The sequence below is a fragment of the Caloenas nicobarica genome, chromosome 3 (genome assembly GCF_036013445.1).
Source record: "Caloenas nicobarica isolate bCalNic1 chromosome 3, bCalNic1.hap1, whole genome shotgun sequence".
Lineage (NCBI taxonomy): Eukaryota > Metazoa > Chordata > Aves > Columbiformes > Columbidae > Caloenas > Caloenas nicobarica.
Window position 1 is genome coordinate 10,145,311 of NC_088247.1, and position 72,089 is coordinate 10,217,399.

Here is a 72,089-nt window from a genome sequence, read left to right on the forward strand (position 1 = left end):
AGTGGTTCTTAGACAAACAGAGTGTATGTTTATGCACCTCCAACATCTCCTTTGGGAGACACGGTTTCCTCCAATTGCCATTGGGTTATAGTTAGCACTATAGGTGTTTCGCCAGAAAATACAACCATTTTTCTCTGATGAGGGATGTACTAAGACCTAAACAGATGACACTGTGATCTGGGAAACAGTAGAAGACTAAAGCCAATGTCTCCAAGGAGCTCCCAAAGAACCAGAAGTGTTGGGCCTTGACTTAAATAAGTAATAAGAAAAAAAAAAAAAGTGAACAACATGTAGGGGGTGTATTTCTTAGAAAAGAAAAGAAGAAATAAGGAAGAAAAAGGAGAGGGAGGAGGGAAGGAAGGAAGGAAGGAAGGAAGGAAGGAAGGAAGGAAGGAAGGAAGGAAGGAAGGAAGGAAGGAAGGAAGGAAGGAGAGAGAAAGAGCTGGAAGGTACACAAGGATTCTTTGGAATATAAGCAACATAGTCCCAAGTATAGTCGCTTCCACAAACTGTCTGTACGGTTGTCTTGCAGAAACCACTGGGTGAAAAAGATGCAAAACTTAACAAAGAACCTAAATGAGTTAATTGAAGAGGGCCTTATCCTAAGACAATGAAATGACAAACACAAGATAAAATTTCTGGTGTATATGCCCAGTGATGAGAGGAGGGAGTTCAGTTTCAGGTGAGTGATTTGATGCAGCTTCCTCTGTACAGCTGTGGAAAAACGTGGACTGAAGTCTGAAGACAAAATCTGATAAAATAAATTGTTCTTTCTAGAATCAAATCTAGACTCTGAATGGCAGGAGAATTCCTGCAACTAAGACTGTACAAAAAGAAAGGGTTAATGCACAGTATGGCTAAGAAACAAATTCAAAGCCCAAATCCTATCAGTTTAAGAGGCTCAGTCAAAGTTTTAGTGTTAAGTGAGTATTCTGTTTAATGGTATTCATATGACAATCCCCAAATACAACAGAAGAAATGTTAGATGCACCCATTTGTACTGAAAAGAAAGGGATCAGTGAATGTACCTCCACAGTACCGTGTAGGCCATGAGGATGTGCCATACGTACCATAAATACAGGACACCATATCACACGTTACAGAATAGGAGCTATTAAAAATGCTTCCCCCTGCTGACTCCCAGCTATTTGCTGGCATTAGTTTACTGTGCTCAGTTTCCTTAGGTTTTCTAGATTCCACAGGTGGCTGTGATCACCAAATCCATTTTCCTTCTAAGTAATATACTCCTGTGTATGATGTGCCATGGCTTACAAGTGAGAGTTTAAGCAGTTTGAAAGCAAGCAATAGATTTACTCAGTCCTCAGCCCCAGTCCCTGACACATGTATTATATTTGCATTTAATCCAGATGTGCCATACATACATAACTGAAGCTAGGACTTTATACTCCCAGATGCATGTCCCAACATGCACACGAGTTGTTCAATTTTCTGGCTCTACAAACTTCAGATCATGTCTACAGGGTTTTCCAGGTCCATCAGGAAAGCTGCTCCCAACCAAAATTACATGTAGCCTTGTACAAAGGACACTTATATGTGGGATCAAACGCTCTCTTTTGATGGCAAAGCAGGAAACTTGGTCATCCACTTCTCAGGCAAGTACTGTAGTTCCAATGGAAATGCAGCTGTTCCAGTCATTTAGAGTACGGTAATGCACCCAAACACATATTTCTTCATGTACATGTGAGCAGGCAGTAGCCTCCAGCTTGACTGGAATCCATGAAGGACGGGACGTCAAATGATTATTTGATTTGGCTTTGCTGTATGAGGCCCAGAGCATCCTGATCTAGTGAGATCTGCTTTGAGTGTGTGGTGGGTCTAGATGACTTTTAGAGGTCCCTTCCAAACCAATATTATTCTCTAATTCTATGATTGCTAAGGCTTGCATGTCATGAGGGGTTTTCCGTATCAATAATACCCACGCACAAATTATCTCTCTGTACAAAATTAATTCAGTATATCAGAAGCATTTAAAACAGATTGGTCTGGAAGACAAATTGTATTCTGAGGCTAAAGCCCACAATTTCTCAGAAACAGCTGAAATAAGAAGTTTATGTTGTCTATGTGAATATTGCTTACTTCCAATGAGCTGAAAACATCGGGATTCCTTGATGACTGAGTAGCTGAAAGCAGCGTGTGGCATTTTGTGGCACCTATTGTGAAAAAAATACTGTCCCTTGACTAGGTAATGCAGCAACATAAACTTGTCACGATAGAGTGGTGCATGAATGTTACCTGCATGCTAACGGACTGAGTCATAACTTCTGTAATCTGTTTATGTCCATGCAGTGTCATATTAATACAATCAATCGGCCTCAGCCTGACCCCAAATAACCACCTGAAGGCATAGGGAAATAACTCTAAATGCTGAGCACTCTGGAGGTCTATTTATCTGCAGTGCTAAAGTGAATAAATAAATAGATTTTAAGTAATAGTCAAAATCTCTTGATGTTTGAATTCAGAAAGGTATCGAATGCTTTGGGCAGAAATATATTTTTGTACAGTCTCTTTGGCAGAACCATACTACAAAGTAAAATCATTGTTGTGTATCACCACACATATCGAGGCAGCTGTAGACACAAAAGTAAACAAAAACCTATGTTGCTTTTTGGAAGTAAATAATAATAATCACCTATTGTTTGTTTTATTGTATCTGTAATTGGTATAAGTCAAGGACAGAAACCAAAATGGAAAAATCTAAGAAATAATTTCTTTGTGATGCCTCCAACACTGATGAATCCAGGAAAGAAATTTCTGAAAGTTCCATGAAATGGCATCTTGTTAATGTCATTAGACGAAATCCTAATTGCAAGGAAGATGTGTCCCTTCTTGGAAAGTATTCCCCATTGTACATCAATGCTTAGCATTTGGTTGAACTGATGTTAAGAGTTACATGATTGTAGTGCATTCTGGGAAATATAACCTAAGTATGAAGTCCAAGAGAGAAAGGATATGAAGAAATAAGAGTCTTTAAAGATAACTGGTGTGATGTGTGGTAATATCATAACATTTCAAGGGAAAAAAAATTCTCTCTTAGCTAGCCAAAATTTGATTTTTTGATTCAACAAGCTAAGAGGAAATATTTTGATTTGGGAATGTCAAAACATTTCAATTTGATCAGATATGTGAAAATTAAATTTACTGAACAATATATTCTTAACTATTTCCATAGTCAATTTTTTTACTGCCATTAGCTTTGATAAATATGAGTAGAGAATTCAAACTACGAGACTATCTCATGATATAAAATGATTTTTTAGAATATACATAGTCATAAAAAGTTTTTTGTTTGTATTTTAATAAGTTTTATCTTCTTCAGATAAATTTGATCATCTTATTTTCTTTTTTTTTTTGCTATTATGAGCAAAAAAGAAATTGAATCTGAAAATAAGGAAACAAAATAATTGTGAAGAGCTCACTTCCAACATGAACATGACCTGATCAACCAGAATATTGCAAGTAAAAGTAAAATTATTTTTATGAAGGTATGCAAAAAATTTGGGTACCACAACGGAAAAAATCTTAAACTTTAATTCTCTTGCCTGTTAATGGAAGATGTCTACACTGCATGGTACTCTTATTTTCTCAAGTACTCATATCCTTAAGTCTTTCAACATCTATACTGAAAGCATGCTGCAGTGATAATTTCTTCCAGCTATAATTTATGTATTGCAATTGCTCCTATGTAGATGTGGGAAATTTATTTGAATACATTGTTAGAGTCTGTAGCTGAGGGATTTTGCTTTTAAAGCTCTGATTTAAAAAAAAAAAAAAAAAGAAGAACTGGAAGAGGGACTTATCTCCAGCATATACTCAGTCTTCTGCCTTCAGGGACCCACAGCAACCAAAGTAGAGCATTGTCTGGAGCGCAGTGAGGACCTGGGACTCTCACCTTTGGACCTTTGGCAATTTGCTCTGAGCTTTCTAAACCGTATGCCTCAGCTGCTTGCTACAGACTATATAAATGGAGGTCCAAGTCAGAAGGCTCATTCTCCCTCTGAGGCGGTAAGGAAGAGGTGAAGAGGGGAGGGAAGGAAAAACAGGAAAAGAAAAAGCAGCAAGAGGGTTTGGGGCTCACCATGGGCCCTGTACAGCTCTTGCTGCTCTTGCTGCTGCTCAGCAGTGGTGTTCTCACACGTAAGTACTGCCTTTTGTGTTAGTGGGTTTTGCTGCTTTATTTATGAACCCATTAAAAAAATAATGCAAAAATCAACAGGACAATGGTTTATAGAATCAGAGAGGGTAAGTGTGGCAAAGATGTAATCTCTTCCCTTTGTAGTACTGCGCAATCACAGGAGAATCCCGACATAGAAAATGTCACAAATGTCACCTGGTGTCTTTTGATCAGATTTAATGTAGCTTGTAGATATCATACAGACTTATCCCAGCCATTGCTAACCTATTTTGTAGCAAATGTGAAGACAGAGAACAATAAAGCAAAATGTATTTGGCATGCAATACTGATGTTTGAAATACAGTTTTGTGTTAAAGGGACATGGTCATCAGTAGTAGTAGTAAAAGAAGTAGGCCAGTAGAGTTTTTTTCCTAAGGTCAGAAAAGACAGCCTGGATCAATATGGTGCTGTTGATTGTGAGATCTTCTTGCCTCCCAAGAAGTAGGTTTTTTGAATATGATACTGTAGTGTTACTTAAGACTTCAGGAACCTTAAGGAGGAAAGAGAGTCTGGGGCCAATTATCCAGATCTGGTTTTACGTGCCGATCAAATTAATCATAAATACGCCTTGATTGAACTAACATTCTCTTATTGACTGATGTTATACAATTTTAAAGGATGCATTTGTTTTTCGCAGTTGTTAATAAAGTTAGTACAGTTACTATTGTAATAGTAATAGTAGTATTACTGTTGCTATTGCTATTACCCTCTAAATCTATAGAGTGGTCAACCTTAGAATTCTCGGAATGAAAACTTGGAAAGTGTGCAGAGAATACTGTGAAAAGTGCTGTCATTCATGTGTGATATCCCAAAGAATTACATAGTATCAGATGAATGCAGCAAATTTACTAGATTCTATTAATTTTATTTTATTTTAAACAGAGTCATATGGAACATACCTAAAACAGATTGGAGCAAATGGTTCTTCTTAACTTAAGCAGACTTCCAGTCAGTGTTCTTCCAAAGAATGAGCTCTCAATATTCAGAAAATATTTAACATAAGAGGTTGTAGTATTTATCATCAAAGTTTTCCTTTTTAAAACGTACAAAAAGCATAATACAGCCATTCATTCACTATGCAGTATTTTTGTGTGCTCAAATAGACTAAAGTTTTAAAGTAAACCATGTTATGTTACATTTCATCTGTCTACCTCTACTTTTTGTGCCCATCATTTATAAACTTTCTATTTCACATAACATAGGGCTTTTAAAAATACTTGTTGACCTAGAAGCTGTTCCTTCCCAGTTTAAATCAAAATAATTTAATTCAGTGACTGAAAGACCCTAATCTGAGGTCTTCATTCACAATATCAAGGTAAATACTGTAATTCTCTTTAGATTTTACTCTATATTATCCATGTTAATAGTAGCTTTGCTATTTACATCAGTGTACCAAAATACATCAACAGTTGGTATGAATTTAAAAGTTCTTACAATGAAAATGTGGTATTTCTATTTATATTGCCGTAGCCCTTGTTTTATAGCTATAAAATGTTTTCCAGCTTTTAATTCTTGTTTTTATTCTTTACAGAAGAAGAAACCCTTGAAAGTGGAAATCCAGGATGTTCAAGTAACTAATTTATTGCATCTACTTTTGTTATCTTATGCTGCTATATTAACTGAATACATCTTTCAAGGCTTGAGTTTTCCTATTCCATAAATCTGTTACTCTGAAATAACTGAAACAAAAGTGATGGCAGTATTCTGAAGTCTTTATTGCCATTTATTTTAGGTATTTAATTATCCATAAAGCTTGGCTCAAAGAATTTCAAAAGTTTCCTAAGATTGGAGGAGCTGAGATTACATTTCTGGGCTTCTAAAAAGCTCCCATTAAGAAAATACTTTTGTTTATTTTGTTGTTTTCTTAATTGTCAGGTGCAAATTACTTAATCTAGAAATTCCCGTTTATCAAATGTGAAGCTATAGCAGTGAGGTTATTTACATTACATTTTACTACGGGCTGAATCTCGCTTATGTACCCTTCACAGTGCCTGCTAAACCCACAGAACTGCAGTTGGATATTTAACTAAATACCAGTAGAATAAATCATCAACTTTGTCAGGAAGGGCAGCAATTTCTTTAAACAAGTCAAGACTCGGGAAATGATGACTTTCTGCCCTACCTTTACAATGAACTCTGACTGGCCCTGTCTGCTTGGTTAGATACACAATGTTCCACCATAGGGTCAAAGTACCAAAGGGGTTGTTTTGTTCTGTGTCCCTTTGGAACTTCAGGGTTTTTTTGTCTTCTTGGATGCTTTAGCACCATCTCCAGGCAACTGGGTTTATTTCAGCTGCCTGAATCAACTCAAAGACTTCTGGGCTTCATTGCCAATTTCTTGTGTATTTTTGATATAATAAATTTTGGGTTTGTATTTGCATTTCTAATCTTATAATTTCCCTATTCCTTTTCCATTTATTTCTGTTTAAAAGCAGGAAATGAAGCAATATTTAGTATTTTGGCTTTAGCATAGTAGATGCTGGTGTTGCGAAAATTTCTGTCATAGTCCAGGATAGCCAAAAATGACAGGGATGGTGTTGAATTTTTTTATAGCACTTAATTTTAAGGCTAATTATATAACTTAATTCAGTTTTCAAATGTCTGTAAGATGCTGGTTACTGTATGATAAATAGTATTAATTAAAATAATTCTGTTTAGTGATTAATCTGACTTAAAACAACATTAAAGTGTGTAAAGCTTATAGAAGTGATAGTCAAAGGAGGAAATATGAGATTTATAGTAATGTTCTATCCTCCTCCCTAAGTATGCAATTCTGTGACACAAATGGCAAGGCAATATTGCCATTGGCCTCTGACATGACAAATATTTTATAAAAGAGGAAGACTAAGGTACATTCATGGCAGATATAGGCAAGCAAAATCATATAGATTTGATGGTAGATGTGAGTTTACACTGAGATGACTTTAACATTTTTCTTTCTATAAAAGTAGATGTGTTCTAATATGTTCAGTCACAAATAACCACAGAAGAGCAATTTAGGAAATTGCTTTTCACTCAGCATCATAACAACGTCACAATCCCAGTGACATGCTCAGTCTAAGCAGAGGGAACAGTACTTGCCCATTCATATGTTTAGTTCAAAATAATGCCTGCATTTATAACGGGAGCAAATGGCAATTGAGGCCATTGTTTGGTCTGTATTATACATTCCAGACACCAAAAGAAGATCTTATATCCCTGTATTTGACACCAGGCCAAAATATTTTCTTCTTTATGTCTCTGTTACCATTTTTATCCCTGCTTGTAGGGTTTAAAGTTACAGATTAATTGTCTCTTAAAGCAACAGGGACAGATTAAGCACAGGTGAAAAAAAATCCCTTTAAGAAAGTCCATTAGGTTTTGGGGCTTCCTTTGATAAAAAGAGAAACACCTCTGTGAATACTCCCTTCTGCCTTATTCTTACTCATAACTTAGTGGTTTTGCTTTGTTCTGGATGCTCTTCATATAACGGAAGTTGATCTCCATTAAAAAGAGTCTACTGTAGTAAAATTTGCTGATTTAATAAGTGAATTAGAGCAGATCATGTTTCAAGAGGAAGATAATCTGTAGATTCAGGTGAAATTGTACTGAGGAATGCTAGGTTTTGTATTTTGTCTCTTTCTATGCTTATTTTCTTTCAGTCTCAGTCATGTGACTTAGATAAAGCAGTTGCTTGGATTTGAATTATGATGGAAAAATTGGAGTTGAAATGAATGGTTTCATTACCAATTTGAAAACTAACATTTGATAGGTTTAATTTAAAAGCAATAGGGTAATTTTTAAAACAGTTCCGCATCTTAAATTTTGTCCTCTTTTTATCATTAACTTTAAAGGGGCATGATTTGAAAGCCAGACACAGTCATATTGTCAGATCTCATCAAACACAGCAGTGAACACAAAAACTTATGCTTCCTCCCACAAGTTTTCTCTGAGCTATAACTTATACTTTAGAAATTATCCAGCTGACATGAAGGCATTACTTCTTTGTCTAAAAACCCTTCTATAGCAAATATAAAATGAAATATTGGGAGGGTCCTCATGTTTGCTTTATATGTAGCATTCATTTTAAGTACAGAACACAAAGTGTATATTGTAAGGATCTACATATGCACATCCTACCCAAATTATAAAACTACTGTTGTTTTCCTAATTGCAGAAGATGCAACCAGATTCAAACACCTCAGAAAGTATGTTTACTCATATGAAGCAGAAACATCAAATGGGATCACAGGAACAGCAGATTCTCGAAGCGGTTCAAAGATCACTTGCAAGGTAGTGAAAAACGAGTAAATACAACCCCTTGGGGTTGTATACTGAATAACATGGGAGCTGGCAACTGGGGAGAATCCTTCAGTGGTTTTCCAAATAAGATCATTATTTTGAAAGGCAAATGTTGAGAGTCCTGAAGACTAAGCTCTCCCTGTCCTAGACCTGGTCCTGGTCGCTGAGGATGGCAAAAATCCTTCATACCACTGTGCTAGTGCATTTCAATCCTGATCTCACATGAGAGAGGGGAAAGCCCTGGTATTTTGTTTTTCCTTGGCTCCCAAGCTGAGTCTACAAATGCCCATCAAACAATTCTAGAGTTGGACTAAACCAGCACATTGATGCCATGAAGACCTCTTGATAGCCTGTTGGTGGTGACAGCCAAGCCATGATCAGGGCTGTAGGAGCAAAAGGTCCCATAGGCCATTAAACTACCCAATATCCCTCCATCTTGTGCAAAATTTTCCCCTCCCGACTTTCTTCTGAAATGGAGTAACTGGGGATTTTTGTTTGTTTGTTTGTTTAGCACACACTATCCTGGCAGAGTATAGAGACTGATGAGTATAATGACTCAAGTTTTCATACTGTTCTAGTAGTATAAATTTTCAGAATCTACATTGCCTGTTGACCATGTAGAACATATACTATACTCCATGCCATCAGCCAAGCAAATAACTGCTTTCATATCTTCTTCCTCAAGTTACCTTAACGTATTTAGAATACTTTGGAATCTTTCCCAACAACTGCTAGCAGAGTGATTCTGACACTTTACCGAACCCAAGGAACACCATGTTTTCGAAACTGTAACTGGATTATTCTGGAAACATGATCATGAAAAAAAGGATAAATATGTCGTATTTGTGTTTTCAGGTTGAACTGGAGGTACCACAGCTGTGCCACTTCATCCTCAGGACAATGCATTGCTCCCTGAGGGAGACATTTGGTGTTGACACTGAGGGAAGGGCCATGCTGAAAAAATCAAAGAACTCAGAGGACTTTGCAAATGCCATGTCCAAGTAAGCAATATCAATTATCAATAACCAATTCATGAATACTTGTAGCCTTAAGATTGAAAAGGCTGTAATGTTACAGTCCATCTTCACAACGTTTTTTTCAAGCATAGAATGCATTTCATGATGACATGACAGATTTATAAGCTGGTTCCACAACAGAAATCTCCCTGATACAATTTAGAGCTAACTTGGCACATTTCTCAGTTTCTAGTAGGGGAGGGCTTTTTCCATCCAGAATTTTGACCTGGAATGTCTTTGTCATTTCTATCATCTACATCAGGAACCTGTTGGGTAGTCCCCAAAAGATTATTGCAAGTGGAATGTTCCTTCTTGTAAGCAAATTCTCAAATGACTGTCTGCAGCAAATTTAAGATAATTTTCCTTTGCTGACATGGTACGAAGACTGTGCAATAGAAGGGCATTTGAGACTGAAGTCCAGGTTTCCTATCATGATCTTTAATGACCTATGCAACTTATCTTCTCCTTACTTATCTTCTTTCGTAACTTATTGCTATTACTCCCTCCACCCAACTAGTCTCCAGTGCTTGTCAGTGCATGTTTTACTCATGCACATTCATGTTTGTTTCAATGCATCAGTATCCACTCCACCTTGTTTCGCAAGCCATAGATCTCAAAACAGCTTGAGACAGTGTTGAAATATGTTTTTCAGAAAACAATCAAGGTTTTATTTAAAGGCTGCAACTAGTAGAGAATCCTTCCCATCATTTTGTAGCCTATTGCAGTAGTTAATAATTTACCCATTCTAAAAATTTACTTATGTCCTCTCTGAATTTGTGCAATTCCAACTTCTTGATATTTATTTGTCCTTAGATGACATAGCCTGGTGATATCAGAATGTCCTTGGTTAGAATTTTGCTGCTTTAATAGTTATACTCTGTGATAGTAACAACAGTAACTAGTAAATAATGATAGACCAAAACAAACATTGTGCTTTAGCTATAGCCCAGCAGTTTATTGGTAACATGTTCTTCACTGCGTGGCTTTAACATGATTTTATACTGATGGTTTTTTTTGGACAGACATGAGCTAAAATTCAGCATTCAGGATGGGACAAAAGTCAAGCTGTATCCAGAGAAGGATGAACCTCTTAATGTACTGAATCTCAAGAGGGGGATCATTTCAGCTCTACTTGTGCCAACAGAAACAGTAGAAAATGTAAAAACAATTTCCATGGTAGGTATTTTGAAAAACATTCACCTTATTTCCTTAACAAATGGAAGACATCTCACCTAGTAGAGTTACTCCTGAATATAGTTTTCAAAAGATCTGGGAATTCAGATGAGAAAGGATACCTTTCAGCTAGATCAGAAAACATCTGAGAGCATGAACAAAGACACTGACTTATTTCTTCTTTCCAGGATACTGTATATGGAAAGTGTGACAGTGAAGTTGAATTCAAATCTAGAAAAGGAAATGTTGCGGAAGATATTTCAATTAACAGGGACCTGAAAGCCTGTGACAACTTCAGTCCCATCAGAGATTATGTCAGCCCTATTGCCATTGTAAAGGGACTAGTAAGTATACTATTAAAAATTCTATGATACATTCTTCACTACATCACTTAAAATGATAACTACTAGAATAAGTAAATTTTCTATTTATCTTCTAAAAGCTTAAATAGCTTTTCCGCACCCTTGTGTTAGATCAGACTGTGGTTTTGTAGGCAGTCAATTGAGAAAAACATGCAGAGAAAGGGTTTAATTACCTTCTTTCATGTTCTTCTCAATTTTTAAAGGAGAGCTTTTCACAGATGGAGTTGGTACTACTGATTGCACAAGCACCTATCAGATCATACACAAATTTTTAATTTCGTGGGTCAAAATTTTCAGCATTCCCTTTTAATGTGAAACATCACCAAAACCCTGATGTGTATGTAATGTGCAGGAGGAGAGAGTTCTAAATGCTCTAAAGTAAATGGTTTGACATGCAGTTCAGGCTACCTGTGAATCCACAATGATCAAGTGCAATTGCTTGCATGAATATTGGTAGATTTTTCCTAGTATCATGGCATCTGTATTTTTAAATGTTTTCCCCAGGAAAAAAACAAAACAAAACAAAACAAAACAAAACAAAAATTAGGATTTCATATCATACTAAAAAACCCCACATAATTTCCGCCACTTTTACAGCTTATTGTAGAAATCTTTAAAATGCGTATAACAAGAGTGAAACCATAAAGAGCTCTGACTGTTATAAGGGGCCTGAACTACTCCAAAAATTACAAACTGGTTTCTATGAAGGAGTCCTTTGTTGTAGGCAGCAGGGAATCAGTCATGAAGTAACTACTAAGCCAAACTCCTCAGTAAGGCCTGAGGGAAAATTTCAGTGGGATTTTTGCCTGTGAAGAGACTTAAGACTAAAGATTGATGCTGGCACAGTTTTGTCTTTGTGTGAGAATGATTCCAGTTATGCACCTTTGTTTCCAATATGCTTTGTTTCCAATAATATCATGGGAAAACTGTGGCAGCCCTTAAAACTATGTTTGTTTCTTATACTATTCAGTAAAATGACTGCCAAACCATTTATTTTACAGAACATCCCATTATCTACCCTTCTAAGAAGCACTCAATTCTGTCATTACAATATTGATGCAAAGAAAAGGCATATAAGAGATGCTGTCTGCAGTGAAAAACACCTGTTTCTGCCTGCCTCGTACAAGTAGGTTGCTCAATATTTGTCAATAGCCTTTTTTTATATTTTGAATGGTGATGTATCACATTCTGCCCTGACTTCATCCCCAAATATGCTTTTTTTTTACTCTCAAGGAGGCGAAAGGCATGTCAAGATGCCTCAAAGGTACTTAAACTCAACTAAAGCACTAAATTTTTCTTTGTTTGCCAGAAATCGCTATGGTGTGATGACAGAGGTCAACCAGACACTGAAGCTTGAAGATACCCCGAAGATAAATAATAGAAATTTTGATGGAGGTATAGATGCATTTCTCAATAATACAGAGACAACGTATAAATACGGGTCAAATACAGGGCCAATTTTGGTTTTTTAAACTGTGTATTCATTAACGATGCAGTTGAGAGAATGAAAATAATTCATAATTTTCAAATGAAATTTGATCATTTCAGTCAGGAAAATGTTGGGGTATAAAATGGGAAGAAATGAAAAGTTTAAAAACACTCTGTAATTTATAATAATCTTTGTCTTTTAATTTTAATTTTGAAATTATTCTTTATAGTTAAACAGTTATAATTTACTTAAAACATCGATTTAATCTTATTGCAAAGGAGTTTAATGATCTCTTTTTAGCTAACCATAATTTCTTATGCAACTTCTAGCTTTACCTGCCAAATGTAAACAGTCCATGATTACTGTACGTTTGATTCTGAAACAAACTTCTTTGAGATGCATTTGTTGTTCCTAGTCATATCATATTTCTCCTAAGATATACTCATTAAAAGTTGAAGAAGCAAACTGTGCTAATATAAAAGGTGGTATGGAAGCCTCTTCACAGATATTTAAAAGAATTTATGCTAATAGGTATTATTATTAATTTTATGGGAGAATGACATTTAATTTCCATTCTTTTGTTTCTAAAAACTGTTCAGCTGTTAAACTACAACGATTTTCACATAAAACAATCTACAGAGTTTATATTTAGGTTGAATGTATGAAAGAAGGTAAAAATAACATAACTCCTTGATAATGACATAAAAATGCATTTTCTTTAATTACTAGATGAACTGGAAGAGAAAGGACTTGCACTGGAAAATGCAGATGCCAAATTTCCGAGGCAGGGGGATGCTGTTCTGAAAATCCTTCAGGAACTGCAGAAACTTGCAGCCTCCCAGCAGAACCAGCAGAGAGCAAGACTCTTTTACAAATTTGTTTCTGGACTTAGAAGTTTACATAACAGCACTCTTGGCTCTCTTGTACCAAAGATGATGGAAACTTCAAGGTGTGTTACAACAGTTCATTATGCAAATACACCACATTGTCAGTGCCACAGCCAATTCTAAGGTCAATGATTTGCTCCAAGTGGTTTTAAATTAGAGGTTAAGTAGATGTAAAGACTGTCTTTCAGAAAGATAACTATCATCAGAATTATTGAGAGAAAGAAATAAAGAAGGGAGAGTAAAACCTGTGGATTTCACGTTTTTCTGTCAGAACTACTCAGTTGTTAACTGGAACTTGAACATTAAATATGTGAGAACAGTATAAGAATTCAAATAGATCTGAAAGTTCTAGCCTTTATGAAGAACTAATATTGTTTTGATCATTCTCCCAGCAAGTCTTCCAAACTTATTGGAGAAGCTGAGCTGAACTGAATTAGAGTATAACCCAGCCCAGTACAGGGTTTTTCTCCCCACCACCAGCCCAAGTCTGTTTGCCAGAAAAAATCCTGTGGATATGTCGTTATAGTCAAATATATTTCATGCAGTTTTGCCCAAGGACAGTGACTGTAAATCCAAACTCCCAAGTCCTACTTACAGCAAAGAACACAGTTTTGAGAGTGAGATTTCTGGAGACATGGAAGGGCACAATTCTTTGGTCTGACTCTGCCCTCTACTCCATACCATTACTCTTCTGTCCCAGCTGGAGCTGAGTCAATTTACACATACTTTATGTCCTCAATCTGAAGAGGGACTAGAGCCTCATTCTGGTTAAATATATTGTAATACTTCCAAATTGTGGAAAAGTCTGTTGTGGAGAAAAAAAGATATGTCTGTGTGATTATAGTATATTAATACTTTCTTGTTGTTCATAGCTAATCAAGTTATTAGTATAAATTGTAAGAGACTTATTTTTTGTAAACAATTGTGTGATTTGTTTCCAGGCTTGCATAAGTATATACATTGCTATCAAAACACCTTCATAAACCTGGCAAATATTTCTTTCAAACATGTAACATGCAGTAATAACTGCAAACAGGGAATTAATTGATCAAAGTCTTCTCTTTTCCTTTCAGTTCCATCACAGTTCAGGCCCTGACTCAGTGCGGGACTCCGGAGTGCTATGGTGCAGTCCTTCAGATACTGAGAACTGGAAATGTGAATCCTCTTGTGGTAGACCTGGTCACATATACCCTGGCACTATTGCCTTCTCCAACTCCGGAGACAATACGGGAAATTCTTAACATGGCCCAGTATCAGCCAAGTAGAGCTTCTTTTTATGGCTTGAGTCATTCTGTTACTAAGTGAGTAATGATAACATGTAACTGTAGAAAAGAACCTCAAGAAAACATTATAATGCTTAGAGTAAGCCCTAGGGGTAGTTGCTTTTTGAGGATTTTTTGTTATTCTCATGAATTTGCTCTTTGGGATTAAAAAATAAATAGATATTTCCTGTTTTCACCTTTTGCTTCTAATGTGTTTACTTCTTTAGGTTCTACAATGAGAAGATGATTGTGACAGAGGAAATAACAGATGTTGCAGACTTCATGGCATCACTGCTCGGCACTGATTGTTCTGGGGATGATGAATTCACATACCTCACACTTCGGGTATATTTATTTACTTCTTTCCCAATGCTGGCTATTATTTTAAATTGTGGCACATATATTACTCTACTTTTCTTGGTGGAGAAAAAAATGTGTATAATCTTTCTGTGTTTTCATAACTGACAGGCTATTGGAAACATGGGTGCTGTCATGGAGAAAGCTAAACCCAGCCTGAAATCTTTTCTTAAGACATGTATCAGAAATGAAGCTGCATCGCTTTCAGTTCAGAAAGCAGCCATCCAGGCATTCAGGAAAATGACTGTTACTGAAGAGGTAAATTGGGTCACAAGAACCAGCATAAACTGTCTTCAGTTCACCTTGACTGTTCACAGAAGTTCCTGAATACACAAAAATATTCCCATTATTTCATACTTTCGCTTTCTCCCTTTTAGCTGTCTCCAGCTTTTTTAGAAATCCTTTCATTAGTTCAGTTTCCATACATATATCTGAGAAGTCCTGCAGACTTCTGACTTAGTGGGTGTTGCTCCTTTGAGATGCAGTTTCTTTGTACAGAAAGTCTCAGTTTAAATGGGAAGTTTGGATCTGTTCTTGTTAGAGTGTCTTAAATGGAGTCCTACTTATTTCAGAGTGGTTTCAACTAACAAATTACTCCAGATTTAAATGGATTTAACTAAGACAAAAATCAGTTCCCTATTTCATGTTGGCATTTTGTTGTCACTGTTATTAACGGTACTGGCTAGATTTATGTTTACATTACAATGACACTAAAGTACATCCTACAGAATAGGTGTCGTTATGCAGAGCACTTCAGCTTAGTATAACGAAATAGTTTCAATATCAGCTAGTTTCTACTCTAAGAGACATGCTTTTTTTTTGCAGACAAGGCTTAATGAGTCTGGGAGCCTGGAAACACCTGCAATTCACGTCCTCAGATTCAGTTTAATTTAAAGCATTTAATTTTTTTTTAATGATTATTTGTTTTCAAACTATGTTTTAATTTTCCTGCAGCAGAAGATTTCAATCACCTAGTTTTCCTAAATCAAATTATTTTTTTTCCAATATTTGAGTTTTTGTCTGCAGACCAGGACACTTCCAATTCCCACCAATCAAAACTCAGTATTCTAAACAAAAAAAGTAACCTGCCAGATACAGGATAAGGAAACCAGTTTTAATAAAACCGTAATCTCTATGACATTTTCTGTCAAGATAAACTTTATTGAAATAGTTTAATGAAACATTTTAGGTCAGTTATAGAAATAAGGTATAGGAATACATCCTAAAATTATTTTACCCTCTATATTCCCAAAAGAGTTTAACAATATCATCTCCTAGGCTGCTGATCAGTGCAAACCTTTCTCTATTTAAATAGGACCGTTCAGCACTTCTGAAAGCATTTCAAGAAGGGGATTCACCGACAGATAAACGTCTAGCAGCCTATCTCATACTGATGAAAGATCCTTCCGCAAGTGATCTTGCAAAGATTTTGAGAGCCCTCACAAAGGAGAAGAATGAGCAAGTGAAAAGCTTTATTGCCTCACACGCAGCCAACATCCTAGACTCTGAAGAAGTAGGCATTGAAGAGTGAGTAAAAATTAGTTATATACTGCTCTAGGAAGAACAAAGTTCTGACCGTATTTGCAGTGGTAGTTATTTAGCAGTGCATTTTTTGCTTGTCTTTTTTTTTTTGTTTGCCTGTGGGTTTTTTTTGAACAAATACATCACCTGAGTAAATCTATGGTTTTGTTAGAGCAGTGCCAGCTTAGTCTTTCCCTTAAGTATTATTTCTACTGTTAAGATGTGCAGAGACCTACCCATTTACAGTAACTGCAGTTGTATGAATGTCTGCAAGTGACACAAGAAATCCCTCAAATAAGACTAAATGAGTTTTTGGAATTTATACTAATCATATTTGCATTGCTGTCCTCTTTCCTAGTCTAAAAAGCCGAGTTGAAGAAGCTCTGAAAGGAAACCAGATTCCAACACCTGAAGACTTCAGAAAATTCTCACGAAATTATCAGATTTCCAAAAGAGTTTCTCTACCTGGACTTCATCCTGTCTCTGCCAAAGTAGAGGGAAATGTGGTATTTGATCCAAACAGCTATGTTCCTAAAGAGACTATGCTAAAAACCACCCTGAATGCGTATGGACTTGGACCAAGCGATATCTTCGAGGTACAAAAATTATAAAAAAACTTTTTCTGGTATTCAGCTGTTTTCATTCTCATTTCTGTTTTCTTATAACAACTTTCTCCTAATAATGTATTGTTTCTACAAGCTTTGGGAGAAATCTAAAGATCATTATGCTTACAAGGGGACTTTCATTTGATCTCAATGGACTTTAGAGCAAGCCATCCGTTATGTGATGTCCCTTGCCACTGACTCAATGGACAACCCTGTTGGAGTTACTAAAGGCCTCAGCAAGGGTAAAATGAACCCGTCTGTAACAAATTGACGTCATCCTAATAAATCATTACTGGCACCCTGAAGTACTCATAGTAGGTTTTAAGTGAGATACAGCCTATGTGTAGGTTTTTTGTGTGGATCTCACCGCTGAGATAAAATTAATTGTAAGACCTAGTATTCCTTATCTGCCTGTAAGAATCACAGACTTGTAGGATGCACTTTAAATGTATTGCTTGTTCTTCAGAAAGTCTGTTGTAAAGCTCCAAAGAAGTAGAGAAATTGTCTCAATTCTTGCATTGTCCTGTTCATTTCAGCTTGGCTTGGATGGAAAGGGGTTTGAACCAACGCTGGAAGCTTTGTTTGGAGAGAAGGGATTTTTCCCAGACGCTGCAAGCAGGGCCATGTACTGGGTTGACGGCAGAGTGCCAGAGCAGGTTTCCAAGGCGCTTTTTGGCTATTTTGGTTACTCCCCGGATGGCAAACAGGATCAGGTACAGCTAGAAAACATTCTCTGCACAGCACAGCATTCCTGTCTTTACACAATAATTACAGCACTTCCCTCTTTACTGTATATAATCCTTCTCCTCTTCTAGTAAGCTAAAATAGAAATCCTTAATGCTATTTAACAATTTTTTTTCTTAATTATATGTGGGAGGAGCCTTTGGACACAAAACTGTAAGAAGTGCATGTGCAGATTAGCAGACATTCACTAGATAACTATTCCAGAGACGTGATCTTAGAGATTTCTCATAAATCTGTTTTACTACTTTCTGACTGATTTTTCAGGATCTCATTAGAGGAATAATGCTTAACCTTGAAAAACTGATAAAAGATTTGGGCAGCAAAGAAGCCCCTGAAGGAAGAGCATATCTGAGAATCTTGGGAGAAGAACTTGGGTACATGAAACTCAACGATTTCAAACTTCTTGGGAGCATGATCTTAAAGAGTGTTAAAACTCTTCAGACTATTCCTGAAATGGTATGTTTCTGATGCACCAATGTGCATTATGAAATTGTTGTTGTTTGTTTCTTCTACAAGATTTTTTTAAGATTTAGGTTGTGTTTGTCTATTATGTAAAGAATGGATATTTGATACCAACATGAAAATAAAATTATTTAAAGCAAAATATCCAAGTTTAGTCTGAAATATTCTGAGAAACCCATGAAGACTCTTCAACAACCAAGTGGAGTCCTCCTGGAAGATGGGTGAGAGGAAGGAAAAAGGGAAGGTTCAGATCTTATTGTATGACTGAGATATCTACTGGAACAATGCCCAAAATCTTAGTGTTGGCCATTATGTTATACTACTAAATTTCCATTTATGAAAATGTATATTAAAATTAGGCAGCAATTTGTCATGTTAAGAGAAAATAGGATGCAGTACAGTTTTGGAATATGTGGTAAACCCCTTCTTTCATTGGAGTAAAAAAATGCTTTGCCATTGACTTTGGTGAAACCAGAATGTTACATCTAAACCAATTCACCTTTGTATCTGTATGTCAAGGTAAGTGATCTTTGTGTATCAAGGCAGGTGATAAAATCTAGTATTCGTCTAAAGCTGAAATTTTGATAAACGGTCTTTAATACATTTTTTGAAGAAAGGAATCTGTAGAAATTAGATTCTATACTCTATTTGAAATTAATTTTTTGGATTATACAGTTACAACCATTCCATGGTCAGTTTTTAAAGTACAAAATGCATGTATTCCAAAGTAGATTTGTTAGAGTTCATTTCCGTGTTTTATTCACAGATTGCACAAGCCATCTCAAAAGGTGTTGACAGGGATTTATTTGTCCACTACATGTTCATGGACAATGAGTTTGAGCTCCCAACTGGAGCAGGTTTGCAATTGAAGTTTGCTTTGTCTGGAATAGCAACGCCTGGGGCTAAAGTAGCTGTGAAGCTTCATCAAAAAAGCGTAAGTCTCAACAGCTATCTATATTTTCTCTCCTCCTAATAATCTACAATTTCATTTAGGGATAAAACTATAACACCAGAAGAATTTCAAAGACTACAAAATACTCTTGAAATGAAAAAAACCCACTTACTTATTAGAGGTCTCCAGTTAATTTGTAGATAACATTTACATTAAAGCAGTAATACATATAATGAATTATGTATGAGACATAATAAAATTTATGAATTAGAAGTACTTTAATCACCCTTTCAAAAATAATCCTTTTAATCTCTATTTATTTTTCTCTCCCTGCTCTCGAATGAGAATAATGCGAAAGTTACAGCATATGCATTTGTTGTTCAAACCAAACAGTTAATTTTAAAAAATTGATGTAGCCAATTGAAAGTGAGAATTTTAATTTTTGGTTAAAAGAAATATTGAAAATTGAGTTAAATGAAACATTTTTTGATCTAAAAGGAAACATTTTAAAATTGTAACAATTAAAGAACATGTGACACAAAACTAATTATCTGATGAAAGTTAAAAAAATAAATAAAATTTAAAACCAAAATAAAAATAAATATTTATGTTCTTTTTATCCATTTTAATAACTGTTTTATTCTAATTTAGTCACTTCTTACAAGTTTCAGTTCACCTAAACTTTAATTTTCTACCATACACATGATTTAAGTAAAAATAAAAAAAATAAGTCCTCTAATTTAGTACTGGTTGTCTCTTAGTTCCCTTTGGAATATTTTTGAGAATTTTGAATTCTGTCCCTTCTTTCTTTAATGGCCAAAACAAAAGCTTGAAATAATCTGTTTTCTGTTTAGAAACATTAAAATCTTGGATCAATATTTTGTTGTTGTTGAATAGTTTGCTCATTGTTTTTGAAAACTGCCTTTTTTTTTTCTTTTACAATGGAAAACTGGCTCTTGTCTTCAGATTTAAAAATACATGCAAGTAGCTCCATGTCCAAAATCTTTCTGAAGCATGAGTATTTTTACATTAAGTAGGCATGGTTCCTTGGTGTTATCATCTTACTGTACCTGTTACGTTATAGTTACCACTTATCTGGTCCCTCTGCTTATGTGACTTGGGAATCAAATTTTTTGAATAGTGAAAACAATTGTATAAAACCTACCCCTAGGTTATTAAGAATATTACATTTGTTTCATAAAACCGGTAAGAAATCTATTGGGCAAATAAATGCATCTTTTTGTTTTTATAAACTAGATGCAAGCAGAACTCGTTGCTAAACCTTCAGTGGCAATTGAGTTTGTAACACACCTGGGAATAAACATGCCTGAATTTACCAGAAGTGGTGTGGAGATGAATTCTAACGTATTCCATGAGTCTGGAATTGAAGCACATGTTAGTATGAAAGCTGGACAGCTGAAATTCAGCATTCCTGCTCCAAAGACTCCAACAAAGCTTCTCAGTATCAGGTAATGAGAATTGACTTAGAACTTCCAAGGCTATGTTCTTTCCTTCTCTTCTTGGTTTTTATTGTGATGGAATTGAGAGGCTAGGGCAGGCACTGAGAAATTTTCAGTTAGGAAAAATCTCAGACATTGTAAAACTGTAATGTCGTTTTCTATAGGGCAAGCAAACAGCCCAGATATGCGGTGACTGGGATCCATGGCTTATAGATTATTTAATTTATTGCTATTTTCTGAAATTTTGAACAAGACTCTTACCATTACTATTATTTTGTTTTCTTTCATGGAAAAAATATTATAGTAGCAATGTCTATTTTTTGACCGAGTTTAAATGAACTACTTAACATGAATTTTAGAGAGGGTAAAGGGCTCAATACAGAGAATTATAATTATCAGTAATAATACAGGGTGTTTCAAAAAGATGGACCCAATTTCACTATGGTAACAAGTTATAATTACACAAAAATTTACAAACAGTTTAATGAGTTATCAAGTTTTAGTAACCTTCTTATAAATGCTCTACATTCCCTCCACCTGCTGTATGGACAACATCTAGGCAATAGTTGAATTCATCCCAAACACCTCTCAATTGGGTCCATCTTTTTGAAACACCCTGTACTTACAATAGTAAACCACCTGATCATTTAACCACCAAATGTTGTTTCATTAATCCCCTACCTTAATAAGTGATTTTTATTCAGAAAATAACCTTAATAGGACAATGTCTGAAACATGTCCTGGTAATAAATGGCTCATTTTTCTCTTCCAGCAATACGCTACATTTAGTGTCTCCAGCCAAAACTGAAGAGATTCCACCTCTGATTGAGAACCAAGAAACCTGGACTTCTTGCAAGCCTTTGATTCCTGGTCTAAATTTCTGCACCAAATTATTGTACTCTAATGCCAGTGACACAGAGGCAGCTCCCTATTATCCCTTGACTGGAGAATCGAGGTAAGTCATATCAGCTTTAACTATGGGGTTTTTTTTTTGTGTCAACTAACCTTCCCTCCTAGGACTTGGTATCTATAGTACCTTCTCATATAAAGTTTGCCTTTAAAAATCTTTAAAAACAGGCTAGCAGGAGGAGCTCAGAAAGAGAGCTATTGAGAACTGTATGATCTCTTTTGTTTGCGGTCATAGACAAAATAGTTATTTAAAATACATTTGTTTACTCCTTCTTTAGATATGAAGTTGAAATAGTGTCCACAGGTGAAGTGAAGGAATACTCTGCAAGTGCAAACTACGGCCTGCAGAGAGAAGGAAATGACCTGATAGACACCTTAAAGTTTGCTGTAGAGGCAGAAGGTAAGAGTCTGAAAAAAGCAGTATGCATTAGCTCAGTTTTGAACTGTGTCATTTAATGGAAAAAAGATTTCTGTGAATAAATCATAATAGAATTCTTTACAGTATAAAATAGAATACAATTTTCAGATGAAAACAGGCCAATACTTTAACTGGCGTTTCATTTCATGTGTGCAATCCCAGTGCAAGATTTTCATGATCAGAGGCTGATTTCATAACCCCAACATGCTTCCTCTTGATTTAAACAAAAGTGCGATGTTGGTGAATGGAAGCAAGGAAGAGAAGTTGGTGGCTTCTATATGAGGAAGAGAAAAATATCATTTCTGATCAAATCTGGAAGTAAAGCACACAAACTGAGAACTGCATAAGCATCAAAGGGAAAACCTGTGAGATTGCAAGTTTACGTAACAAAACTAGTGACAGGATCAGTGGATTAGACCATGTTGTGTTTAGAAGATGAGAAGAAAGATGACCCAGTTTCTGATTCAGACTCATCAAAGGTTGTATTAGATCTTCAGGGTGATAAAATTTCCAGTTGATCCTCTTTTTATTCTCCTTTTAAAAAAAAGTTCAAACAGATTCCATAGTTGCAAATGACCCAAGTACATTATATTTTCCAGGTATAAAGCAGCATGAGGCCACACTGACCTTAAGGTACAACAGAGACAGAAAGATTTTGACCAGTGATGTCCACATTCCACATATTGATGTCGACTTTGTTACAAACTTCAGAATTACTGATGAATCCATTCCTGGGAAGAAAGCATATACCTTTGCCTTGGACTTTAACAACAAGAAGATTACTGAAGTTACTCTTACTGGCCAGATAAGGTAACACAAAAAAACACTTAGACTTTAACACTTGAATAAGATACCTGAAGGTAGAATAATTTGGAAAATTTCATCCCATTTTTGAGAAATTACTTATATAGAGAGACATATAAACTTGTCATTCGAACTCTCTTTTAAAAACCCTTGAAGTATTTTATTTGTAATCCATCATGTATACATCAAATACATACATCTAATACACTAATTGATCTTTCCTACTGTATGCGTATATATATATAAAATTTGTATTACAGTTTCTTTGAGCTAGTTCTTCCATGTTTGCACATACATGACTACAAGAATGACATTGTACTAGTGTTATTGCAGGTGTGATAATCCAGAGATATAAACAAGGCAAGGTTTATTCAGAGAGGTATTATCTTTTACTGGATATGTTTGGCTCTAAAAAAAGTTATTACATCTCCCCATGAAGGAGTCTAATGGCACTCAGTAAGCAACAAAACCAAAAATAACTGAGAGCTTCCTGTAAAAATTCCCACGCTTCATGATGAGAATATTTCCGGGAACATCTACAGGGGAGCTAACAAAAATGTCCAGCCTGCCAAGGTTTCTAAAATTGTCTGCCTCACAAGTCCATAGTGAAATGAGCTGATCACATTCTTTAATAAACCTCAATCTTCCATGGAATTCTGTGATCTTGATGGTGCCCTGGGGAGTCTTTGTCTTTGCTGTTCATGCAGAATTGCCTCTGATATCAGTGGGAGCTTTGGACAGATGTCAGGGACCTCAATTCCCTTTCATTTGCACTAACATAATAGTAAAAGTTTGCTCAAGTTAACAAAGCTACAGAGATATAAAATAAATGTGAATAGAGGAAAATGAAGCCCAGTGGCATAATATATTTTGTCAAGTGTTTTATTTCTGTGTGATTCATGGCCACAGTCTGTATCCTTAGTAGACAATTCAGCTTGAGTAAGGAGTTCCGAATTTGGTCCAGGTACAACTTTATCAAGACAGGTACATATTTCCATCCATTTCAGTATTATGAAATTAATACAGAATTATTATTGTGTGTATCTGCACAGCAGCATTACAATAATTTACCATAGATTTCCCAAAGTAACTAAGAGAAGCTGAAAACATTCAGTGAATTGGAATAGAGTTTACAAGTTTGATTCAATCTATTTTTTGTAACACCTATTATGCCTTTACTATAGATTTAAATGCTGAAATTGCTCCTGAAACATAAGTCCAAAAGTACAGCAAAATGGGGTTTTTAATTATTTTTTTCTTTATAAAAAAACCAACCAACTAAACAAAAAACCCCCCACAAAAACAAAACAAAACAAACAAAACCAACAACAACAACAAAAAACCCCCACACATTTACGTTTTGCTTTCACAGATATGCTGGAATGGAAGAGGCAATGTTAGGAGGCACCTTTTCTATTCCCCGCCTGCAAACTGAACTTAAAACTGAAGCACTGGTGAATTATTCACCAACCAAAGGATATCTTCAGATGAGCTCAGCTGCAACAGTTCATGGAAACTCAGTTTCAGAAAGAGTTCTTGTCAGATATGGTAAGGGCAAAAATATGATCTACGTGTGCAACCTATACATTTAAACATCTTGTTACATTAGTTTACAGTATACTCTTAAATAGACCAAGGATATTACTAATCTTACCATTTTCTTTTAAATTTTTGATTTTCAGATTCTGAGAAAGTTGAGCTAGAGTGGAATTCAGGTGCCAGTGCTGCTGTGAAAAAAATGTCTTCTGGCTTCCCAGTTGACTTTTCAGACTACCCAAAAACTTTAGAGAAACATGCCAATGAACTGCTGGATCGGAAAGTGGCTCATACAGACATGACACTGCGACATATTGTGTCACAATTTGTTGTGGTATGTTTCAACATACAGTAGATGTTACAGTTCGACCACGTAGCCCTGGTGAATTCTTGCCTCCCCCATGAAAGCCAAGATGGGAAATATGTGTAAAAGTACTCATCAGATTGAACAGGATGTATATTTCCAACTTTATCAAATGCCTTGGGCTCAGCCTTGGGATAGTTACAATGGCTTTCAGATAACTTAGTGGGAAGTGCTAAAACTTGTTTACTTTGAAAAACTTGTCTCCTCATTTCAGGCAACCAACACCTGGCTGCAAAAGGCATCAAAAGATGTTCCTTATGCCCAGATTCTGCAAGACAAACTAAGTGGACTGCAGGAACTGAACATTCAGAAAATTAACCTGCCTGTTATCACCATTCCTGAAGAACTTTTCCTGAAAAGGTAAGGAGAGAAATGAGGATAGTCACACAGGAAACTGAAAATAGATATTTGTTCATATTGTTGTGTTATTTTAGTGTACTTTGTTTTAGAAAACAACTGGAGTTGCTGTAAACATTAGCATAAAATTGGAATCATAACAAAGAATCTTAAGACCAGAGAGATTAAACTATGTGGACGAAATTATGCATGTCTTTAATACAGATTTGAATTTATAGCGTTCACACCTGCAGTATATGAATACATCCTAAAGTATTGTGTTATATAGTAATGAAAACCAAACAAAAATACAGCATTCAACAATCCTTACTCTAAGCCACAGAAATCATGAAGCCAGGCTTCCCATAAATTTGTGTCCTGCATCCCTACAGACCCTTTGTCTTTGTCCATAACCCTAATATTTCTACATTTTCCCTGTGCAGTCCTATTGGACAGTTCTTCCCATTCCCCAACACATACTGGTTGGTCTCCACAAATATATTAATAGCACCCTGACTTCTTCCCAGGGTCTGACTTCATCTTCCACTTGCTCAGAGGCAACACATGCCGTGGTCGTACACATATGGACTCGATGCTTGCACTAGTTTGGGCCCATCTCCTCTACTTATAGAGAGTTTCACAGAACTTTAATGAATGCAATTACCCTTGAGCCTTTTACCTGTCTGTCACATTTGATAGAAATCATCCAATATGTTAAAAAATTCTGGAAAGTAGGGTTTGACTAACAAAAGGAGAGACTGGAATGCAGATGAAGAGTATATTTCTTCTGTTTCTTGGAAGTTAGACTGTATGTCAGCCCCAGAGTGGATCTAGACTTCAAAATGCTCATGCATCTGCCAGGATTTGCTCTTATTACAGTTCCTAACACATATTGCTCTTACCATTTAGTGTTCATATCACATTGCTGCTCTGCTTGTGTGTAAGAATTCAAGGAACAGTGTTGCTTGGTAGTATCTTCAGAACTCACTCACAGCCACCACTGTGATAAATAGAAACATGTCTGTATAGTTTTCCCATGAGCTAGGGAAATATTGATGGTTGAAATGAACGTAAAGGACAACAGAAGCTAGCATAAGATTGGATTACAAAAAAAGATGGAGAACAGTCTTGCATTTTGTGTCTCTTAGTGCTGTTTTTCCATATGCTATCTTTCACTGTGGTAATACGAAACTGTATGTTAATGACACACATCTCTATTACTTTCCTTGTGTTCCTAAGCTAAGTATAAGCAAGGAAAAAATGTTTTTTTCTCCTATATTCTTATCAGCAGTGCACATTATAATAATAGGAATTTTTACTGCTCTGTGATGTTGCTTTTTTAATCATTTGATGTAAAGGAAAAAAATTCAAAAATGTTTCCTTAATTTTCATTTTAAGATGTAGATCTAATTGTAAAAAAAGAAGATTTTGTAATATAAAAGACTAGTTAGGCAAACAAGAAAGCATCTTTGCCAGCTTATTGTTCATGAACAAATTAAGGCTGAGTTTCCTCCTGTTTTGCCTTTTTGTAATTACACTTTTTCCCCATAAGCTTTTCAGCTGATGATCCATTTTTTCCAGTCCTAGCTCCTGGTCAAATGGTTAGATTTTAATTTCTTTTTATTCAGAATAAAATAAATGCTGAATATTTGGATGAAGCTTTGGAAATGCTTATCATCAGAAAGATAAATTAATTATAATTTAGGTTCTTACAACTTCTAATGCTAAAAAGACTTTTCATGCGTTTCTATAAGAATACATCACTTTTTTTTAGGAAGAATATAATTGCCTTTTTGTGGTACTCAGCATGCCACATTGCACAAGTGTGGCAGTGGTTTTGGAGGATTTTTTTCTTGTATGTCAGCTATTTTCATTCAAATTCCTTTATTGTGATGATCATTTTCATGCCAATACATCTTTTCATTAATGTTCATAAAGCAGATTTGTATTCTCAGAGTAGAAAAACAAATGCAAAATTCCTAACAGTTGTGTATTTAGCCCTTGAATGGCACTCTCCACCTGTGAGCTAAAGTTAGTTAAGCTCTGAACAAAGAATCAGGAACCTTTGAATTCTAATACAAGGTCTTACAGAAAGAATGAGTTTCTGGACTACTTGACCTGTGAGTCTCCCCGATTAGGAAATAAGGGGAAAAAACATTGATAGCATTCACGGATCTCAAAAGTGCTTTCAGTAAATTCTGATAGAGGAGTACTTAAAAAATGCTGATAATAATAGATGATCATCACATTTCTTTCTAAACCTAAAGTCAGGACATTGATATAAGCATGTAAGCAAGATCGGTATCATGGGAATTGTAGGATTCATGGAAATTTCTGTATATGCTTCATGGACTTCCAGTTTCTAATAGAGCCACTTTTATTTTCTAGTGAAGGCCGGATCAGATACAGCTTGAATAAAAACAGTTTTCTAATTAATATCCCGTTGCCATTTGGTGGAAGATCATCCCATGACATAAGGGTGCCACAGACTGTTAAAACACCTCCTCTGGTAATGGAGTCAATGGGAATAAGTGTGCCGTCTCAGGAATACAGAATCCCGACATTTACTGTTCCAGAATTCTACCCTGTTCGTGTACCTTTACTTGGCGCATTAGAGCTCTCTGCAAATGTGTACAGCAACTATTACAACTGGACAGCAGCGTACACTTTGGCTAACAGCACCACAGAGAAAGCACCCAGCGTAAGAACTACATATGCCACGAAAGCTGACTCAGTTTTTGAGCTACTTTCCTACAGCGTGAAAGGTAAAAATGTGTGCTAATACTGCAATTTCAGCAAAACTATTTTAATGACATTATTTTCCATGTATCAGGTCCAGCACATTGATTTTCCTGTTGTTTATTTAAAGAAAGGTGCTATATACATTCAAATCACTTTTGCTTTGTTTTTAAAGATAGTATGTGAATCTGCTTATTCAGGCACTAAAGGTAAAGTCAGAGTAATTCAATAAAGACTTTTAAAGCCCACATTTTCTTAGAGTTTCCCTAGTGGATAAAAAGTCCTTCAAAACTAAAGGCATGATTCTATAAACACCTGTGTATCTGACAAATCAAGTGTTTTCAAAGTCAAATGTGCAGGTGAATCTGTAGGTATGACCACGGTTTATTAATCTTTCTGGCTATATTTATATATATAATTTTTTTTTGTCATTTATATATGTCCATATACTGCTACAACTACACAGCAATTATTCTGGAGTCAGACTGGATAGGCCTTAAAACTGGTATTTTTAAGTTAGTTCCTCTCAAATTGCAGTTTGAGTTCTAAAATTGCAAAAGGACAAACTAACTTCAGTCCCTTCTAATCTCCCAACCATAAATGAAGCATAATAAAGAAAACATTAAAAAGGGGGAATGTTAGATATGGATTATTCTTGAGAGTCCACCTTCTCAATTTAAGTTTAAATAATTAAATAACTTCATGTCATTTCACATAAGTATATTTAGTAGAGTACTGTAGAGATTTAATTTAGTTACAGTTCAAAACTTTAGCCCTAAATATCAAAATAATAGCTATATTTATAGAAATATTTAAGATTTACCAAAACACTTTGGCCTTTAAAGCAAAATGGTATAATAACAGTAATTACAATTCAAGCAGTAACGTCAAAGCTTAGTGGCATCAGACTTAAGACAAAAAGGTATAAACTACACCATTATCTTTTGTCTCCTTTTTCTATTTCAGGTTCTGGAGAAGCATCATATAGTAGAAATGGATTCACCTGTGCATATGAAAATCACCTGAAGCACAGACTCTTAACATCAGTTTTTAAGCTGGCCAGGACAAAGAGTAATGAACCTAGTTCAGTTGCAAACTACACCTTATCACTTATGGCATCCAGTACTCTGGGTCCTCAGCTTTCACTTTCCGGTGATATTGTTTCTGAAAAGACAAATAACATGAATATCAATAATGTCAAGATGGAAGGACAGCTCGAAGTGGCTTCTGTCTTTGCAAGAAGCATTTACACTCTGTCAAGCTCGTACAATGAAAACAGACGGATTTTAGAAGGAAGATCAAATCTGAAGTTGGATTCTTCTTACCTCCAGGCTACCAATCAGATATCTGGCAGATACAGTGAGGATTTATTTTCCATTACTTCAGTTTCTGATGTACAAAGTGGACTATTAAAGAACACAGCTTCACTGAAGTATGAGAACAGCCAGCTGAAAATGACATCTGAAACAAATGGGAGGTATCGACATATTGCAGGTGTCAATAAGCTTGAATTAATTTTGTCAAAGAAGATGGCAGCACTTCGATCTGAGTACCAAGCCACTTACAAGCAAACCCAGTGTTATGCCTTGTTTGCAGGTTCTCTCAATTCCCAGGACCTTGTTTTCAACACTGATATCTCTCTGACTGATCAAAGGAATCGAGCTGCACATAAGTCATCACTCAATGTGAATCAGTATGGTCTCGCCAGCAGCGCAACCACAAATGTGCAGTTTAGTCCATTGACAATGCAGAGTGAAATGAATGCTAAACTTGATACTGCTGGAGGCTCCATGTCACTGTCCTCTTCTGGGCGCTATGGTAAAAACAATGCCAAATTCAATCTAGGTGGAAGAGTAAGCCTAGCAGAAATAACGCTGGGAAGTGAATATCAGAGTACAGTTCTGGGTATGGACAACAAACATGTTTTAAACTTCAGAGTTAATAGAGAAGGACTCAAGTTTTCCAATAATTTGCAAGGGTCATTCAAAGAGATTAAGTTGGAGTACACAAATGACTTGAATATTCCTGGCTTATCCTTAACATTTTCTTCAAAGTTGGACAACAGCTTCAGCTTTGACAAGTTCCATAAGCATGTTTTTGACCTACAACTGCAGCCTAGCTCACTTACAGCTAAACTGAGCAATAATATGAAATACACCAAAACAGAAGTTTCCAACAAAGCAGAACTGCATCTCGAGCCTCTGAAGCTGAACTTGGGTGGCAACGTCAGAGGAGCCTATGAAGCAGATGAAATAAGGCATACCTACACCATTACATCTGAATACCTAGTTGTAAACTTTAAAACAGATACAGTCGCAAATGTTCAAGGCACAGCAGTGAGTCACAGAGTCAATCTGAATGTGGCAGGACTTGCTTCCTCACTTACTATGAACACAAACTGCGATTCCAAATCTCTCCGTTTCACCAATACTCTGCGTTCGACTATGGCCCCCTTTGCTATCACTGCTGACATACATACCAACGGTAATGGAAAGCTGATCGCTATGGGTGAACACACCGGAGACCTCTACAGCAAATTCCTGTTTGAAGCAGAGCCTCTTGCTTTCACTTTCTCCCATGATTACAGAGGATCTAGTAGCCATAGTTTGACATCCAGAGGAAAATACACTACCCTGCTTGATAGCAAAGTTCATGTGCTTTTCACTCCATCGGAGCAGTCAAGTGCTTGGAAACTGAAAAGTCAGCTAAACAATAATGTATATTCTCAAGATCTCAGTGCTTATAATGATGCAGAAAAGACTGGTGTGGAACTTAGTGGAAAAGCTTTGGCAGATTTCTCTGTAATGGATACATCAGTAATGCTACCATTCACATCTGAACAAGTTAATTTAATAGATGCATTGGGCCTCAGAGGCAGTGTGTCAGAGCCTCAAGAATTCAGCATCTCTGGCTTTGTGAAATATGACAAAAATAAAGATATGCGTGTCATTTACCTACCATTCTTGGAACATTTGCCAGTTTACTTTGAACGAATCAGGGGCACCATTCTATCCACACTGCAGGCCGTACAAAGTTACCTGAAGAACATTAACATAGAACAACAAATGAGAAAATACAAGGCAACTTTGGATAAACTCCCACAACACATTAATGATTACATGGACAAATTAGATATGAAAGGCAGAGTTAGCAGCATGAAAAATAATTTGGTTGCTTTTACAAAGGACTACAGAATAACATCTGACGATCTCCAAATTATGCTGGAAAAAGCCATGGACAATCTTCAAGAAATACTGTCTCAGCTGCAGGTCTATCTGATACAAATAGAGCAATACATCAAAGATCATTATGAGCAATATGACATTAAAGCACTTCTTGCACAGTTGCTTGACCAAATAGTTGAAAAAATGACAGCTCTAGATAACAAATATAAAATAAGAATGACTATACTTGACACTATTCAAAAATTGCAATTTTTTTTTCGCCAGTATTATCCTAGCAAAATTGGAAGCAGCACTTTGGCTTGGATTAAAAATGTAGATGATGAGTACCGGATTACAGCTAGGATACAGGAAAACCTAGAGCAACTCAAGGTTCAGATTCAGAATATTGATATCAGACGCATTGCAGAAAATTTGAAACAGCAGATTAAAATGTTCGATGCTAAAGAAGTTTTAGAAAAATTGAAGCGTTCATTACCAATTGAAAAAATTACTGTAGTTCTTCAACAAATCAAAGACTTTATTCTAAATTTGATGGAGGAGTATGAAGTCTCTGAGAAGATGAGTGCTTTCCGAGGTCATATACACAAATTGATTGTAAAATATGAAATAGATAAGCAGATTTTTTTTTTAATGGACAGAATGACAGAACTGCTTAACCAGTACAGAATAAAAGAAACTGCCCAGAAACTGATCGTCTACCTGAAAAATATTGATGTGAAGTCCTGCTTTGATAAAGTTGTTGTTTTTATTGATGATGCTGTCAAGAAAGTGCAAACCTTTGATTATGAAATGATGATAAAGGAAGTAAACAAGTTCCTTGATATGGTTATAAAAAAGCTCAAGTCTTTTGACTATAACCAGTTTGTTGATGACACAAATAAAAAAATCCAAGAAGTGACTCAGAAAATAAATGAGGAACTTAGAAATCTAGAACTTCCACAGAAAGCAGAAGCACTGAAGCAGTATATGAGAGATTTTAAAGCTGTGATTTCAAAATACATGGAACAACTAAAGGACACCAAGCTTGCTGCAATAATTAACTGGTTCAAGGAGCTCATAAACTCAACAACATTTGCTAATCTCAAGGCCAAGGTAAATGAACATCTGGAAGACCTGCGAGAGAGGATTTCTGAATTGGATATTTCCCAGGAGTTCCAGTGGTGTCTTCAGAAGATAAGCCAATTCTACAATTCTGTTGTCATTTACATTTCTGACCAGTGGAATATAGCTTTTAAGAAAACCATTGCTTTGGCTGAACAGTATGATCTAAAAAACTGGGCTGAAAATTTAAACCAGTTTGTTGAAACAGGATTTACAGTCCCTGAAATCAGAACTGTTATAGTCACTATACCTGCCTTTGAAGTCAGTCTCCGAAGTCTTCGGGAAGCAACATTTCGAACACCAGACTTCATTGTTCCACTGACTGATCTGCATATTCCCTCCTATGAGGTAAATATTAAGAGACTAAAGGACATGAAAATCTCAATGAAATTTACTACCCCAGAATTTACAGTTCTAAATACCTTTAAAGTTCCTTCCTATACAATCGACTTGAATGAGATTAAACTCCAGATTGTGAGAACAATAGACAAACTCATGTCTGCTGAATTTCAGGTGCCAGCAATTGATTTGTATTTTAAAGATATGAAGATGGGAGATATGCCCTTTTCTGACATTTCTTTCCCAGAAATACAAATGCCTCAGTTTCAAATACCAGAATTATTGGTTCCAAAGCTCAGTCTAAATGACTTCCAGATTGCTGACCTGAAGATACCAGAGTTCCAGCTCCCACGTATCCCACATACTGTGACTGTCCCTACATTTGGCAAATTGTCTGGTGCTTTCAGAGTCGCCTCTCCATTCTTTACACTGTCTACACAAGCTGGTGTTCATAATACTACAACATCTGCAAACAGTCCAGAATTTGTGACCTCCATTTCAGCTCAAACAACATCCAAATTAGACTTCTTAGTTTTTAGTGTTATTGCAGATTCACGTCTCTTGGCCCCTGAAATGAAGCAGCTGAACCTTAAAAATTCCATGAAGGTCAACCACAGGTTCCTTAAAGTTGATCACACCAATGAAGTGATATTTTTAGGAACTTCAGTAGAAGGTGAAGCTGGAACTAGAGCAAACTTCTATACAAAGAAAAATTCAATAACACTACAGAATAATTTAATGGTCAAGCTGCAAAGAAAAATTTGGATGCAGAGTGGAACAGCATATTCCCACAGACTGAATATTCCACAAGCTGATTTCTCCAGCCAGGCTGATCTGGTCAACAACATGACAACAGAGGTAGAAGCAGGACACATATCATTTACCTCCACTGGTAAAGGAAACTGGAAATGGGTTTCTTCTAGTTTCTCTGATGAAGGCACTCATGATTCACATGCCACTTTCAGGGTCGAGGGCCCTATTATGACATTTTCTGCCAACAACAGAATAAATGATAAGTACCTGAAAGTCAACCAAGCTATGAGGTATGAATGTGGTTTCCTAAATTATGCAACACTTCAGCTTCAGTCTGAAATTGAGTCACAGCGTGTGGGACGTAGCGTTCTGAACGTGAAAGGTGCAGGACAGCTTGGAGGAATGAAAGTAGAATTAACAGGCTCTCACAATGCTCGACTCAATGGACGGATTACTGGAACTGTAAATAATGAGGTTTCATTCTTGGCACAGCCTTTTGAAATTCGTCTATTAACAAACAATGATGGAAATGTGAAAATCAGCTTCCCAATGAAACTGACTGGCAAAATAGACTTCCTGAATAACTATGGTTTTGCACTGAGTTCCTCTGTTCAGCAGGTCAGCTGGCAAACTACTGGTAGGTTCAATCAGTACAGATATTCCCATAATATGTCTGCTGGCAACAATGATGACAGAATTGAGGCTCATGTCGAAATGAATGGAGATGCCAACCTGGACTTCCTAAGTATTCCTGTAACCTTTCCTCAGCTTCAGATTCCTTACACTGGAATCAAAACTCCTCAGTTGAAAGATTATTCACTGTGGGAACATGTAGGCCTGAAGGATTTATTGAAGACAACAAGACAATCCTTTGATCTAAATTTGAATGTTCAGTATGACAAAAACAAAGACATGCACGTAATCCCACTTCCTTTAGCAACAGTGCATGAAGTACTTAATAAATACATCATTTTCTTCAACAAGCATTTTGAGAGAGGAAGAAACACTGCTTTAGATTTTCTCACAAAGTCATATAATGAAGCCAAAACAAAATTTGACAAGTACAAAATACAGACATCACTGAACAAACTACCACGGACCTTCAGGATCCCAGGATACACCATTCCAATTGTGAATATTGAGGTTTCTCCTTTTACTGCTGAGATGCCAGCCTTTGGTTACATGCTCCCAAAAGAAATAAGCACAAGAGGATTCACAGTCCCATTTATTGGCTTTTCAGTGCCGTCTTACACACTAGTCTTACCTTCTCTGGAGCTTCCAGTCCTTCATGTCCCACAGGATCTACGCACTCTAAAGCTTCCTAGATTCAGAATCAACAGCCCGTCAAACCACATCTTGATTCCTGCCATGGGAAACGTTACTTACGACTTCTCATTTAAATCCAGTGTGTTCACTTTGACTGCAAATGCCGGGCTGTTCAATCAGTCAGATATTGCTGGGCATCTCACTGTCTCGTCCTCTTCTGTCATTGATGCACTGCAATTTAAGCTGGATGGTTCAACAAGTTTGACAAGAAAAAGGGGGTTGAAGCTGGCCACAGCATTGTCCCTGAATAATAACAAATTTCTAGGAGGAAATCATGACAGCACTGTTAGTCTCACAAAGAAGAACCTGGAAGCTTCAGTAGCAACAAATATAGATATCAACACACCAGTTTTAAAATTGAATTTCAGCCAAGAACTTTCTGGAAATACTAAGTCTAAACCCACTCTTTCCTCAGGGCTAAAATTAATGTATGATTTTAATACTCCTAAATATAGCACCAGCGTTAAGGGAGGAATTGCTCACAAACTTGCTTTAGAGACCCTTACGTCTTACATATCAGTAGAAACTTCTACAAACGGAGATATTGATGGAGAATTTTTCACTGGAAATGCATTTTCTGGAAGTCTAGACCATGAGGCACACACCTATCTGAATGCTAATGGAGCACGATCATCTCTCAAACTTGAAGCCCAGTCCAAAGTGGATGGACTCTGGAACAATGAAATGAAAGAAATACTTGCAGTTGAAGCATCTACCCGTCGTGTTTACGCAGTCTGGGAGCACAATGGGAAGAATTATGCACGATATACACCTCTTTTCACAACAACGGGGGCTCAGAGATGCAAAGCAACCTTCGAGCTGGCTCCTTGGGCTATATCAGCAGATCTTCAAATTCAAGCCACTCAGCCAAATTCCTTCCTGGACATAGCCTCAGTTAATCAATTTGTCATAGTGAAAATCAGTGCTGCAAACCAGAAAGTTGACTGGAAGGGTGAAGGCCAAATTCAGTCATTATCCCTCAGTCATGATATGCAGTTATCAAATGAAAAATCAAAGGCAAAGTTTGATATTTCTGGATCTTTGGGAGGATACGTGGACTTCCTCAAAAACATAAAGTGTCCCATTTCTGAGAAGAGCTTATGGGACATCTTGAAGCTGGACGTCACAACCAGTGCTGACAGAAAACAGTACTTAAATGGTTCAGCATCCCTCGTGTACACAAAGAGTGATGATGGTTACTTTTTCCCCATACCTGTGAACAAACTGACCGACGGCTTCACTCTCAGTATTCCTGAGTTACATCTAAAGGCTCCAAGCCCTGTTCTCAGCACTCCAGAGTTCAGAGTTCCTTTCACCACTCTCCAGGTCCCAGCATACGCCATTGACTTGCGCAACATAAAAATTCCACAGACACTAAACACAATGCCATTTGATGTCAATTTACCCACACTGCCGAAGCTAAGATTCCCCAAAGTGGATGTAGGAGCCAATTATATCACATTAGAAGAATATAAAATACCATATTTTGAGGTGACAATACCTGAGTACCAAATAACTGTGTCTCAATTCACTGTTCCAAAGACTATTTCTCTTGGCAGTTTCCATGTAGATCTGGATGAAGTAGCCAATAAGATTGCAGATTTTGATCTGCCTACAGTTACACTTCCTGAACAGAAAATTGAGATCCCCCCTCTCAAAATGTCCTTGCCTGCTGGAATTTACATCCCATCATTTGGTGCCTTGAGTGGATCTTTCAAAGTTGCTTCACCTTTGTACAATGTCACATGGAAAACAGACTTAACAAACAAAAAGGACTCTTTTGAACAGTCCATTGACTCTACCTGCAGCTCAACATTGCAGTTCCTGGAATATGACTTGAGTGGTAAGACATTAAAATTTTATATGCCACAATACTATATACTGGGTTTTTTCAGATTTATTTCTTTCAGAACTATGCATATGAAGATGTTGCTCTCTATTTAGCATTGACATTTGATTATGTTTCTTTTATCATCAGCAGCATTGTTTCATAAATTATTCTCAGAGTGTCTGTCAGTTACCCTGAAGGCTACTGCCCAGGTATATGTATGACTAATGGCACAGTGTGAAAAAAATGTAAAAGATCTCTTTTCTTTGTGGCAGTTTCTTACTTTAAATTGTGAACAACATAACATTCCTCCACTTCTTACGATAATACATGTAAAGGAGAGAAGGCAGGGTGACTCTTCATCTGATTCAGTTCAGATAAAGAAATACCTACCTTTTTCCTTAGGAACTAAACATATTTGATTTCAAAAATTATTTAAACTCAGAAAACTCTGGACTCCCATACAGACTTGAGTTTTAGAATTTATAATAATAGTAAAAACGTACATCAGAATAAAATTCTGAACTCTCAGAAAGTTAGAATCCCCATTTATGATTTGCATGAATGCAAAATGTTATATCCATGTTGTTCTAAATATAGAGGAAAACTGAATTTTAAAACATTCCAGTTGAACAAATATTTTCATACCTTTTTATTTGAGGCATTATGAGCATTTAGTTTCTTGATGAATAATTTTACATACTACTGAAACACCCCACAACTGGCCATCTAACATACAACCGGACATTTATTTTGTATTGTTTGCTGATAAGCTCTGGAAATATATACATTTGAAATCTTTTTCACAGTTGTTTCAAACTACAAATATGAAGAAGGCATGTTTGTTATGAAATCAACTGGCAGCTTTTCACATCGTGACATGAGTGCAAACTACAAGGAAGATCTTACTCTTTCGGGAATTAGGTAAAGATTCATAATAGACAACGTTGCCAATAGTGTATTGTTGCCTTGATCTCTAATGCCGCAGATTGCTTTGCTGTAATTAAGAAGAACCTGTGTAGCTACCCTGTCATTGTTGGCTGTGACATTTTCTCTCTTGAGATAGCTACTCTCAGCATTTCTAGAATAGCTTTTCTCGGCAGCCCCATTTGAGAAAACTGCTGAGATATAAAACCAGTAATTTATAATCAGAGTGGTTCTAGATCTGACCATCAACATAGCTGTTTGGTTTTTTGTTGTTTTTTTCTTTTTTTCACTGAAATCCTTTGTCACCACAAGCCATTAAAGAGTAATTTTTATTCACGAATACCAGTACTAGGGATTATGGAGTTGGCCTTCTAAGTGCCAGGTTTATTCTGCAAGTGTTTTGTTGATATATCCAAGGGATAGAAGTCTGTGAAGATGAGTACAAATGCAGGTAAAAATTACTGCCTGTATTTGTGTCAGTGGAAAAAAATGCGGTCAGCTTGTAGAAGTCTGTAGAAAGCTGACAGTGGTACAGCTACAGGTTTTGCTTTGCTGTCCTAATTTAATGAAAATTCTCAGCAGAGCTCATTATAGTTTTATCTAAAACAGGAAAATTGGAGTGATGTAAAGTTTTGAATGTGTTAGGCTAAATTCTAAGAAATGTGCATAGTAAAAACCTACATTTTCTTTTCATGACAAAGGCATTTTTTACATATATGCACATATATAAAATCATAAGTGGTGTTGTATTTAGACATACTGCATCGGGCTTGTGCTTCGTGCATTCCTTCATGGATGCATATTCACTGTTATTGTAGACTCGTGGACAACACTGCATCACTAGACATCATCAGCCCAACATTTACAGACGTCCATGTGCGTTATCAAGAGACTGACAGGAGGTTATCTGGCTCAGTATCTTCACCCTCTGCTGGGACCTTGGGCTATCTTGTTGAGATGGACACTGACATTCTCACAGCAAAAGTTTACTACCGAACTCGGGTAAGCTTGATATTAGAAATAAAAAGCAAAAAGGTTGGGTGTGGTCAGAGGAAAAGTTTTTAGAAACTGTGTATGTTTATGTTAAGACATAAATTAAAGACCCTTTGCACAAACAAAAAGTATATTATCAGTAATTACAGGTTTTGTTTCCTGCACTGGCCTTTCCATTATTAAAAGTAGCAGCTGTGTGAAGAGGCTGGTTCAGCTCCTCCACACAATCAATTTTGCCCTCTCTGATGATCAAGGAAACACACCCCCTCAAAGTGAAGAAAGTGCAAATCCAGTTCTAGATAAGCGACCCATCAGGTTTAATGTACACCTATCAGGCTACTTATAATTACACCAGAAGTGTCCATTCTAGGAATCAGGCCACTAGAAGAGAACAGACCATCTATAGAGTGTCTTATTTTTTAATCCATTAGTCTGTCACAATACTTTATGTGAAGCAAAAACCTTATTATACTTGCTAACAAAAGGTGCCATTATTATTGGCATACTACAATAACTTCAAACTTAAAATCTTACCTTCCAAGATGATATACTAATTTAGGAATCACAAGCAACTCATAATTCACTATTTACTACCAAAAACTGGAAAATTTGTTTATATAAATAGATTCTTATGCAGGGATCTTTAATTAGTCTGAGCAACTCTTTAGATTGTCTCATTGATCTAAATGATTACAAAATGAAATATTCTAATATTTTCAAATTAAGAAAATGCTTTTTGAATTCACTTTAAATGATTTCAAGAATGACTAGAGGGCTTATTTTCTCAAGTACTTTGCATGCCTTATGAGATCATGATGCCTATGATATCATAGGCATTTAATACAAAGGAAGGAAAAATCTTATATACAGTCAAATTTTAAAAAAGACTAGACTAAGTTATGCTCTAGTCCTGCTGTTCAAAGAGGCTTGATAGAAAATAATTTGTTCCAAAATAACCTTTCAAGATGAAAACAAACATGCAGTATACAAAAAAATTGTAGTGTGTGTGTCCTAATATATGGTAAAATCAAAGAAGCAAAATTAGACTATTGAAATACATTCATAAATAATATCAGATTTGTTTTATATACAAGCTAACATTTTATTGCCCTATTTTATATTTTCAGTCTGCTCCTCAGAAGGACATTGACATATTAAAAAGTGAGATATCCTTCAAGAAACCTGACCTGATTCAAATGAAGTTCAACTGGAAACAGGACGCTGCCAAAGACTTGCTGCTGGGTCTAAAAGAAAAAGTACCTAAAATTACATATGCAGTCTACAGGTATGTTAATCGGTATCATAAGGAGCACATGGGACTGGAAATTAGTGCTGCCACCTTAAAGATGAAGAACATAATGCAGAATAATGCTGACAAAGCATACACATTTGCTGTAAAACAAATAGATCAAATAGATGCTCAGCTTCGCACAGCTGCCAATGAGGCCTCTGACAAATATCAGGAGATGAAGGTCAAAGCTAAACATCTATATCAAGAAGCAGCAGATCAAGCTGAACAGTTTGACTATGAAAGCATAAAAGCAAAGATTTTGGATGCTACAATTGACATAATAGAAGAGTACCATAAGAGAATAAAACACCTAATTGACTCAGCCATTGAATTCCTGAAAACCACAAAATTCCAGGTCCCTGGACTGTCTGAAAAATACACTGGTGAAGAAATATACCTTATGGCTACAGAGAAGGTAGCAAAGGATGCTGATTTATGCCTTTCAAAACTTCAGGAGTACTTTGATGCCCTGATTGCAGCTATTAATGAGATGGAAGTCAGAGTTCCTGCTTCTGAAACAATTCTTAGAGGTCATAATGTGCTTGCTCAAATTAAAGAAATGCTGAAACATTTGCAGGAAAAAGTCAGGCAGACATTTGCTACTCTCCAGGAAGCTGATATTGCAGAAAGGCTTAAGCAACTGAAACAAATAGTGCAACAAGTTTTTCAGAAGGTAGAAGAAACGGTAAGAAGCTTGCAATCCAAAAATTTGGGAGACATCAAAGTCCAACTGCAACAACTATACAAAGATTCAATGGCTTCAGACTATGCACAGAAACTGACATCCTTGGCAGAAGATATTAAAAAATACATTTCTCAGTTTAAAGATTTCAGCCAGAAGACATTCCAGGACCTTTCAGAAAAGCTGCGCCAGCTGCTCCTCTATGTAAAGGCGTTGCGGGAGGAATATTTTGATCCAACTACACTTGGATGGTCAGTGAAATACTATGAGGTGGAAGATAAGGTACTAGGATGGCTGAAGAATCTAATAGATACACTAGTGGATTGGCACAGCAAGTATGTTGGAGATGTTGCAGACTCGGTTACACGCCTGACAGACCAAGTAAGAGAATTGGTGGAAAACTACAGGCAGGAATATTATGACCTTATAACTGATATTGAAGGAAAGGGAAAACAGAAGATCATGGAGCTCTCTGCTGCTACTCAGGAAAAAATCCGATATTGGTCTGCAGCTGCTAAAAGGAAAATCAATGAACATAACAAGCAACTCAAAGAAAAACTCCAGGACATCTATGGGCAGCTTAGTCATTCCCAAGAAAAGCTAATCAGTGAGGCCAAAAGGTTAATTGATTTAACTATAGAAAATTACTCTGCATTCCTGCAATATATCTCAGAGCTTCTTCATTGGTTGGAGCGAATAACAGGTGAGAGCATAAAGCCATATATAGCTGTTCGTCAAGGAGAGCTTAGAATAGATGTGCCCAAGCCATTTGACTGGCAGTCCATTTACCAAATGCCCCAAAAAAGCAGAGAGGCACTCAGAAATAAAGTGGAACTTACACGCACACTGATTCAGCAAGGCATTGAGAAAGGCTCCAGGAAATGGGAAGAAATGCAAAGATTCATTGATGAACAACTTGCCGTTGAGCAACTGAGCCTTCAGCAGATTATGGAAAATATACAGCAGCGCATGAAGACCTGAATGGACATGCAGAAGAGGAGAAGTAACAAGTTTGTACCACAATGTATTTAAAAATAACAGCAATCAGTGTACTGGAGCTTCAGGTAGATACTGTTTGAATCTGAATTTGTAAATGAAAACTGAATAATCTACACTAGGTTATTTTAATAAGCTTAATAAGCCAATAAATGAGTTCTTTACTACATTTTTGTGTCATTCATTGCAGCTGCTTTTACTTGGACCATAGGGCTTGATCCAGCAATTGTCAAGGTCAATGCGAAGTCTTTGTTATGATTTCACTGTATGTTGGATCAAGCCAATAATGTGCAATACATATTGTAAGCAGTCACAAAAGCTATTAAATACACAGAATAAACAGGTTTTAACATAAAAAGGTCACATTCATAAGCCAGTTGAAGAACAGTTTGGAAACACATCTATTTCTCAGCATAGAAATACCTTCCCAGAAAAGACTGGGAGAAAAAGAAGATGAAAAGAGACTGTATAAAAAAATGAAGAAAAAAATTAATGAATTCTGGAAATAACATCAAAAAGTGAAAAACAACATAGGAATATAAACATATATAGAAAACTACAGATGATAATACCAATGTTCTGTTAAGAAAAATAAATTTATGCATGTATACTTTTTCAGAAAACTATGCCAAGAATTTTAGATGGGTTTTCTTTCTACTGGCTAATTTATGATTCAGAAATACAGGGTTTTCTTACCTGTTTGCCCATGATATTTCTGGTTTCACATGAAATTGTCTAACTTTTACTTACTGTGAGTTTACTTAACTGTCAAAGTTTCACTGGCATCACTGAATATGATGGGACTCAAGAAGTTTTCCCCTCAGTCCCCTAACGCTGAAACCTAGACTTCGTTAAATGAATTCTCAATTTAAAGATGAATTTAAATAATGTCAAAGAAGTCACTCACAAAATAAGACTACTTTTGAGCAGAAAACGTATGGACCTGTTACGGTTTATTCTCAGCTGTTGGAATACTATATAGACAGTCCTCAAGAAAGGCATGTTCGGGCTGAAATAATGTTGCCTCTTTGAGAATAAGCTCTTTAACAAACAACACTAGAAATTTTGCATAGATGTCTGTATTGAAACAATCAGTTCACTCTGTAATATGTTTGTTGCTTGTTCATTGATGGGAAAATAGAGAGTATGGTTTCATCTCATGGTCTGATTGATTGCCTACATGAAGCAATGGAGCATCCATTTACAAATACATATTACAGATACATATTTACAGCACAGAGCAGCACCACACAGAGGGAAGAGCCCAATGCCGGTGTTGAATTTTGCAGCAATAATACTCCCATCTCCACAGCTGGCCCACACTGATCTGGCAAGATCTCAGAGCAAGCTGGGCTATACAACTTTGATATCCCTATTTCCAGATAATATTATTACCTGACTAAGTTTGCCAGTAATGATTTTTCTCCGATGAGTTACATTAACCTCAAAATCAGAATCCGACAAGCACATTAGTATACATGCTCCTATCTAGCTCTCAGCAGAGTGGGCATCTCTTAGAAAGTAAGGTAAATCCATTTTCTCTTTAGCGATTTCAGCCATCACAAATACAGCAATAATTGTCAGATAAAGAGATGGAGTAGTCCCCTGTGAACAGTAAAACGAGGATTTTTCATTCTGAATAGAACTCATCTGCATAAGTCACCCTGCCCAGGGGAACCAGACGTATAAAAATCCCTGTTTACATGTCCTACTGAGTACCCCAGTAAATAGAGATGTCAGCTGCAGAGCCCTTTCACATTCATTCACAAGGAAACTGAAGCCCGTGGGTCATCTGATCTTTATTTGATGTCAGATTGCACAACACGTTTCCCTGAATTTCACAAATGTTTAAGCACAACCAGATTTCCAGACACTGTCTGATTCTTGCTTCCTTTCATCATGACAAATAGCCCTGTGAAACAAAGGACAATAGAAGAAATTATAAAAGTTATGGGAGAAAAGAGATTTAAAGTTTGCTTTTCTTTTGTTTTCCTCTCATGGCTATTTATTTCTGTCCATCACCCATAGTTCCTGGCAGGGTTATAAATTCTAAAAAAGGATTTACTTATAAGGAATGGGTTAACTGAATAAAAAATATGCCAAATAGCATAAATACTGGCTCTGTTTGGCAAGAGTGAAGCTTCCCAAGAGCAAACACAATAGTTTGCTCACTAATCTGTGGTTAGAGGTTAGAGGAGATTTCCAAGTCCACAGCAGCATTGCCGCCAATTGGATTAAAGCTCTCAATCCTGTAATCGATGTGACAGCCATCTTGCAGTCATCGCACAGTTGGTTTTGGGAGGGCCTGGAAGCAGAACGTTGCTCTCAAAAATGAGATCTTGCTGGAACTTTGCTCTTGTTAAATCCCCACACCAGAGAGGCCGTCTCAAGAGCCCGCTTGAAACTCTGGCAATGTTTTGACAAAGGAAGGAGTAGTGTATAACTGCATGTGTGCACAGGTACATCTCACAAGTACGTACAACCAAGTGTAACTTTAATTCCCATTAGTTTTCCTGTTATTTGCTTCCTGGTTTGGGGTGGTTGTTTTTTGTTTGTTTGTTCGTTTGTTTGTTTGTTTGTTTTCTTTCAGGTTCTAGCAAATTTTAGCCTTATTTTTCACGTAAGAAGTTACAGAAATGTAGACAAAACTACAATTATTCAAATTATGCTGCAATTTACTCAACTTATTAAATGATTACAATATAATAATTTGAAATATTATTAGTTCTATTTTGGCCTCTTTTTCAGTCTAGTTTATATAATAAGAAATTTTATATTCTATTTCATGAAATTGAATAGTGTGGAAGATAATAGGGAATCAGCGACTATCTAGGGCTCAGTGACACTGTTTCTTTCTTTTTTTTTTCTATAGTCTTCATCATCTGAATTCTCATAAATGCCAGAGGGGTTTTTCTTTATAATTTACAGCAAGTATCAGACATAGAGCAGAACTGGTTGTAAAAGTTTAATTAAGTGAAACATTTTAACAAGAAATTCAGAGAACAATATGCCCTGCTCTAACTAAGTGATTGTAGAAATAACATTGACAAGAAACGTGTGTGTTCCTAAATGAAAAACTTTTGCAGACGTAGGACAGCAAAAATGTTCCAGAATTTTAGATTATGCAACTAACTAGAGCTGATCTTTTATTGAGTGATTTGAAAATACATGTATAATTTTCTGTGAATAGGCAGATTCCACACACATGTCCACACCCACACATACTATATAGTGCATCATTCACCTCTGGTTCTAGATTATGCGATTGATACTTTTAGAGCAACTGTCATTATGGCCTACTGATACCTTACAAAGTTTTATTGAAACATTTACTTGTTTAGTAAGTGACACCAAATTTTATACTGCTCTTCTGCTGGCAGATTTATTGCTCAGGTGAGAAACCAGAATTTATTAAAGGCCATACAGACATACAGAATTGCTTGTATTCCATTTCTACACAGCCAAATCCTGGCCCAGATGAAATAGATGGCAAAATGTCTATTGGCCTCAGCAAGAGTAGGCTTTGGCCAGTTATATATATATATATAAAACTTGAGAAGCACTTTGGGATCCTGTAGGACAAAGGCTATATTATTATCTATAAAAATCTACACAAAAATATCTTTGAAAAACCATGCAGACAGGAAAATTAATCATTAACAAATTCAAGACAGGCCAGAATGAAGGTTGCCTGCACAACACTAGCCAGAGCCTCTTTATGTATTTTTTCTCAATTTTACCTAGTTTCACAGAGAATGTCTGCCAGGGCCAAGAATCCTGGGTTCTGGTTCCATGCCTTAAACATGGAAATATCCTTATACCTCTCATCACCCTTTCCCTCATTTAATTATCCATCCAAGGTACTGAGAGAAACTGGGACCTTGTAGAACAAAAACGTATGTTGGAGGTTTGCAAGACCCAACTGGTCGAAGCCTTGAGCAACCCAGTCTGAGTTGAAGGTTGTCCTTGCTTTGAGTGAGAGGTTGCACTAACAAGCTCTCAAGGTCCCTTCCAACCTGTGTTACTCCTTGATCCTCTGTGGCTAAACCAATATGGCTTTAGGTTACCTGACTTAATACCTTTGGTAAATGGCTTATGAGCAATTGGCTTCATCACCATTCTAATATGTTATCATACAAAGACATATGTTTTATGGCATCCCTGTGTGTAAATGCATTGTCATTCTGATTGGAACTATGAGGTACAGGCCCTAATACCAAACTCATGCAAACACCAATTTGAATAGTTTCTACACTAGGCTACCACTGTTCTGGCAGCATCAAACACCACACAAATACATATTAGTGTATTTCTTATATCCACCATTCAACAGTCCAGTTAAAGAACTGCTAGATGTTTTGAATGCTGTTGAACTGGTATGATGAAGGCACATTTCAATAGCAGGAAATTGAAATAGTGTGGTCAAGACAAATTATTACAGAACACATCCATCCATCTCTCATCTCCAGTTCAAGCAACTTGATAACCAGTCATGGCTGAAGTAAGGGGAAGTAGGTGTTAGGGCAAGCTCGCTAGGAGGCTTGAACTTCTGTCTTTAGATTGACAGTAAGATACCGCAACAGCTCTTCCACCATGTTTCTATTTCAGCTGTTTTCTCTCCAGGATGTAGCTTCTTCCCTAACCATACATAAAACACACAAAACCCCTAGGAAACTGCACATTTCCCAGGGTATTACCTGCCAGCTATCTGACATTATTCTTTGTCATAATACAGAATTTCCTTTGACCATCAATGCCTGTGATGCTCACTTGTATCAACGTGGACAATCTTCTGCAAAAATCTCCCTTAATTTCTCTTTAATATTTCTGGGTTCCAGGCCCACTAGAATTTGTGAGTCCAGGGTATTTCAAAAATGCTTCAACCTGTAGTGTTGGAAACCTTTCTTTCACCTATTCTTGCACAAGAAGCAACACCTCACTGTTTCTCTTACTAATGAGAATGTCTCTGCAGGGGCAACGGGCCAAGGCCTGCCCTTGCCTTTACCTTCCTTGAAGTATTTTTTCTCTGTGAACTTGCCATGAATTTGAATAGATAATATGTTCACAACCAGCCAGTCAGTCCTATAACACTGGGTATGTCCCTTCGTGAGTATAAGTTTGCAAAATCAAGTGGGAAGTATAGGTAACAATGTAGGACAAATTCTTCATGGCTAATTCCCCACAAGTGTATCTTGTACCCTTTATCTGGTCCATACTTACGTGCAAGCTTCCTAAATTCCCCGGAAGCATTCCAGCAGTCGAAATATTCTCAACTGGTTCTGCTTCTTTCCTCTTCCGTGTTATTGATGTCAATTTAGACAAAAGTACCTTTCTGCTTTACCAAACCATGGAGGCTTTCCCAGCACACAGGAACTGATCACAAAACCATGCTATGATTCTTACCATTTATAGCCAGACAGTGCGGCTTTGGTAGCTGTTAGGAGAATAAACAGCAACGTTAGATCTTCTCAGAATGGCTGAAGAATGGTCATCTGTTAGTCTGGGCATTGGCAGAGATCAAGCGCACTGAGCAGCAGTACAATCAACAGCTTACAGCGGTAAAAAGCTCACGTGAGATGCTTACCCCATGCTTCTGTTGTGAAGATTTTGCCAGTTGTTTCCTGTAAGCAGAGACCCATGACAAGTGATAACCTCATTTTGATTTCCCAATAAATGATTTCAAGAGGACGTGCTAGAAACCACCTTGAATTTATGCATAAATCTATACTGCCTTTGGGACTCAAGGGGCAAGTTCTGGTCTCTGAACGAGGGATAGGAACGAGCTCAAACGTTATATAGCCTGTAGGAAACAGGACTTGGAACAACTCTATTCGGTGTCCTGTTTTCCTTAAGAGGGAACTTTTGTTTTTTTCTGACTGGAACCAAAAGCCATATGCAGTATGGATATCGGGGGGACCTGAGACTTAGTCTGAAGCAAGGAGTGAACCAAACAGACAGCAGACAGACCATACAGAATGAAAATGCTCACTACATCTACTCTACAAATGGCATGGTCCAATACTTAGAGGAAGCCACTAGGGTGAGTAAAGGTGGTCTTAACTGAGGAGAGGCATGGGGAAAAATAACAGATGTGTAACTCTTTCAGTGCTGCCTGCCACTTGTATAATTACTCTACGGAAGTGATACTGCAAGAGGCTGGGGACTCCTGGGTTTCTGGGCAACCTTGTTATTCTTACAGAGATAATATTCTGCTCTGGTTTGTGTACAGTTTTAGCTAAGGATGGAAAGCAAATAGTCTCCAGAACACACTTTTCTTTCCCCTGCTAGCACTACCTCTGCCACAGTCAAGATGTATTCCAATATTGTTGCCAAGTACAGGAAAAAAGTGAACATACACCTGCTCTTTATTTTGCAGTAGGACCTTTTCTGGTATGCACTATGATTACAGGAATTTATTTCTAAAAATCTTGGCAGTGTTTTTATTCAGAACTGTTTTCTGTAGAAAGTGTTCTATGAATGCCTTTGTACTCAACTTTACTGCTGCTTTGAAAGCACTGGTAATTATAGCTCTATTGGTAGTTTTTGTGTATGGAACCCCCAGAAATCACTCCATCTACTAACATGCTGTTTTGTCACCAATCTCTTAAACAGTCCCACATAGTACCCACCAGTTACACTTTTTCTTTTCCTTCTGAAGTGTTCTTAATTTTTAAATCAGAGGCTAGCCTGAGAGGCTGTTAAGATCCAAAGCCAGCAACAAGATGGTATTAGACCCCTATCCTCAGGCAATCCAATCAAGCTTCTGCATTTAGCCAGAAAATCCTCATTTCTCCATTGAGTACATGCTCACTCTCTCACACTTCACACTCCCATTGAGTGTGCATCACATTATGCTGCAAAAAAAGGAAGAAAAGTGGAGAGGTGGTGTCACTGTCTCTGAAGTTATTTTAACTTATTTCAGGATCACTACTTTTGAATGTTCTCAAAGAGACATTGATTAAAAAAAAGGTCTCACAAACACCTACTACCTTTGTGTTGTGTGACACTTCAGACAGACATTTCACATTGTTAGAAGGCTGTTTGTCTCTCCATAATATTCTTTCTTGGTTGTTATTGTATTGGTTTCTTTAGTAAGCGTTTGGTTTTCTCTAGGGTAATGACTGGCTTACAGCTTACAAACAACAAAGAAAGTTATGCAAAATAATTTCATTTTAAAGTTGCAGAGCAGAAAACCAGCCAAATTTGAAGGAACACACGTTCCTCACACATAGCCCATATACACAAGGCTATGAAATCAAATGCATTACAGCAGTACAAACCCCACCTCGTCTCTCAGATACATCTGTCTATATGTGCATACATCCATGCAAACACACGCACATGTACAATGTACATTACTGTCAAGTTAAAAGCCTAAAGCTAATCTTTAATCCTTAGGTCGTCCTCTTTGTTTCAGCACATCAAACCAGCCAAGTCTTCCCAATGTGTCTGTCAGCTAACTGCTGACGTAACCCTTCCCACTCTGGTCCCATTAATTCAGCAGCTTCACCAATGGTGTTCCACCAAGCCCGTCACCTAAAGTTTCAATTTCTGTGTAAACACGGAATTAGAAAGTTATATTTTTAAAATGTTGCAGTGAGGCAGTTTTACTTAATTTTGTTCTTTTAGCCTAAATGCACCAGTGAATTTTATGTATAATTTTGTGAAGTGATACGGTTGATCTTATTCAACATTGGCCTGTTCCTCCACCAAAAGATTTGAAATGAAATTTTCCAGTCCTTGTAGAAACACACTTTTGTTTTAAAAAAGTATGTTGGTGTTTCACGAATGGGATAATGACCTGATGACTTCTTTGTGGTCAGGTGTGTGTGTGATCTGGACTGCTATGTCTTCCCTCTTAAGGTTTTCACTGGATGTTGTTAACTTTCTGCTTTTTACAAATCTTCTTAATACATACACTATGTCTGATTACTCTGACAACATATTATCCATTACGGAGATAGGATCTAGTTTTCATAGCTCACATTCTGGATTTGGGTTCAGGTCCTAGGCCAGCTTTGGATCCACTGCATGATTTCATCAACTAATTTTCTCATATATTAGTTTCCCAGCAGTAAAATGGGAATTATACTTCTCTGCTTTTCAGTGGAGTTGTCAGAATAAAACTAATTCATGACCTGGAGATAATCTAATAACTCTAACAGTGCTGAAGACCATGAAGTAGATAGACACTCTGTAATGGCAACAAGAAATCAGGATACGTGTATTGACTTCTCTCTCCCATCATCATGTTTATTGTTTTAGAAACTTGGAGTTGGTTTCATGTGCTAAATCACTCAGAAACACTCTAGTCCACCCCAAAACCATCATACATACCAGGCATCAAACATATAACACTCTCATACAGATAAATGATCCGAGGAATGGACTCAACGGCTGCTAGCAGTTAATTTATATCGTGGTTTCACCATAAACTTTTAACTTTGGAAATAATCTGCCACCCGTTTCAATTTTTGGCTGCCACATAATGCACCTTTGTGAAGTCACTTTTCTGTCTAATAGAGATGTTTCTTTTTACGGGTGAACATTTGTTTAAAAATAACAAATAGTTATCTCATTTACCATCCACAAAAGGCGTGCCACTTAACCATATGTAACCAAGCCCCATTTCATCTGGTTTAATGTTTAGCAAGGCATGCAAACTAGTTGATATTACAGGGAGGAGATGATTTATTTAATAAAATTACATTACTTTTTTTTTTCCATTAAAAACCCAAATAATTGCAACAAAAAAGTGTTTAAAGTTGAAAAGTATAGCCTGCAAAGATTGATACCGAAAAGTCAGCACATACTGGAAAGTCTGATGCTAAGCTCAGCGGCTTCTTCACCCCGCCTCCACTTCTGTTCTGTATCTGGTGTGCAGCCAGTCTCTGTTTCTGAAGTCGAGTACTCCCACAGTGATTACTGATATCAACCATAATGTAGTTAGTAGATAGCCCATTAATCCACTATGGATAAGGTTGCAACAGAACTTTTTTAAGCTCATTTTTTTCCATTGGGGAGGATAAAGTTTAGGATATATATAGATAAAATATGTAACATGCAATGTATAATAGATACATTTACATGTTATATCTACCTATCTGTATTCTCCATGTGGACAAGAAGTTGAACAGGAGTCGGCAATATGGTCTTTTGCCCAAGAAGGCCAACTGCATACTGGACAGTCATAGCTAGCAGGTCAGGGAAGAGATCCTTCTCCTCTCTTTGGCATTTGTGAGACTACATCTGGATTACTGTTGTCTGGTTTGGGGATCCCCAGTGAAAGATGTGGACATACCAGAGTGAGTTCAGCAGTGGCCAGCAGCCTAATCACAGTGCTAGAGCACACAGCATGTGAATAACAGGGAGATTAGAAAGATAGATAGATAGATAGATAGATAGATAGATAGATAGATAGATAGATAGATAGATTAGATAGATAGATAGATACATAGATACATACATACACACATACATACATACATAGATTTGCTGAGTCTTAAGAGGAAAAGGCAAAGGGGAGACATTGCTGTCTTCCACAACCTGTTGCAAGGCTATAGAGAAGATCACAGAATCACAGAATCAAAGAATGTTAGGGATTGGAAGGGACCTCGAAAGATCATCTAGTCCAATCCCCCTGCCAGAGCAGGAACCCCTAGGTGAGGTAACACAGGAAGGCGTCCAGGCTGGTTTTGAATGTCTCCAGAGAAGGAGAATCCACAACCCCCCTGGGCAGCCTGTTCCAGTGTTCCGTCACCCTCACTGAGAAGAAGTTTCTTCTCACATTTAAGTGGAAACTCTTGTGTTCCAGCTTGAACCCATTACCCCTTGTCTTACTGTTGGTTGTCACCGAGAAGAGCCTGGCTCCATCCTCGTGACACCCACCCTTTATATATTTATAAACATTGATGAGGTCACCCCTCAGTCTCCTCTTCTCCAAGCTAAAGAGACCCAGCTCCCTCAGCCTTTCCTCATAAGGGAGATGCTCCACTCCCTTAATCATCTTTGTGGCCCTGCGCTGGACTCTCTCCAGCAGTTCCCTGTCCTTCTTGAACTGAGGGGCCCAGAACTGGACACAATATTCCAGATGAGGTCTCACCAGGGCAGAGTAGAGGGGCAGGAGAACCTCTCTCGACCTACTAACCACCCCCCTTCTAATACACCCCAGGATGCCATTGGCCTTCTTGGCCACAAGGGCACAGTGCTGGCTCATGGTCATCCTGCTGTCCACCAGGACCCCCAGGGCCCTTTCCCCTACCCTGCTCTCTAATAGGTCATTCCCCAACCTATAATGGAACCTGGGGTTGTTCCTGCCCAGATGTAAGACTCTACATTTTCCCTTGTTATATTTCATTAAATTTTTCCCCGCCCAACTCTCTAGCCTGTCCAGATCTCGCTGGATGGCAGCACAGCCCTCTGGCGTGTCAGCCACTCCTCCCAGCTTGGTGTCATCAGCAAACTTGCTGATAGTACACTCAATTCCCTCATCCAAGTCATTGATGAATATATTGAACAGTATTGGTCCCAGAACTGACCCTTGAGGCACTCCACTAGATACAGGCCTCCAACCAGACTCTGCCCCATTGACCACGACTCTCTGGCTTCTCTCCTTCAGCCAGTTTGCGGTCCACCTCACTACCCTGTCATCCAGTCCACACTTCCTCAGTTTTGCCGTGAGGATGCTGTGGGAGACAGTGTCAAATGCTTTGCTGAAGTCAAGGTAGACCACATCCACTGCTCTGCCATCATCAATCCACCTTGTTACGTCTTCATAAAAGGCTATGAGGTTGGTCAAACACAACTTCCCCTTGGTGAAGCCGTGTTGACTGTCCCTGATGACCCTCTTATCCTTGATATGTCTTAAGATGGCACCAAGGATAAGGTGTTCCATCACTTTCCCAGGGATGGAGGTGAGGCTGACCGGTCTATAGTTGCCCGGGTCCTCCTTCTTGCCCTTTTTGAAGACTGGAGTGACATTTGCATTTCTGCAGTCCTCAGGCACCTCTCCCGTTTCCCAAGACTTGGCAAAGATGATGGAGAGCGGTCCAGCAATGACTTCAGCTAGCTCCCTCAGCACCCGCGGGTGCATCCCATCTGGACCCATGGATTTATGGATGTCCAGATTGCTTAACTGGTCCCTAACCCAGTCCTCATCAACTGAGGCAAACTCCTCCATTGCCCTGCCTTCCTCTGGGGACTCAAGGGTACGGGGCTCCTCAGGACAACCGCTGGCAGAGTAGACAGAGACAAAGAAGGCATTCAGTAATTCTGCCTTCTCTGTATCTTCTGTCACCAGGGCACCCACCCCATTCATCAGTGGGCCTACATTGCCTCTGGTGTTAGTTTTATCTGCCATGTATTTGAAGAAGCTCTTCCTGTTGTCCTTGACCCCTCTCACCAGGTTTAACTCTAAGGAGGCCTTAGCTTTCCTAGTTGCCTCCCTACATCCTCTGACAATAGCCTTACATTCTTCCCAAGTGGCCAGCCCCTCCTTCCATGATTTGTAAACCCTCCTCTTCCACTTGAGTTTGCCCAGCAGTTCCCTGTTTAACCACGCAGGTCTCCTGGCTCCCCTCCTTGACTTCCTGCGCGTCGGGATGCACTGATCTTGAGCTTGGTAGAAGCAGTCCCTGAATGTTAACCAACTATCTTGGGCCCCTTTACCTTCTAGCAGCCTTGCCCATGGGATTTCCTCCAGCAATTGTTTGAAAAGGCCAAAGTCGGCCCTGCTGAAGTCCAGGGTTGCAATTCTGCTCGGTATTCTGCTCCCACCACAGGAGATTCTGAACTCCACCATCTCATGGTCACTGCAACCAAGGCAGCCCCCCACCTTTACTGCTTCAACCAGACCCTCCTTGTTAGCGAGGCCGAGATCCAGCAGTGCACCTCTCCTAGTCGGCTCCTCCACCATTTGCATCAGAAAGTTATCGTCAATGCACTGGAGGAACCTCCTAGACTGAGGCTGGCTGGCTGAGTCGTCCTTCCAGCAAACATCAGGGTAGTTAAAATCCCCCATAACGACCAAAGCCTGTGACGGTGAGGCCACGCTCAGCTGCCCGTAGAAGGCCTCATCAACATCCTCACTCTGCTCTGGTGGCCTGTAATAGACTCCCACAACAGTGTCACCCCTGCCAGCCTGCCCCTTAATGCTCACCCACAGACTCTCAACTTGCTCCTCAACCACACCTGGACAGTACTCTATACATTGTAGTTGCTCTCTCACGTAAAGAGCAACTCCACCACCACGCTTGGCTGGCCTGTCTTTCCTGAAAAGGACATAGACATCCATGACCACATTCCAGTCATGTGAGCTGTCCCACCATGTCTCTGTTAATGCCACCAGATCATGATCTCCTGACCGAACGCAGGTTTCTGACTCCTCCTGCTTATTCCCCATGCTGCGCGCATTGGTGTACAGGCACTTCAGGGAGCGAGCTGAGTACACCGATTTCACCCTAGGGGCCTGGGGGGCCTCCCGGTCTTTATGGATTCCAGCATGCTGCCCCACTGATGCAAGCCCAGCTACAACCCCATCCCCCTTCAAATCTAGTTTAAAGCCCTCCAAATGAGCCCTGCTAATTCCTGTCCCAGCATCCTTTTACCCCTGTGGGATAAACCTTTCCCACATATCACTGACCGGACTGGTGTCTTATAAAACCAGCCGTTATCAAAGAACCCAAAGCCCTGCCTGTAGCAAGATGGAGTCAAACTCTTCTCAACGCAAAAAGACAAAATGCAACAGATAAAAGTAATACGAAGGAAAAAAAAAGTCACCCTATGAGTGATCAAACACCAGCACAGATCCCAGAGGTGTTGTGGATTCTCTTTCTTTGGAGATGTTCAGGATTCAGATGGACACAGCCCCAGGCAACTTCATCTGACTTCAAAGTTCAATATAACTTCAATGTTAGCCCTACTTTGCACAGGGTGTTAGATCAGAAGATCTCCAGAGGCACCTTCCACCCTGAATTACTCAATCGCATGGTAAGACCTACGTTCTGTAGGCAGCCCCAAAAAGTGAAAGGCTGTGAGTTCACACCTGTTCAGTGGCAGAAACTCCTCAAAGGAAAGCTTAGTTATGAATGCCTCAGCCCAGGAAAAGCTTCCAGTGGAACTCATGATCAACCATGCAAAACAAATGTGTATCAAGCCTGGCTTCATCACTTCTTGTACTCCCAAAACTAATTAATGTAATGTAAGTGGAAGAAGTTCATGTTTCCCACTCACATTAGAAGTCACAGAAAATTGCCCTAGACAACCTTTTGTGGCCATAGATTCTCTGCTTTGCTGCTGTTGTTTATCTTCAACACACGTAGAAACTGTTTTTGGGAAAAGATAGGCCAAAAATTGTGATCTTTTGTTTTGACGTAATGCATTCCTCTTACTCATTAGATGTCTTTTTGAGATTAATCTGAGAATGTTGCTCTTGCAGTCAACCAAATAAGGTTTCTTTTTTCCTTTGGGGAAGGGAGGAGTGGGATGTCTTCAATTTTTTTGGCTAGAGCGACACTGATGCTTTATGCAATTCTGCCTTTGTTCTTAAAATAAATACATAAACTTGGCTTAAAATAAGAAGTAGTAGAATTTGTTTGTTATTAGAACACACTTGTGATTAGCAGAACCATTAACCAGCAGCTGTCCTTTTGCACTGTGTGAGATGACCACACTTTCCTCACATATTTTAGAGGACGAGAATGGCATGTGCTATGATGCTAAGGATGTCAGAAATGTTGAGGATGCCTTTTAAATTACATTTACTGCTCTGTGTTTCTCCAGCTTGAAGAGGCACTGTAGGAAAGCAAGGTGACTCTGAGCAAGAGAAGCAGCCTATGCCCAATTAATTTTGTCTCTGAGCTTGTCTTCTAATACCAGGTTTTGAAGCACAGTCTGTTTGGGATAGCGTCCCCTGGGAAAAAAAATCACACAAAAAAGGCCATTCGTGCATACATGCACATCTTTCTAGGAGTGTCTGTAGCACTGCCATATGTACACCAACTACAATATGCACATCGGAGTTTGGGAACCTTTTTCAGAGGCTATAATTGTGTTGATCCCTTGTATTCAAAGTTACTCATGCCTTTTTCATGCCCCTTCAGCCACTACCCTCACAGGGTCTGTTAGAAAGCCAGGAGGACTTCTCCATATTCTACCCTTTGTTTAAGTCACGGATCTGGCTGCCAAAAGGCACAGTGACTGCCAGACCATGCCCCTGTCAGTTTTTTCACAGAATCAGAATAACAGAATGCTTGAGGTTGGAAAGGACCTCTAGAGGTTGTCTTGTCCAACACCCCTGCCCAAGCAAGACCATCAAGAACCAGTTACCCAGCACCATGTCCAAAAGGTTTTTGAATATCTCCAAGGAGGGTGACTCCAGAACCTGCCTGGGCAACCTGTGCTAGTGCTCAGTCACCCCACAATAAAAACGTGTTTCCTGATGTTCAGAGGGAATCACCTGTGTTAGAGTTGTGCCCATTGCCTCTGGTCCTGTCAGTTAAGGAGAATGCAACACTTTTACAGTGAACCAAGAAGATAACTCATAGATGCAGGGTTCGGAGGTGGACGTATCTTTAATTCCAAAGGTGTGAAATATTACCCTCAGTCATCTTGACAAGCATTTTTTTTTCCCAAAGTTTGACATTCAAATCAATAAGTCTCAACAGCATGCACCAGCACAAGTCCTTAAAATTGGACAGTGAGTAGGGCCTGCTGCTTTTGATCCACTTTTAACCTATGCTGAGTTGCTGTTCTTTAAATTGCTGCTACAGCTACTTAATTTCCTTCCCCAGCATTATCAGTTGTTGTTTATTATGATTATTTGATTGTTTCTTCTTACTTGAGTGGCAGAAGACAATAGCCATGTCACAGCGATGCACCAGCCATGATGATGTCACAGCCATGCCACAGCAGGAAGCCACCCGCTCCTGGCACCACTCCGATGATGCAGCAGCCACGTCACAGCAGGCAGAACATTGGTGGTGGCCATATCGTGGGCAGGTTGGTGACACAACCAGCTCCAGTGGGTATAAACAGGGCTGTGCCAGGTCAGGCTGACAGACAAGTTGGAAGGCTGACCAGGTGAGTATGGGCAGGAAGGAGAGGACAGGGCAAAGCCAAGTGGCTGGTCCAACTTTTCTTGCTTTTCCAATGCATTACAACTGGACACACAGACAGGGATGCAACCAGACCACAGCATGCTCCTCTCCTCTCGCTCTGGAGAGCTGTCAAAGCTCTACAGGACAGATGAGTACCCAACCTGTATCTCATCACAGTATTCCAAGGAGCTGGAAGCTCTCCAGAGCCATGGACAGAGGGAGCTTGCCACCCTTTTATGCTGGGTAGCCAAGGGCTGTCCGGGCCCCACGTGATCTCCTGGTACCACCCCTGGTGATGAAGTGGCCTTGTCACAGTGGGCAGAACACTGGGGGTGGCCCATGTCCCAGTGGGGTGAGTGGCATGGGTGGCCCTGGAGGGGTGTCTCCTGTCTGTCAGGGACGTGTGGGATGGACAGCCTTGGCAAGAGGTTAGGAGACCACCAGGCAAGGAGGCAAGGGCTCTCCATGGAGATGAAAGGTGGCAGCTCCAGTTGCTGCTTCTCCTGACAGCTGCAGTCCTGGATATGGAAATGAAGAGACCACAGCCTCTGCCACATAGCCAAAGAGTGCTGCAGTTTTCTAAAAGGAAAATGACCTAAGATACAAGGAGAGAAACAGAGCCCCAGCCAGTAACACATCATAGTCCTACAGGCAGCTGGAGGTTCCTCACAGCCATGGACAAGGGAGCACTGCACCACCTACCATCTCTGTACCGCACCATAGTCCTTCAGGCAGCTGGAAGTTCTATTCACAATAAATCTGCCTGGCACAACTTAACAGACATTAAACTGTTCAAAACTAGTTTGTCTCTGAAAGCAAATGTGATTGCAATTGTGGAAAATATCATTGCTATACAGATTTTAGGGTGCAAAACTCATCACAGAATCACAGAATCACAGAATGTTAGGGATTGGAAGGGACCTCGAAAGATCATCTAGTCCAATCCCCCTGCCAGAGCAGGAACACCTAGGTGAGGTAACACAGGAAGGCGTCCAGGCGGGTTTTGAATGTCTCCAGAGAAGAAGAATCCACAACCCCCCTGGGCAGCCTGTTCCAGGCTCTGTCACCCTCACTGAGAAGAAGTTTCTTCTCAAATTTAAGTGGAAACTCTTGTGTTCCAGCTTGAAGCCATTACCCCTTGTCTTACTGTTGGTTGTCACCGAGAAGAGCCTGGCTCCATCCTCGTGACACCCACCCTTTATATATTTATAAACATTGATGAGGTCACCCCTCAGTCTCCTCTTCTCCAAGCTAAAGAGACCCAGCTCCCTCAGCCTTTCCTCGTAAGGGAGATGCTCCACTCCCTTAATCATCTTTGTGGCCCTGCGCTGGACTCTCTCCAGCAGTTCCCTGTCCTTCTTGAACTGAGGGGCCCAGAACTGGACACAATATTCCAGATGAGGTCTCACCAGGGCAGAGTAGAGGGGCAGGAGAACCTCTCTCGACCTACTAACCACCCCCCTTCTAATACACCCCAGGATACCATTGGCCTTCTTGGCCACAAGGGCACAGTGCTGGCTCATGGTCATCCTGCTGTCCACCAGGACCCCCAGGTCCCTTTCCCCTACACTGCTCTCTAATAGGTCATTCCCCAACCTGTACTGGAACCTGGGGTTGTCCCTGCCCAGATGCAAGACTCTACATTTTCCCTTGTTATATTTCATTAAATTTTTCCCTGCCCAACTCTCTAGCCTGTCCAGATCTCGCTGGATGGCAGCACAGCCTTCTGGCGTGTCAGCCACTCCTCCCAGCTTGGTGTCATCAGCAAACTTGCTGATAGTACACTCAATTCCCTCATCCAAGTCATTGATGAATATATTGAACAGTATTGGTCCCAGAACTGACCCTTGAGGCACTCCACTAGATACAGGCCTCCAACCAGACTCTGCCCCATTGACCACGACACTCTGGCTTCTCTCCTTCAGCCAGTTTGCAGTCCACCTCACTACCCGATCATCCAGTCCACACTTCCTCAGTTTTGCCGTGAGGATGCTGTGGGAGACGGTGTCAAATGCTTTGCTGAAGTCAAGGTAGACCACATCCACTGCTCTGCCATCGTCAATCCACCTTGTTACGTCTTCATAAAAGGCTATGAGGTTGGTCAAACACGACTTCCCCTTGGTGAAGCCGTGTTGACTGTCCCTGATGACCCTCTTATCCTTGATATGTCTTAAGATGGCACCAAGGATAAGGTGTTCCATCACTTTCCCAGGGATGGAGGTGAGGCTGACCGGTCTATAGTTGCCCGGGTCCTCCTTCTGGCCCTTTTTGAAGACCGGAGTGACATTTGCTTTCCTCCAGTCCTCAGGCACCTCTCCCGTTTCCCAAGACTTGGCAAAGATGATGGAGAGCGGTCCAGCAATGACTTCAGCCAGCTCCCTCAGCACCCGCGGGTGCATCCCATCTGGACCCATGGATTTATGGATGTCCAGATTGCTTAACTGGTCCCTAACCCAGTCCTCATCAACTAAGGCAAACTCCTCCATTGCCCTGCCTTCCTCTGGGGCCTCAGGGATACGGGGCTCCTCAGGACAGCCTCCGGCAGAGTAGACAAAGAAGGCATTCAGTAATTCTGCCTTCTCTGTATCTTCTGTCACCAGGGCACCCACCCCATTCATCAGTGGGCCTACATTGCCTCTGGTGTTAGTTTTATCTGCCATGTATTTGAAGAAGCTCTTCCTGTTGTCCTTGACCCCTCTCACCAGGTTTAACTCTAAGGAGGCCTTAGCTTTCCTAGTTGCCTCCCTACATCCTCTGACAACAGCCTTATATTCTTCCCAAGTGGCCAGCCCCTCCTTCCATGATTTGTAAACTCTCCTCTTCCACTTGAGTTTGCCCAGCAGCTCCCTGTTTAACCACGCAGGTCTCCTGTGTCTCATGTGGAACACCAGTCAGAAAAGCACAGATTGAGGAACAGCAGTTCAGCCCATGGAAGCCAAATAGTAGCTTTAAGAAAGGAGTATTACCTGAAAGGTCACTCATGATTAAAGACATCCTGTGCTGAAGAGTGAGACAGCAACAGCTCCAGTGAGAGCTCTGGCCTTAGCTAAGGCCTTATAAATACATGGATGTAAGGGGAGGAGGAAGAATCTTCTTAAACTGGTCTTTTCCCCCATATTCAGTACATGCACAGGCCTCACATCGCGAATTGACCTTCACTGGTGTAAAACACTTGAAGTACATTACTTTTGGCAGCTCTACAGTGGGGTCAGCAACCTCCAGCAAGAGCCAGTAACAAAGAGCTCAGGTGCAATAACATCTTAAATCACCACAGCTGCTTGTTTGGCGTATGTGAGTCACAGGTCCAAGTGGATGAGTATAAAACCTAAAGGTTACGTCTATATTAGTAAACTAAACAGTGTCAGGGCCATCAAGCCATCTGGAACAATCTGATCACATCCATAATATTAAACTCTCTTAACCTCTAGAACAGGACAGCTGCCTGCATGTTGCCTACTGGCAACGATCCCTGGCCTGTACTACTCATAAACCATACCTAGGAATTGTTTGGGAGATTGTTAGTTGATCTGGGCCAAAACCACACCAAGGACTGTTCTAACAATTGAATCGTGTGGATGAGTAACCTCCAGTGCCTGTGCCCATGCCTTGACACTGTTTAATTTACCAGAAAACATGTAACCATAGTTTTCCAAAAGTGTCACTGATCCGTCTGCTATCCCTACATATTTTAGTCTCTGAATTTAGATATTTAAAACATATGCAGCCTGACAGTACCACTTTACACACTCATAATCGGTGTGTTGGCATGCTGCACCCAAGCTTTCCTCCATAAATATATTTTTTTTGATGACTGCAAACAAATATATCTCTACTTGGAATAAAACCCCTCATGTTTGGTCAAGCCAAGTATACTTTCAGAACTGGAGCAGTCTGGAATGCACATCTGGAATCTACAGTGGCGTTAAGGGATCCTAAATAGCAGAAGAGCAACAAGTTGGGCTTCTGGAGCACGGCACTTACTATATTTGTTGCAGAGTCTTTAATTTTCTCTGGTTGCCAGGCCTCTACAGTCACTGCTATAGTGTGAAGTATCTTGGTGCTTTTAACCTGTCAAGTCTTGGTAGAATTCAGTAAGATCTCTCGTTCAGGTCCCACAATACTATGTTAAAGGCAGACTTTGTGTACAATAGCTCTCCTGGAAATGTGAGGTCTTTCCTTCAACTACTCTAAATGCAAAACCATTCTTAGAAACCTCTCAAAATGTATGCCCAAGCAGGTTACATATGCACAGTCCTACTTAGACACCAGTCAGACATTTCAGCCTCTTACCATAACTCTTTAAAAGTGAACAAGGTCATATAGGTCACAGTCCCTCCTGTAACAGAAGCTGTTGCCCAAGCAAGATAAGGCAACAGGTCTCCACACCCTCTCTAGCCCTGGAATGGTTCTGATGCTTCCTGCCTCAGCCTGGAAAGTGGGGGAGAATGTGACTTGCAGACCAAAAAATTTTGTTGTTATCAAAATTCCTCCTTCACCACCCGAACACCAGAAGTACTGAGGGAGAGTATATCATCAAGGTTAAGCCTTTTCGGAGCTCAAGGGAGTTCTTGGTGGCTGTGAAAATCATACAGGATCATGGAAAAAGAAAATTCATCCTTAGACCCTCAAAGTTTTCCAGCTAAACAAAATAACACAGAAGTATTTTGCCTGAAGATTTTTGGTTTTACTACCAAAACCACCTCTGGTTTGAGCACTGCCTGTTCTACACCTTGCTGCTTCTGCCTTTTCTGTGGAGAAGAGCACAGGGATTATAACTTAAGGAAAGTAAATGCAGAAACCTAAGAATCTGCAAAACAAGCCCAAACCATTACTTTCCCACTTTAAGTTGTTGGCTTCTTCTTTGCTTTAACCTGCTTTCCTTCCAAATACAACATGTTTTTTGGAACATTAACATGCAACATGCTTTGTTATTATCTAGCTATTTCTAGTTATTGCAGATCCCTAAGCAGATCTCAGTTCTTTATATATGAAGAAAATCACCTTTAGCAGAAAAAAACATGAGCTGCAGATTGGTCCCCACCTCCCTGCAAGAAAGTTTCGGGTGTGGAAAGATTCTACCCTTCTCAAAAGCTTTCTTCCCAGTTGTTTTGGAAATTATTATTTTTAACATGGTATCAATAAATCCACTCAGATTTGGAGCAATGTTGGCTTGAATAAACAAGAAAAAAATTAAAAATAAACTATCTTCTGTATATGTTCCAATAAAGAGGGTGATGTTATACTCTATAGTAATTACGAAGTGACCCTATAAATTATTGTCCAGTGATTCATGTTATTCTATAGACTTTAGGTCATGTACTTCATTTCAAGCTGAAAGTGCTGCAAGGGATATATTAGGCTCTGGAGGAAACAGGAAAAGAATATAGTGTACACTCCATATTGGTATCATGAGAGACCTGGCTGTGAGAAAACACTTTCCCGCAAAATATACTGAAATTGCTGCAATGAACCCAAGCTGAAGAAAGCGACTGGAGTGCATGTTCCCCTACAGACTTGAGAGAGGGAGGTCCTCAGCTTGTCAGCAGCAGCAAGGACTAGAATTAAATCTCCCTAAACTCTTTGTCTGTTCAGTGCAAGACAGAAAATAAGCATAATAACATTAACATGGTTTTGCTTCACAACACAATTTATGATGATGACATTGTATAATAAGAATCGACATACTTCATTGTCTCATAAAGACAATGTGTCTTCAGTCTTTAGTCTACCTGAAAACACTTTCTGTAGGGGGCAAACAGGCGTTAATATTAGAGGTGGAAAACTGGCATGAGCAACCAGAAATGAATTAATTGTCACACTTAGAAGCCCAAAAACCCAACTGGAAGTTTGTGGGCCAAGGTACATGCTATATCCTTTTGATTTCCTGAACCATCTTTTTCCATATCCAAACCGTATCTCTTAGAGATACTCAGGGTGTACCTGTGAGTGCCTAAAGGAACATACACAATCTCTCTCTGACCAGTTGACTCTCTCAAAAAAAAATCAGCTGGCCTCTCTGAGAATCAGTCAAAGTTGGCAGAAGAGGAAGAAAACCCTTCATTAAACTGGGAAATCTAGTTTGCCTATCTTGATTTGTTCAATTTTGGAGTTTACTGATTCTATGTTTTCCCTTTGATTTTAATTAACAGCAGAGAAATGTCTTGTGTCTGGGAAAATGCATCTCTATTACTGGAGATGAACAGATGTTTCCACAATTGATTCTCTCGCCACAAACACTGACCACAACCAGCCTTCCCTTTGCCTCCAAACTCATTACATTAAAAATGAGCCTTTTTTGATGTCATTCCCATCTGGTTGGTCCTGTCTATGGTCTACCCAGACACTGCTATGAGGAACTGGCTGTGAATCAGGTCAATAGTTCTGGCAGGATCAGCTCAACCCAGCTGGTATCTTCCTGGCTATGTCACACCTCATCTCACATCACCAGCATGCTGGTGTCCAACATATGGCAGGAAAAAGGATGAGAAGCCCCCTGAGGATGGCAACTGAAGCAGACTGCCCAGCCAGGGCAGTACATCCATCCCAACCCTGCGTCCCAACCCATAACTTGCAGAGCTCAGGAGATGTTAGCTGTACGATCTCCCCTGCAACAGCATCCTGCTCTCAGGGTTTTCCCAGACACTGCCAGAGGTTTATACAGCAAGAAGGTGCATATGCCTTACAGTTTATATGCATGAACGATGAAACCTCTCATTTAGGCTGGGTTAAGGGCACAAACTCAGGTCAGCTTTACTGCACACATGCCCACATTGCTCACTGCATGATGATGGAGGAAACAGATCATATCCAAGTACTTCCAGAGGAGTCAGCCAGCCACCAGAACAAGATGTTTGGGCACCAGTGCTCTGCAGAACGGAAACACTTCTGCAGTGTCTGGAGGGTTGTACTTTTTGCTCTAGTTCTTTCAACAGCGTTTTCTACCCATCCACTCATCAAACTATCTGAGATTTCTTTCATGTGCTCATCTGCACGTATTATGCAGCAGGCAATGAACAGAGGACTTTTGTCTGTCTGATGGCAGAGCCCTCAGCAGGCTGCAGGATGCATTGTGGTTAGAGGTTGCCCTGCAGAAACAAGTCGCTATGCTTCCGTAATATCGTTTATATGCTAGCGTTATAGTGTGGAATACAAGATGAGGAGAAATATGAAGTAATAACTTAATAAGGACTGTCCTTTGCTGTGTAAAATGGTTCATCACTTCCAGACAGATTTACTTTTCCCTCTTCAGAAGGTCCAAGAGTTTAGGGCAGGTGTGAGACCTGCTGCACAAAACAGCCAAAGGCTTATATAGCGCACTTTTTACTGGGTAGTCCCACCAAATATTTTTGCATGGGGCCTTCAAGTTGGCCCTAAAATGGTTTCTAAAACAAGGTCAAGAGAATGCATTTGAAACTTCTGCTGCCATCGTTCAAGGAACAAACAGCATCAAAACATTAAAACTGTGGCGTAAAATGTACCATATGTTACTGCTGCAACCACATCCAGCTTTACCTCTGTGGCTTTGTAAGCTCGGAAGATCCAGGCAGCAAGGAAAATGCCTTGGCCGAAATGCACTGGTCAGTCAGATGATGGCACTACAGACCCAGCTCCACCAGCTGCCTTCTGCGCTCATTAAAACGTCTGCTCGGCCGTTCATTATTCTGGTTTCATTCTCCATCCCTGTTTTCCCCTGGTTACCTGGTTGGAAACTGTACCCCCTGATAATTCATACACTCGTGCAGACAGCCCATGGCAAACGTTGCTAAGAGAGGGACTGCCACCTGTTAAGAATCCATGGTTTGGGGATGCAGTGAAGTGTGCTCCTTTCCCACACTAGTATTTTAAAAGGTTATAGATCATGTGTGCATAATAGGCAGAACATTAGGTCACTTGTCTCACTTACAACAATAATCCATTTTGATATGGGTCAGGTTGACACAAAGGGTCCACCCATACCAGATCTATTGACAAAACTGATCCCTTTCCCCCAAACTAATGAAATTTTCAACTAATGGGTACTTAAGTTAATAAAGTGTGCCACACATCTGCTAGAAGCCATTTGTAAAATAAAGCACTGGAGTTCAATTTTGAGATCATTGACATAATGTTTGAGTGGCATCCCACAGGGACCCAGCATGGCACCAAATTAAGAAGAGTAACACAATAAACGTGTGAGAAACAACGTTAGTATATAAACAGTAAGTAGGAGCTTCTCTTTCTTTAAAGGAAGCGTAATACTACTTGGGGTTCATACCATCACTAATAAATTGAATGGGACAAATCCTGATCTCCCCTCGCAGCCAATGAGCATTTGGACAATGACTTCAATAGGAACAGGATTTAACCTGGGGAATTATTTTGACGGAAATTGGCAACAAGCTGGTTCCTACCACTAAAAAGTATCTTTTCACTGAACTCATGCATGGCTAAAATTCTCCACTCTATTTTGTCCTTTCTTTTGTGGAAAAAAATGAAGGGAAAAAAAAGATTTCGGCAGAGCCCCAGAGATTTATTTTTTGATTCCTGAAGTTACCTAGCTTGATGCAATTCAAGCTAAATGTCTCTTAGCAGTAACAAAGCTCTCCTTTTCTACAATCCTTGAGGATTAGACATAGCAATCATTCTAGAATATCAGCTGAATTTTAATAGTCCGCTCCCCTATGCCACTCACTGCAAACTGAGGAATATCAGTGCCTGCTTTATCATCTCCAGTGACATAACTTATTTAAAAAAAGGTACTTTTCAAAAACTGCATTTTTATAGTTGATCAATATTTTTGCATGAAAAATGTCTTCCATTTTAAAATGAAATTGAATAATGCAAAACAAAGAAGTTTGGAAAGTATTATTCGTAATCAATTTTCATTTTAAAAGGGTAAATGAAACATCTTAAAAAACAGATTTTTTGAACAAGGAAACGTCATCTCACTTTTATAGTACTTCTGTCATATTTTCAAGAGGGAAACTAGAAAAATTACTACACTAGTAGTGTAAAGGATTTGCAGCTTTATTTACTGTTTACTCTTTTTCTCAGAGTTTATTTAGAAGACAGATATGTTTGTTTTATAAGCAAGATCTTCAAATCTCCTTGTTACCATACTTCTAAAGCAGTGTTTCAGTGAAATGGGCAGATGCTAGGTAATGTGGAAAGTTCATGCTGAAGAATCAGCAGAGTTTATGCCTTGACTTTGCCACAGATTAATAGTCACTGTCCCATTGCAGGTGACGAAACCCGGTCATAGACAAGAGCTCCAGGCCTGCCTTTGCTCTGCAGATCCCGCAGTACAAGCCCTCAAAATGCTGTTAAAACTGTGATTGCGTTTACAATAAACGTTGGAATTGAGTCAATGTATATTTTTTCCTAATAAAACCTCACCATTTTTAACCTATTTCATTCATACCCCACATAGATTATCACTGTAAATGTGGTTGTTTCCCTCTTTTCACTCGGTTGTCGTCCATTTCAGCTTTTAGCTTTGGAAAACAGGAAAAAAATACCCATCCAAGTTCCTGGGCTGAGCCTAAATCTGGCCTTAATCTAAATGTGGTTGAAGCCCCCTTAACCACCCCACACTGGCACACGTTCCCTCTCATCCCTCAGCACGTACATATGCTGTTCCAAGAATAATGTTTCTCACAATATTTCTAAGCTTTCAACACTGAGTCCAATTGTCTTTTACAGTACACAAATGGAGAGGGTGGGGGGACAATAGCTGGGGGTGTGCAGAGGAAGATCCCACTTGAACATCACTGCTGTGAGGCAGTTTTTTCCAAGCTGCTTCACTCCAGGATACATTCATTCAATAATGCCGTTTCCCAAAGCAGACCATTTCTGTATGCATGATCTTATATCTTGCAAATATACGGGAACCTTCTGAGTGATTGCAGTGGGTTTTGAACCACATCCTGCTATCTTCAATAAAAACAACTTGAGTGGACTCAGGTGTCTGTTGTGGCTGCTGCGGCTGCCCACGGCTGAACCCATGGGTGGGTGGACACAGAATGAAGTTTAACTTTGGTCAAGGCAACATCCAAACTCGCTCGGGTCACTCAGCTGCCAGCCTCACCTGTTTTGCCCTGCTCTCAGCTATCGCCCTGCGGCTTCGTCTCGCCAGGCCTGAGCGGTTGTCAGTGCAAAGTGGTAAATACTTGTTTAACTTCACCCCTCAGCAGCTGCATTGGGCAACTTTGAGTCGTCTGGTTCTGTCATTATAAACACCATGGGCTGTCAGGGAAGGCAAATCTGGAAGCCCAACAGAGGCGAGGTTGCATCAGCTCCGTGCCCCAGGTCCAAAGCAGAGGTAGGGCTGAGCGTGCATTCCCAGCGAGTACACAAACACGTGCACATACACTCGGAAATCACACAAATGGCTTCCCCTCTCTGGCTAATCAGGATGAAGGTCTGATTGTGGAAATATAGGTGTATATACATATTTACAATGCATATCCCTCCATCAGCCGGGCTCAGACGCTCAACCCAATAGCTGTCTGTGATTCCAGTCTCCCCAGCTGCTGGAGATATAAGCCCCCAAGGCAGAACCCCCACTCTAGCTGTTGGTATAGACTGTCTCATGAACAAATACATAAGCACAAACACACATGCACATGCATGCACGTGCATGTACAGCTCTCCAGCAGCTGGCCAGGACTCCCATGATGCTTTCAGTAACCAACTTGCCCCTGGTCTTACTCTCAGAGACCCATATCACTTTGGCTTTCTGGCTATTTCATCTCTGTGTCAGCTAGTCCATCCCAACCTGCACTGGCACCGGCACGTTCACACACCTGCATTTACTCCGGTTGGTGGCATTATGGTCACACAGACCCTCTGAGCAACAGTCTGACTCCAGGTGCTGGCACTCAGACCCCCACACACACAAATGCACACCACTACACCCAGGAAAAGATTTATAATAGAGTTTAATGAGAAGACAGGACAGATTCCGCTGATCATGTGCCAGATGAGCAAACTGACTAGCAAACTATTTACATGCAACCTACCCCTTTTAACACCTTATCCCTCTATTTTCTCACATTTCTTCCTCCTTCAAATCATCTAAATCCATCTCTTTCCCCGCCTTTTGTTCCTCCCCCCATCCCATCATAAGTCTGGTGTAACCCTGAAACCCTCTTCCTCTGCATCCCATAACATTTCCCACAACCCTAGAATCTACCCGCGCTGCCTCTCTCCAATCCAAAAGGTGCTCCAGCGTTGCCTTATTTTTCTGGGTGTCACACCTGCACACTGGGGCTGAGGCTTTCCTGGGACATCCCTGGGAGGGACCCAGACAAGGTATCCCTTCCTCTGAGTCCTTAATTTGCGTTTCCTTGGGGTGCCTTTGTGCCTCTGGGCTCCTCTGGGCTTGTGAAGATGGCCTTTGATGGGTTGGTGGCTCTTTGAATGGGCCTTTGACGAGCCAGAGTTGGGTGTCGTCTGGGCTTCCACCTCACCATTGCCCCTCTGTGCTCCTTTGTGGATGTGCAGATGAGCTTTTACCACATAAGCTAACATGAACAGTATGTAATCTTAATGAGGTCAAACATGCTATTCTGAATGACGACCAGTAATGAAGTCCAGGAGGTTTGAGGATCTCAGAAGCTTGACATTTTTTCAACTCTACCTCTGGCGTTAATAAAAACTGCTTTTTCTCTTTACAAACCCTACCACAATTACTCTGTTGCAGGATGTTTCAGCTGCAGCAGTCAAATTTCAGAGTAGTTTCAGCAACACAAATTTTCGTAGTGGAAGAAACAGAACCACAGAGATGTTGTAACCTCACCTACAGAGCAGGTTAATGGTAGGGCCAGGAACATAGTCCCAGCTTCCCAGGTCCCAGGAAGAGAGGAAGACTAACCCAACATATTTCTTAAATCTCATATTTGACCTTTCCTGAGATTCTGCATATTCATTTCTAGCCAGCAAGACCCTCCTGCTTTTCAATCTGATTAGACTAAGCCATTTTGATGCCAGGTGAAAGCTGATGTACTTCTCCTGGATTGGAGAATTAGTTATCGGCTTGTTTGTTTTCTTTGCAGATGGATCGTCTGTCAATTTTTCATAAGCACATTGGCAATACTCCCCTTCTTGGACTCACGATTAAAAAGAAAAAAAAAAAAAAGAAAAAAAAAGGAGAGAAAATGAAAGAAAAGGAAAAAGGAAAAAAAAGACTCCAATTTGACCTGTGACTTGCTCATAAGACTTACACTTTCAGTTAATTTCAGCACATCACTTATTTGTTGAGATACTGAGTGATTTCATTTTGTGAAAATAGAAAAAGGAACTAAAAAATCATGTAAATTGAAGAAATTTCCTTCCCTTTCCAAGACTGCTACTTACTCACCTCCTATTCATCGAGATCTAAGGAGAGACTGGACTGGATTGCATCTGTGCTAAAAGGCAGAAAGGCAGCTGTGCGGGCACAGAGGGGAGAGGAAAGGATGAGGATGGGAGAGAGAACTGGGCAGGTTTATGAGCGTTATGGTGCATTTTGGTCAATCCTTGTGAGATGAGATTAAACAGCTAAGATGCTGGTTGTAATTTTGGGGTGTGGGGTGCGAGTCTAGACAAATTGTGCTGCAGTGTGTCTGGCTGGGTGGTGAGACTGATCTGATGAGGTGGGTAGGGGCAGTGGACAATGCGGTTCTGACAACTTACCTTCTTCCCACCGTACTGCAGATGCCAGAGGGGCTCACCTGCCCGGCACGTGTGAGGAGCAGCTCGAGCAGCCTGGGGGGCTGAGCTGAGGGTGGGAGGGTCCTTTTCCTAAATGTTATTCTGTTGCCCCTGTCTCCTTCCTTCCTTCCTTCCTTCCTTCCTTCCTTCCTTCCTTCCTTCCTTCCTTCCTTCCTTCCTTCCTTCCTTCCTTCCTTCCCTCCTTCCTTCCCTCCTTTTTTCCTTCCCTTTTTCTCTCCCTTCCTCCAACGAAGTTGCTCTTACCCATTTAATCCCTGCTTCCTCACCAAATTGCCAGATGTTTTGGTTCAGTCTTCCTTGGAGCTTGTGCATGTGATGGAGTGAGGATTCTCAGTTGTTAACCCATGTCTTGGTTGCTGGTGGGTAAATCCTGGCCAAATGATTAAATACATAACCTAAACACGTATATATAGAATCACAATGGTTGGAAGACACCCCTGAGATCATCAAGTCCAACCATAACCTAAATCTAACACTAAACCATGTTCCTAAAATCATCATCTATATGTCTTTTACACACCTCCAAGGATGGTGACTCCAACACTGCCCTGGGCAGCCTGTTCCAATGCCTGACAACCCTTTCTGTGAATAAATTTTTCCTAATATCTGATCTGAACCTTCCCTGGTAGAACTTGGGGCCATTTGTATGTATACCCACCTTGCTGGGTTTTATGCAGGCACTGCACCTACAGTATTTAATTACACTTTTTAACCTCAAATCTTCCGTCTTTTACCCAAATATTCTTCTTCCTGTGTATTTCTGGCTACCTCTGAAATGTTAAGGACAATCCAAAACCTTCTTTGGCCAAAGAGAGGAAAAGATAGTGATTATCACAGCAGATACTTGTCCGTTCCCACAATACCTGAGTCAGCCCAATGCTAAACAGAATGGCCAGGAATTTGACAGCTACATTCCCATAAATGTAAATCTGTGTCTCCATGCATCCCAATCCAGTCCACTTCCAACACATGTTGGTGGCCACAGCAGGTGGGCCAAGGGATGAACAGAGTTTAGCTGCTTTCTGATCCAGAGATCTCACTTAGTACTTCCAGTGCTATAAAACCATTAATGGCAGTGGGAGTAGCCCTGGCTGAAGTAAGTGCACGTAACACTTGGCAACTTTCATGGACAAAAGGTCCTTTTTTTTCTCTTTTACTGTCATTTCACAGTCAAACATCCATTGACTTTAACTGATTCATACCATTATAGATGAGAGGACAAGCCACTGTACAGGTTATAGTTCTGTACTCTTTACCAAGGAGTGACTCCAGCTGCTGTCTTTAGGGATGAAACTGCTGTAACTAAGGATATGGTAGGACTGGCCTTTGCCTGTTTGGATGGATGCTGACACGTGAGGCAATGCAAAAGAATCTCCCTTCCCAGGTTGCAGAGTCAGCAGATTCAGTTTTAGCAAAATCTTCTAGAAATGGCTGACTAGAGCTGATAAAAAAAAGGAAATCTTCTCTATTTCAAATGTTTTCATTTTGAAGTATTTCTCTTTTCCATTTTCTTGATTCCTCCCCATGTTTCTAATTCAAAAACCATTATGGGAATAGCCACCAACATATTTCATTTATCAAATATAGGGGTTTTGACACATGATATATTTTAACATAAATTTCCTTATGCTTTCTATAAAAATGTATTTAAATAATATTGGGAAGATCACAAATTATTTCCTGGTCCAAACTCATGCCAAAAGTCTACTTACCCATGCTATCTTTTGTAGGGAAGAAATTGCCATCATATCTGTTATCAACTCTTCCTTTTTAGGGAAACACCTGCATAATCTGCACAGGAAAATCTGGCAGAACTCCACTTCATCTGCCTCGTGTCTCAGTGTTACTATTACAGCCCGAGGTTAAATTCTGCTGGCAAGACACATTTATGTTCTGGAAGCAATTTTTTGTTAACACCTATGGTAGCTCTTAGCGTCAAGTTACTTAACATGACGATTAGTAGGAATCACAGCAGTGGTGCTCTTTTTTATGTCAAATTCCTACCAAGAAACCAAAAAAGGATGTAACTACCTCAACTGAAGAGAAGAAACACAATTTAAACATCATTTGGAATGAGGAAAAAAGTGCCAGACTCCATGAATCCTGTTGTAAATTTATTAGTGCTGTTTATTTTATATGAGTAATTCTTAGAAATTATCCATGTTGTATATATGTCAGTGCATGTTTTAAAATAGAACTAAAAAATCTCCTTAGTCCTTTCTTTATCCAAGATGGGGTAAGTTTTTGCCTATCTGCAGCTTTGACTTGGTAGCTATACCATCACACAGCTTTTCTTCTGAAAAGTCACATTTTTCCGGTCAAAGAACCTAAAGTGCCTCCTAACAGATGATGTTTTCAAGTTCAGCTCTCACCTTTCTGGACACATGAAGCATGCACATCAGACAACTGAAGAGTGATAAAGGTATTTTTCACATGCACTTCAAAATCTGTCCCCTGCTCATCAAACCAGATGGAGTTTCAGTGTGTTAACTGCACAATTCCAATAGCATGTGCTGCAGACATCAGGAGTAGTGTTAATTACTGGACTGCAAAGACAAGTTGAAATCATCCTGCAAACACATTACAGGGTCCTAGCATGTCATCTTTGAGTAAAAACTGCCTGGAATTACTACACTTCAAAGTATGTGGCCAAGATGTACTGCTGCACAGAGGCAAGAGAGGAATCCAGATAAAAGCCTTTTAAGGATAAAGTCTCAGCCTTAAATTATCAGTCTGTTTATGCAGTAGCAAGCATGAGTGAATTGGAAATGGCAAAGATGACTTCAAGGGATTGGTAGCTGGACCCTACGAGGCAATCAAGGCCCTGGACTTCAAACACACCTTGGTACCTAAATATCTTTATAAATTTTGATCTCAGCATCAACATAAGAAGACAGAATCTGTGCTCAAAGGAGGATTAATTCATTAATTTCCTAATCAGACATGCATATTCCTAAAAAGAATTAGGCAGGCATTTTTTCTGAAAAGAAGTCACAGATTTATTAGAGAAGTGGAGGGACAGACATGTTCTGCCGCAGGGGAACAGGAATCAGACTGTGCAAGCAGCATCGGCAAACGCCATCTGTAATTGTCATCTCCCTGGTAGGCCACACCGTCAAGCATCTCCAAGG

The 72,089-nt window shown here is 39.2% G+C and overlaps 1 protein-coding gene across 1 annotated transcript; it reads left to right on the forward strand.

Annotated features, from left to right (window-relative positions):
- Positions 1–4,097: 4,097 nt before the first annotated feature.
- APOB (apolipoprotein B) lies at positions 4,098–41,319 on the forward strand. The gene is made up of 29 exons (XM_065632073.1): positions 4,098–4,155; positions 5,724–5,762; positions 8,349–8,464; positions 9,329–9,474; positions 10,512–10,665; positions 10,851–11,006; positions 12,026–12,150; positions 12,334–12,419; positions 13,183–13,402; positions 14,414–14,641; positions 14,830–14,947; positions 15,071–15,217; positions 16,275–16,486; positions 16,839–17,076; positions 17,622–17,798; positions 18,094–18,285; positions 19,058–19,225; positions 20,441–20,652; positions 21,416–21,598; positions 21,831–21,952; positions 22,570–22,780; positions 24,147–24,322; positions 24,457–24,644; positions 24,889–25,034; positions 27,399–27,775; positions 28,716–36,296; positions 37,091–37,205; positions 38,027–38,210; positions 39,329–41,319. Exons 1-29 carry the CDS (start codon positions 4,098–4,100, stop codon positions 41,153–41,155), a joined length of 13,902 nt encoding a protein of 4,633 aa, XP_065488145.1. The 3' UTR covers positions 41,156–41,319.
- Positions 41,320–72,089: the final 30,770 nt, after the last annotated feature.

Bases quoted from the DNA above. Each gene is read 5' to 3' on its own strand.
- APOB (XM_065632073.1), top strand. From the start codon at position 4,098: ATGGGCCCTGTACAGCTCTTGCTGCTCTTGCTGCTGCTCAGCAGTGGT. The intron at 4,156-5,723 runs GTAAGTACTGCC...TATTCTTTACAG, and splicing joins CAGCAGTGGTGTTCTCACAC to AAGAAGAAACCCTTGAAAGT. The intron at 38,211-39,328 runs GTAAGCTTGATA...TTATATTTTCAG, and splicing joins AAGTTTACTACCGAACTCGG to TCTGCTCCTCAGAAGGACAT.